The 72,089-nt window shown below is 44.3% G+C and overlaps 1 protein-coding gene across 6 annotated transcripts; it reads left to right on the top strand.

The window, feature by feature from the left end:
- The first annotated feature begins 15,758 nt into the window (after nt 1-15,758).
- LOC115165075 (mitogen-activated protein kinase 1) lies at nt 15,759-64,821 on the top strand. Of its 6 annotated transcripts, none has more exons than XR_003870066.1 (9): nt 15,759-16,297; nt 37,202-37,384; nt 38,993-39,182; nt 40,531-40,647; nt 55,738-55,852; nt 56,303-56,544; nt 60,655-60,784; nt 62,530-63,148; nt 63,292-64,821. XR_003870066.1 is itself a non-coding variant. In XM_029718115.1 (8 exons), exons 1-7 carry the CDS (start codon nt 16,152-16,154, stop codon nt 60,769-60,771), a joined length of 1,110 nt encoding a protein of 369 aa, XP_029573975.1. In that variant the 5' UTR covers nt 15,759-16,151; the 3' UTR covers nt 60,772-60,784; nt 62,530-64,821. The 6 variants fall into 6 exon arrangements, 1 of the variants encoding a protein (XP_029573975.1); XR_003870065.1 differs by having other exon boundaries at nt 63,182-64,821; XR_003870068.1 differs by having other exon boundaries at nt 62,530-63,181; nt 63,402-64,821.
- Nucleotides 64,822-72,089: the final 7,268 nt, after the last annotated feature.

The raw sequence follows: 72,089 nt of genomic DNA, 5'->3' as shown, positions 1-72,089 counted from the left end.
GAAATAGAATGAAACAAGCATTCTATTTTTTCTCTATTATAGTGGCCACTATAGACATTGATCAAGGGCACAAGGCTACATGTGTGCAAAAATAACGTTCACTGAGTAACAAAAAATATATATAATCCCCCCCTCACACACACGTTACTGTCAAGTTCAACACAACAAAAACAATATCTCTGGGCTTCACTGCACATTATTACATTGTACACTTTCTGGCTGTGGACATCTGCTCTACAACGTGCCAGCAGAGCATCATACCCTTTGTTGATCTCTTTCACGCAGAGAGAAGACCTGGCTTACCGCTTTATATCCACTGTATTGAAGAAGTGAGACAGGGAAAGTGTGTGGTGTTCCTTTCACCTCTATAGTGGCATCCAGCTTTAGCCAGGCCCAACTCCAGCTACACTTGTTTAACCTTTACCAGATCAGTGGGTCCCCGCGGGAAGGTTGAGCTAACGTAGGCTAATGTGATTAGCATGAGGTTGTAAGTAACAAGAACATTTCCCAGGACATAGACATATCTGATATTGGCAGAAAGCTTAAATTCTTGTTAATCTAACTGCACTGTACAATTTAAAGTAGCTATTACATTGAAATAATACTATGCTATTGTTTGAGGAGAGTGCACAGTTATGAACTTGAAAATGTATTAATAAACCAAATTAGGCACATTTGGGCAGTCTTGATACAACATTTTGAACAGAAATGCAATGGTTCATTGGATCAGGAAAAGATTTTGCCCATCCACTGCTGCCATCTAGTGGCCAAAATCTAAATTGCACCTGGGCTGTAATAATACATTATTATCTTCCATTTCAAAGATGGTATGGGGGAAAAAATACAAAAAAGCAGGTTTTTTTCTTTGTGTTATCGTTTACCAGATCAAATGTGTTATATTCAACTACATTAATTTCACATTTACACAAACTTCAAAGTGTTTCCTTTCAAATGGTATCAAGAATATGCATATCCTTGCTTCAGGGCCTGAGCTACAGGCAGTTTGATCTGGGTATGTCATTTTAGGAGAACATTGAAAAAAAAGGGACAGATCCTTAAGAGGGTTTTTAAACAAGCAACGCCTCATTTTCACCTAATTCTCTCATTATGAAAATTAACCACATACCGTAGAGGGGAGAAAAAATTTGTTCACAGATAGAGGTTCGTTCGTGAGCCAAGTATAACTAGTTGACATTTCACACAGATTGCCAGCGTGCAGTAAGCAACTAACACGTTATAACTTGAGTATACCAGTTAATACTATAGCGAATTGGTTAGGTTACTAACGTTAGCTCATCTGACTTTATTAGCAAGCTAATTTTCACACCATAAAGTCATTTATTTCATCAGATGAAATTGGCTAATGTGGCTCAACATTTCCCTGGCTAGCTAACGTTGAATTTGATCCAGCTAGCAAGATACTAAACAATACTAACAATACTTGGTCCACCACACTTTCTCCCTCACCTCAAACTTTAACTAAACAGAAGTTCAGTTAAAAAAAAAAAAATGAAATGTCCGTTCGGAAAGTATTCAGACCCCTTGACTTTTTCCACATCGTCACAGCCTTATTCTAAAATTGATAAAATGTTTTTCCCCCCGATCCGATACCCCATAATGACAAAGCAAAAACAGGTTTTTAGAAATGTTTGCTAATTTCTCAAATTAAAAAACATAAATATGACATTTATATAAGTATTCAAACCCTTTTTACTCAGTACTTTTTACTCGCCAGCGATTACATTCCGAGCATCAGAACTGTAAGACTAATAATAAAATATTGAATGCATTAACAGAAATTACAGTAACAAACATATGAGAATGGGAAATAACTGTAACTGTACTACTGGTGTACAATCCCCACGGCCTTGGCAATGGATGAGTCCACCGAGACAGGCGTCAATCAAGACACGTGCCATACATTATTTTTATTGTCAAGCAGTTGTAAAAAAAAATACTCAGTCGGCCAACAGCCTATCAACCAAACAATCGACAAGTCGACTAAATGGGGTCAGCCCTAAACAATTCCCTCATTCAATGAATGATTAAATGGCTACGGTGAGCGAGGTAGCTAACTAAGATGTTAATCTATTTTGTAAGGTTAAAATATTCAGTGTTTAGGGGAGATCGTGACAGCATAGGAGTTATTTGTCAATTAGGCTATTGAACATGCCTACCACAACGCTCGTGTTACGAGCGCTAACGTTGCAAAATAAATGTACACAAACTCAGCAAAAAAATTAACGGCCCATTTTCAAGACCCTGTCTTTCAAAGATAACTCGTAAAAATCCAAATAACTTCACAGATCTTCATTGTAAAGGGTTTAACCTGTTTGGGCTAGGGGGCAGTATTGAGAATTTTTGAAAAAATATGTGCCCATTTTTAACTGCCTCCTACACCAACTCAGAAGCTAGAAAATGCATATTATTGTTCAGGTTTGGATAGAAAACACCCTAAAGTTTCTAAAACTGTTTGAATGGTGTCTGTGAGTATAACAGAACTCATTTGGCAGGCAAAACCCTGAGACAGATTCTGACAGGAAGTGGATACCTGATGTGTTGAATTGACTTTAAGCCTATGCCATTGAAAAACAAAGGGGCTAATGAATATTTTGGCACTTCCTATTGCTTCCACAAGATGTCAACAGCCTTTACAAAGTGTTTTGAGTCTTCTACTCTGAGATCTGACCGAACAAGAGCCATGGAACGGTGATGGCCCATTAGACACCTGGCGCGTGAGTTCATGTTGGGTACTCTCGTTCCGAAACGTTTTAAAAGAGAACGCATTCGTCCGCCTTGAATTTTATTCATGTTCTGGTTAAAAAAGGCCCTAATGATTTATGCGATACAACGTTTGACATGTTTGAACGAACGTAAATATATTTTTTCCGTTCGTGAAGTGAAGTCCGGCTGGCTTAGATCATGTGCTAACAACACGGAGCTTTTTGGACATAAATGATGAGCTTTTTTGAACAAAACTACATTCGTTATGGACCTGGGATTCCTGGAAGTGACATCTGATGAAGACAATCAAAAGGTAATGGATTATTTACATAGTATTTTCGATTTTAGATCTCTCCAACATGGCGGTTAGTCTGTATCGCAAAGCATATTTTTCTGGGCGCAGTGCTCAGATTATTGCAAAGTGTGATTTCCCAGTAAGGTTATTTTTAAATCTGGCAAGTCGATTGCGTTCAAGAGATGTAAATCTATAATTCTTTGAATGACAATATAATATTTTACCAATGTTTTCTAATATTAATTAATTATTTTGTTGTGCTGATTGACTGGCGGTTATTGGAGGGAAACGATTTCCTCAACATCAACGCCATAGTAAAACGCTGTTTTTGGATATAAATATGAACTTGATAGAACTAAAAATGCATGCATTGTCTAACATAATGTCCTAGGAGTGTCATCTGATGGAGATTGTAAAAGGTTAGTGCTGCATTTAGCTGATTTTATGGTTTTGGTGACGCCTGTCTTTGAATTGGCTAAACATTACACACAGCTATTGTCAATGTACTCTCCTAACATAACCTAACTTCATGCTTTCGCCGTAAAACCTTTTTGAAATCGGACAACGTGGTTAGATTAAGGAGATGTTTATCTTTCAAAGGGTGTAAGTTAGTTGTATGTTTGACAAATTTGAATTTTTACATTTATTTGGTTTCCAATTTGCCGCTCTTGAAATGCACCTGCTGTTGATAGGGTGCGCCACGGGTGGCACGCTAGCGTCCCACATAGCCCAAAGAAGTTTTAAACACTGTTTCCCATGCTTGTTCAATGAACCATAGACAATTAATGAACATGCACCTGTGGAACGGTCATTAAGACAGGCAATTAAGGTCACAGTTATGAACACTTAGGACACTAAAGAGGCCTTTCTACTGACTCTGATAAACACCAAAAGAAAGATGCCCAGGTTCCCTGCTCATCTGCGAACGTGCCTTAGGCATGCTGCAAGGGGGCATGAGGACTGCAGATGTGGCCAGGGCAATAAATTGCAATGTCCGTACTGTGAGACGCCAAAGACAGCGCTACAGGGAGACAGGACGGACAGCTGATCCGTCCTGGTTCCCCTCTTCCCACTGGGATTCTCTGCCTCTAACCCTTTTACAGGGGCTGAGTCACTGACTTACTGGTGTTCTTCCATGCCGTCCATGGGAGGGGTGCGTCACTTGAGTAGGTTGAGCCACTGACGTGGTCTTCCTGTCTGGGTTGGCGCCCCCCCTTGGGTTGTGCCGTGGCGGACATCTTTGTGGGCTATACTCGGCCTTGTCTTCGGACGGTAAGTTGGTGGTTGTAGATATCCCTCTAGTGGTGTGGGGGCTGTGCTTTGGCAAAGTGGGTGGGGTTATATCCTGCCTGTTTGGCCCTGTCCGGGGGTATCATCGGATGGGGCCACAGTGTCTTCTGATCCCTCCTGTCTCAGCCTCCAGTATTTATGCTGCAGTAGTTTATGTGTCGGGGGGCTAGGGTCAGTCTGTTACATCTGGAGTATTCTCTTGTCTTATCCGGTGTCCTGTGTGAATGTAAATATGCTCTCTCTAATTCTCTCTTTCTTTCTTTCTTTCTTTCTCTCGGAGGACCTGAGCCCTAGGACTACCTGGCATGATGACTCCTTGCTGTCCCCAGTCCACCTGGCCATGCTGCTGCTCCAGTTTCAACTGTTCTGCCTGCGGCTACGGAACCCTGACCTGTTCACCGGACGTGCTTGTTGCACCCTCGACAATTACTATGATTATTATTATTTGACCATGCTGGTCATTTACGAACATTTTAACATCTTGACCATGTTCTGTTATAATATCCACCCGGCACAGCCAGAAGAGGACTGGCCACCCCTCATAGCCTGGTTCCTCTCTAGGTTTCTTCCTAGGTTTTTGGCCTTTCTCAGGAGTTTTTCCTAGGGAGTTTTTCCCAGCCACCGTGCTTCTTTCACATGCATTGCTTGCTGTTTGGGGTTTTAGGCTGGGTTTCTGTACAGCACTTTGAGATTTCAGCTGATGTACGAAGGGCTATATAAATAAATTTGATTTGATTTGATTTGATCGCCCTCGCAGTGGTAGACCATGTGTAACAACACCTGCACAGGATCGTTACATCCGAATATCACACCTGCAGGACAGGTACAGGATGGCAACAACAACTGCCCGAGTTACACCAGGAACGCACAATCCCTCCATCAGTGCTCAGACTGTCTTCAATAAGCTGAGAGAGGCTGGACTGAGGGCTTGTAGGCCTGTTGTAAGGCAGGTCCTCACCAGACATCACCGGCAACAACATCGCCTATGGGCACAAACCCACTGTCGCTGGACCAGACAGGACTGGCAAAAAGTGCTCTTCACTGACGAGTCGCGGTTTTGTCTCACCAGGGGTGATGGTCGAATTCGTGTTTATCGTCGAAGGAATGAGCGTTACACCAAGGCCTGTACTCTGGAGCGGGATCGATTTGGAGGTGGAGGGTCCGTCATGGTCTGGGGCGGTGTGTCACAGCATCATCGGACTGAGCTTGTTCTCATTGCAGGCAATCTCATCGCTGTGCGTTACAGGGAAGACATCCTCCACCCTCATGTGGTACCCTTCCTGCAGGCTCATCCTGATATGACCCTCCAGCATCACAATGCTACCAGCCATACTGCTCGTTCTGTGTGTGATTTCCTGCAAGACAGGAATGTCAGTGTTCTGCCATGACCAGCGAAGAGGCCAGATCTTAATCCCATTGAGCACGACTGGGACCTGTTTGATTGGAGGGTGAGGGCTAGGGCCATTCCCCCCAGAAATGTCCGGGAACTTGCAGGTGCCTTGGTGGAAGAGTGGGGTAACATCTCACAGCAAGAACTGGCAAATCTGTTGCAGTCCATGAGGAAGAGATGCACTGCAGTAGTTAATGCAGCTGGTGGCCACACCAGATACTGACTGTTACTTTTGAATGACCCCCCCCATATCCTGCCTGTTTGGCCCTGTCCGGGGGTATCATCGGATGGGGCCACAGTGTCTTCTGATCCCTCCTGTCTCAGCCTCCAGTATTTATGCTGCAGTAGTTTATGTGTCGGGGGGCTAGGGTCAGTCAGTTACATCTGGAGTATTTCTCTTGTCTTATCCGGTGTCCTGTGTGAAATTAAATATGCTCTCTCTAATTCTCTCTTTCTGTCTTTCTCTCGGAGGACCTGAGCCCTAGGACCATGCCTCAGGACTACCTGGCATGATGACTCCTTGCTGTCCCCAGTCCACCTGGCCGTGCTGCTGCTCCAGTTTCAACTGTTCTGCCTGCGGCTATGGAACCCTGACCTGTTCACCGGACGTGCTTGTTGCACCCTCGACAACTACTATGATTATTATTATTTGACCATGCTGGTCATTTATGAACATTTTAACATCTTGACCATGTTCTGTTATAATATCCACCCTGCACAGCCAGAAGAGGACTGGCCACCCCTCATAGCCTGGTTCCTCTCTAGGTTTCTTCCTAGGTTTTTTCCTTTCTAGGGAGTTTTTCCTAGGGAGTTTTTCCTAGCCACCGTGCTTCTTTCACCTGCATTGCTTGCTGTTTGGGGTTTTAGGCTGGGTTTCTGTACAGCACTTTGAGATATCAGCTGATGTACCAAGGGCTATATAAAAATAAATTTGATTGATTTGATTTGATTTGTTCAGGGACACATTATTCCATTTCTGTTAGTCACATGTCTGTGGAACTTGTTCAGTTTATGTCTCAGTTGTTGAATCTTGTTATGTTCATACAAATATTTACACATGTTAAGTTTGCTGAAAATAAACGCAGTTGACAGTGAGAGGAAGTTTATTTTTTTGCTGAGTTTACCTGTTATTCAATAATTTCATCCAAACTGCTCAAGAGCGTCTGCGTGGCCAGGCGCTAAAATACATAATTTTTGACGCGCGGCAAGTTCATTGGTTTTAAGGAGAATATACCCACATGGGTGATATTCTGAGGGCCACACTCAGAAGATGAACTGAGGGCCACATGATGAACTGAGGGCCACACTCAGAAGATGAACTGAGGGCTGAGGGCCACATGATGAACTGAGGGCCACACTCCAGTCCAGTTGGTGATGTACCTTTAGGTTGGTTGTCAAACGCCATTTAAAGTCCAAGACGAGGAAGACTAAAGGAGAGATTACTAGAAGAAAAAAAACTTTAATCTGTGGATTAATTGTCAGAGTAGAGGACCTTGTGCATTTCAGGTAAAATAACAACCCAATGTTTACATCCCAGGACAAATTAGCTAGCAACAGCAAGCTAAATAGATAAATTGACATGAATGTTTAATGCTTTTCAACCTGTCCCCAAATGAATATAGATGGTTCAGAGTTAGTTTTGATATTTCAACCTCCATGTCCTGATCGTGTGTGGTGTGGGTGGACAAAATCAACACGCGAGCGATGCCGCACCCGGTCTGGTCAGCATGTTGGAATATTTTTTAAGACATAGGACTTGACAATGACATTAATGCATGCTAATGGTTAAATTGCGAGAACCATTCAAAATATTGTAGTTTGGCTGATTATCGAGTTAGTCTGTTGTATATCATTTTACCTGCTGCGCAAATGTCTCTCTGTTCATCTGACTCCTGGTAACCTAGCCATCTATAGTACCACGTTACCTGTATTAGCTGACCGGAGGTGTTCATCTGACTCCTGGTAACCTAGCCATCTATAGTACCACGTTACCTGTATTAGCTGACCGGAGGTGTTCATCTGACTCCTGGTAACCTAGCCATCTATAGTACCACGTTACCTGTATTAGCTGACCGGAGGTGTTCATCTGACTCCTGGTAACCTAGCCATCTATAGTACCACGTTACCTGTATTAGCTGACCGGAGGTGTTCATCTGACTCCTGGTAACCTAGCCATCTATAGTACCACGTTACCTGTATTAGCTGACCGGAGGTGTTCATCTGACTCCTGGTAACCTAGCCATCTATAGTACCACGTTACCTGTATTAGCTGACCGGAGGTGTTCATCTGACTCCTGGTAACCTAGCCATCTATAGTACCACGTTACCTGTATTAGCTGACCGGAGGTGTTCATCTGACTCCTGGTAACCTAGCCATCTATAGTACCACGTTACCTGTATTAGCTGACCGGAGGTGTTCATCTGACTCCTGGTAACCTAGCCATCTATAGTACCACGTTACCTGTATTAGCTGACCGGAGGTGTTCATCTGACTCCTGGTAACCTAGCCATCTATAGTACCATGTTACCTGTATTAGCTGACCGGAGGTGTTCATCTGACTCCTGGTAACCTAGCCATCTATAGTACCATGTTACCTGTATTAGCTGACCGGAGGTGTTCATCTGACTCCTGGTAACCTAGCCATCTATAGTACCATGTTACCTGTGACAAAATTGCAGCAAATCGTTTAGGTTACCTAGATAGACCACACAGTTTAACATTAGCCAACTAGCTAAGGTCTTGCTTTGCTGGTCAACTAGCTAACTAGTTACCCAAATTATTACATTTATTTTTTAACTCACTTTTCGTTTTGTTGGACATTCTTTCGATATTTAATTCATATTGAACAGGAGATGACAGTCCAGTCTTTGCAAATCCAATGTTGGCTGAACTGAGCGACATGTCCGTTTTCAGCTTCAACATGTACTCTGTCAGAGGCCCCCGTGGAGACCAAACTTTGTGAAAGTTGTGGATCCAGAAAAGGGTACGATGATATCGAGAAGCTCCCCTCCGCCATCTTCACATTAAAACTCATATGACTCGTTTCCAAAAAGCAGTGCAAAAGCAATATTGTAGCGCAGGACGGAAATACACTTTGTTCGTTCACTTCTTTCTTACACGAAAGATTTGAATAGATCATTTATTTTGTTGATAATGTTGCAGTCTGCTCTGCATATAATCCGTGACTGGCGAACTTCAGAGAATCGCAGTGCAGGCTATGACGTAAACTAAACGTGGCGCATCACTGTCATAAAGAAACCTTCTCATTGTCAAAACATTTCACACCAATGAAAGGCATTAAAACATCAACTTTATTCGGGGTTATATGTGTTTATAGAATAAATAAAACACTTTAAAAAAAAGGAGGCCTGTATAATGCAGAGAATATATATATATTTTACATATAGGAACAGATCAGAGTTCACAGTAGGTAGGATACTTATTTCCGTAATAACATGACTTATATTATATAATTCAATTAAAATCTGCCGTTATTCATCTTAACGTTTCAATCCAATAACATTTGATGCAGCTGAGATAGTTTTTCATAGTTTGATATTTTAGCGCCCTCTGCTGACAAGCAGCGCGTTACAGGCCCTCATGGTTGCTTTGACACCACAGGTTTGCACGGGCAGCCCAATTCTGAGAGTTTTTTTTCGCTAATTGGTCTTTTAAACAATCAGATCAGCTTTGAAAAAAAAGCGCTGCTGTGAAAAGATCTGATGTGATTGGTCGAAAGACATCAGAATTGGGCTGCCTGTGTAAATGAGTCCCAAGGTCTCCTCTATAGGGGAGAATCTCAATTAGTTTTGCTCGACTCCTCACGTCCTCCTCCGTTGTGGAAACAAATGTGCTTGTATGAAATGAGACTCTCATTAGCTAAATTATGTTTACATGGGTGGAATTCGCCGACTAACGAATTGACACTCTTCACCCATTTTACCAGTTTTCTGACTTATGGGGCGAACAGAAGACAATCAACAAACGGACACGCACTCAAGACATCACTCACAGGAAGGCCAAGAAGACCCTCAAGAACCTCAGCCACCCGAGTCACGGCCTGTTCACCCCTCTACCATCTAGAAGATACCCAAGGACCTCCTCCACCCGAGCCACGGCCTGTTCTCCCCTCTACCATCTAGAAGATCCCCAAGGACCTCAGCCACCCGAGCCACGACCTGTTCTCCCCTCTACCATCTAGAAGATCCCCAAGGACCTCAGCCCCCCGAGCCATGGCCTGTTCACCCCTCTACCATCTAGAAGATCATCAAGGACCTCAGCCACCCGAGCCACGGCCTGTTCACCTCTCTACCATCTAGAAGATCCCCAAGGACCTCAGCCACCCGAGCCACGGCCTGTTCTCCCCTCTACCATCTAGAAGATCCCCAAGGACCTCAGCCACCCGAGCCACGACCTGTTCTCCCCTCTACCATCTAGAAGATCCCCAAGGACCTCAGCCCCCCGAGCCATGGCCTGTTCACCTCTCTACCATCTAGAAGATCATCAAGGACCTCAGCCACCCGAGCCACGGCCTGTTCACCCCTCTACCATCTAGAAGATCATCAAGGACCTCAGCCACCCGAGCCACGGCCTGTTCACCTCTCTACCATCTAAACGATCATCAAGGACCTCAGCCACCTGAGACACGTCCTGTTCACCCAGTACCATCAGAAGGCAGAGGCAGTACAGGTGAATCGAAGCTAGGACCGAGAGGCTGAAAAATAGCTTCTATCTCCAGGCCTTCAGAATGTTAAATAGTCACCACTATCCAGCCTCCGCCCAGCACCCTGCCCTGAACTTTAGTCAGTCACTAGCCGGCTACCACCCAGAACTCTACCCTGCACCTTAGAGACTGCTGCCCTATATACATAGTCATTAAACACTGGTCACTTTAATAATGTTTACATACTGCTTTACCCACTTCATATGTATATACTGTATTCTATATAACTACTGCTTTACCCACTTCATATGTATATACTGTATTCTAGTCCTGGTTCATCCTATATAACTACTGCTGTCTACTTCATATGTTTATACTGTATTCTAGTCCTGGTTCATCCTATATAACTACTGTCTATACACACCATCCTATATAACTACTGCTGTCCACTTCATATGTATATACTGTATTCTAGTCCTGGTTCATCCTATATAACTACTGCTGTCCACTTCATATGTATATACTGTATTCTATATAACTACTGCTGTCCACTTCATATGTATATACTGTATTCTATATAACTACTGCTGTCCACTTCATATGTATATACTGTATTCTATATAACTACTGCTGTCCACTTCATATGTTTATACTGTATTCTAGTCCTGGTTCATCCTATATAACTACTGCTGTCCACTTCATATGTATATACTGTATTCTAGTCCTGGTTCATCCTATATAACTACTGCTGTCTACTTCATATGTATATACTGTATTCTAGTCCTGGTTCATCCTATATAACTACTGCTGTCTACTTCATATGTATATACTGTATTCTATATAACTACTGCTGTCTACTTCATATGTATATACTGTATTCTATATAACTACTGCTGTCTACTTCATATGTATATACTGTATTCTAGTCCTGGTTCATCCTATATAACTACTGCTGTACACACCTTTCTATTAATATACTGTCTATACTGTCTATACACACCATCCTATATACAGTTGAAGTCGGAAGTTTACATACACTTAGGTTGGAGTCATTAAACTCGTTTTTCAACCACTCCACACGTCTTGTTAACAAACTATAGTTTTGGCAAGTTGGTTAGGACATCTACTTAGTGCATGACACAAATAATTTTAACAACAATTGTTTCCAGACAGATTATTTGACTTATAATTCACTGCATCACAATTCCAGTGGGTCAGAAGTTTACATACACTAAGTTGACTGTGCCTTTAAACAGCTTGGAAAATTATGTAATGGCTTTAGAAGCTACTGATAGGCTAATTGACATAATTTGAGTCAATTGGAGGTGTACCTGTGGATGTATTTCAAGGCCTACCTTCAAACTCAGTGCCTCTTTGCTTGACATCATGGGAAAATCAAAAGAAATCAGCCAAGACCTCAGAAAAAAAATTGTAGACCTCCACAAGTCTGGTTCATCCTTGGGAGCAATTTCCAAATACCTGAAGGTACCACCTTCATCTGTACAAACAATAGTACGCAAGTATAAACACCATGGGACCACGCAGCCGTCATACCGCTCAGGAAGGAGACGTGTTCTGTCTCCTAGAGATGAATGTACTTTGGTGTGAAAAGTACAAATCAATCCCAGAACAACAGCAAAGGACCTTGTGAAGATGCTGGAGGAAACGGGTACAAAAGTATCTATATCCACAGTAAAACGAGTCCTATATCAACATAACCTGAAAGGCCGCTCAGTAAGGAAGAAGCCACTGCTCTAAAACCGCCATAAAAAAGCCAGACTATGGTTTGCAACTGCACATGGGGACAAAGATCGTACTTTTTGGAGAAATGTCCTCTGGTCTGATGAAACAAAAATAGAACTGTTTGGCCATAATGACCATCGCAAAACCAACCACTACCTGTGACTTTGACCACATTCATTCTTCTACCTGTATGTTTGTTTTCCAATGTAGTCACAGACAGAACAAAATGCACGCAGCACAAAATGCACGCTGCACAAAATGTACGCTGCACAAAATGCCACATTTTCTCTGTGACCACTATACTGGTGGACAACCATAGACCCTTCCTAGGTCATAGATACTGGTAGACAACCATAGACCCTTCCTAGGTCATAGATACTGGTAGACTACCATAGACCCTTCCTAGGTCATAGATACTGGTAGACAAACATAGACCCTTCCTAGGTCATAGATAGTGGTAGACAAACATAGACCCTTCCTTGGTCATAGATAGTGGTAGACAACCATAGACCCTGCCTAGGTAATAGATACTGGTAGACAACCATAGACCCTGCCTAGGTCCTAGATAGTGGTAGATCAGAAACCCTGCCTAGGTCCTAGATAGTGGTAGATCTGAGACCCTGCCTAGGTCCTAGATAGTGGTAGATCTGAGACCCTTCCTAGGTCCTAGATAGTGGTAGATCTGAGACCCTGCCTAGGTCCTAGACAGTGGTAGATCTGAGACCCTGCCTAGGTCCTAGATAGTGGTAGATCTGAGACCCTGCCTAGGTCCTAGATAGTGGTAGATCTGAGAGAGACCCTGCCTAGGTCCTAGATAGTGGTAGATCTGAGACCCTGCCTAGGTCCTAGATAGTGGTAGATCTGAGACCCTGCCTAGGTCCTAGACAGTGGTAGATCTGAGAGAGACCCTGCCTAGGTCCTAGATAGTGGTAGATCTGAGACCCTGCCTAGGTCCTAGATAGTGGTAGATCTGAGACCCTGCCTAGGTCCTAGACAGTGGTAGATCTGAGACCCTGCCTAGGTCCTAGACAGTGGTAGATCTGAGAGAGACCCTGCCTAGGTCCTAGATAGTGGTAGATCAGAAACCCTGCCTAGGTCCTAGATAGTGGTAGATCAGAAACCCTGCCTAGGTCCTAGACAGTGGTAGATCTGAGACCCTGCCTAGGTCCTAGATAGTGGTAGATCTGAGACCCTGCCTAGGTCCTAGACAGTGGTAGATCTGAGAGAGACCCTGCCTAGGTCCTAGATAGTGGTAGATCTGAGACCCTGCCTAGGTCCTAGACAGTGGTAGATCTGAGACCCTGCCTAGGTCCTAGACAGTGGTAGATCTGAGACCCTGCCTAGGTCCTAGACAGTGGTAGATCTGAGACCCTTCCTAGGTCCTAGATAGTGGTAGATCTGAGAAAGACCATTCCTAGGTCCTAGATAGTGGTAGATCTGAGACCCTGCCTAGGTCCTAGAAAGTGGTAGATCTGAGAGAGACCCTGCCTAGGTCCTAGATAGTGGTAGATCTGAGACCCTGCCTAGGTCCTAGATAGTGGTAGATCTGAGACCCTGCCTAGGTCCTAGGTAGTGGTAGATCTGAGACCCTGCCTAGGTCCTAGATAGTGGTAGATCTGAGACCCTGCCTAGGTCCTAGACAGTGGTAGATCTGAGACCCTGCCTAGGTCCTAGACAGTGGTAGATCTGAGACCCTGCCTAGGTCCTAGACAGTGGTAGATCTGAGACCCTTCCTAGGTCCTAGATAGTGGTAGATCTGAGAAAGACCATTCCTAGGTCCTAGATAGTGGTAGATCTGAGAGAGACCCTGCCTAGGTCCTAGACAGTGGTAGATCTGAGAGAGACCCTGCCTAGGTCCTAGATAGTGGTAGATCTGAGACCCTGCCTAGGTCCTAGATAGTGGTAGATCTGAGACCCTGCCTAGGTCCTAGATAGTGGTAGATCTGAGACCCTGCCTAGGTCCTAGATAGTGGTAGATCTGAGACCCTGCCTAGGTCCTAGACAGTGGTAGATCTGAGAGTATAGTAAGCACTATGGCAGAACATCCACCTTGTATATTTGAAGGTAAGGTGGGGCAACATCTGTGTTTCTTATACCTGTCCAATCCTCTCAGATCTTCATGAGTAGGCCTACCTAGGAGCTGTTTCAGGGTCATTCATCTCTTTATGGGTTGAAGTGGAAATAGTTTCCCCTCTGAGATCTGTAAAAAAAAAAGATCTGAATGCCCAATCAAAATCAAATGTTATTCGTCACATGTTTAGCAGATGTTATTGCAGGTGTAACAAAATGCTTTTGTTTCTAGCAGTAATATCTAACAATTTCACAACAATACACACAAATCTAAGTAAAGGAATAGGATATAGAATATAAATATATGGACGAGCAATGTCGGAGCGCCATAGACTAAGACACAGTGGAATAGAATACAGTATATACATATGAGATGAGTAAAGCAGTATGTAAACATTATTAAAGTGACTAGTGTTCCATTTAATAAAGTGACCAGTGATTCCATGTCTATGTATATAGGGCAGCAGCTTCTAATGTGCTAATGATGGTTATTTAACAGTCTGATGGCCTTGAGATAGAAGCTGTTTTTCAGTCTCTCGGTCCCAGCATTGATGCACCTGTACTGACCTCGCCTTCTGGATGATAGTGGGGTGAACAGGCCGTGGCTCGGGTGGTTGTTGTCCTTGATGATCTTTTTGGCCTTCCTGTCACATCGGGTGGTGTAGGTGTCCTGGAGGGCAGGTAGTTTGCCCCCGGAGATGAGTTGGACAGTTGCCGTACCAGACGGTGATACAGCCCGACAGGATGCTCTCAATTGTGCATCTGTAAAAGTTTGTGAGGGTTTTAGGTGCCAAGACAAATTTCTTCAGCCTCCTGAGGTTGAAGAGGCGCTGTTGCGCCTTCTTCACTACGCTGTCTGTGTGGGTGGACCATTTCAGTTTGTCTGTGATGTGTACGCAGAGGAATTTAAAACTCTCCACCTTCTCCACTGCTGACCCTTCGATGTGGATAGGGAGGTGCTCCCTCTGCTGTTTCCTGAAGTCCACGATCATCTCCTTTGTTTTGTTGACGTTGAGTGAGAGGTTATTTTCCTGGCACCGCACTCCAGGAACTGCCAACTGCCTCAACCTGAAGATTGGAGATTAACCCCTCATAATGATTCAGTAATCTCAGATTATCATCATGATAATCCACAATAATACATACTCAGATTATCATCATGATAATCCACAATAATACATACTCAGATTATCATCATGATAATCCACAATAATACATACTCATTATGGACAAGTGGTTGTAGGCAAATCATGTCAATCTATAATTTGCAGTCATGCAATAAAGATGGACCTGCATGTAAGAATATCTGATATTATCCTAAAGGGTTGTGCCTAGTAACCTTCATCCTCATGGGCCTAATCTGTAGACAAAGGTAATTTGTGTTATAATGAGTTTGATTTATCCATGTGATGTTGAAGATATTCTCACAGCGAGGTTGTCAATCTTGTCTTGCCTCCTTGATCACATGACGCACTCCGTTATTTCCTGCAGCAGCAGCCGAGTGAGGCTCGGCTCAGCTCTGTGTATTCATTACGTCTTGCAACGGAAACCGTTTACCGTGTAAGAAGCAAACAGAGCAAACGGAAGGAAACGGGGAGGGGCTTACCTGAATTTGTCAAATAGAAACTCTCGTTTTCGCTGCAAAACGTTTTACGTTGGGAGGAAACGCTTTCTGTTGCAAAAAGGTTTTGCAACAGACCAAACATTTCGCAACAGAACCGGCGTAATGAATACACCCATGCTCTCGCTGTAGCTACCAATTGCAGTCAGTGGATTCAGCCTTTGTACACGTTGAAAGCGCCGAGGAGAGGACGAATTACTTTTCTTACTATCTTTCGCCATTACTGAGGACTTCATCAAGTCTCACTGTGTTTGTATAACGTTATTACAGCGGTGACTTTTCGGATTTTTTCTCCTTTTCTTTCTGGCTGTGAAGAACGTGTAAAAAAAAAAAAAAATCCAGCTAGTTTTCACAATGGCGACAGCAGCAGTATCTGCCAGTGCTGGCAGCGGCCCCAACCCCGGATCCGGCGCCGAGTTAGTCCGAGGACAGGCCTTCGATGTCGGCCCTCGCTACCACAATCTGTCCTATATTGGCGAGGGCGCCTATGGAATGGTGTGGTAAGAAATATTTCCCCCCTAGCTGCCCATAACGGCAGACATGTTACTTAGTAGACAGGCTAGAGTTATCCGCAGTACTCTGTACTGCTACACTGTAACATGGGATGTCGGTGTCTGACCCACTAGGTGTTGGGTGATATTGCGCCTTGGGGGCCACTGAGTTAAGGCTCTTGTTACTTGTTGATCTTAGGTCAACTCAAAACACCGATACATTTCATATTTCATTAACTAACTGGGTTTAATTAGGGTTTCAGCGCATGTGATACATGTTTTGGTTTTAAGTTATGTCATCCAATTTTTATATAAATATAGCCTATTTTGACTCGACAATTAATGTATCTTTAATTTGATAAACTTTTCATTAAACCTACATGTCGGAGATGTTTATCACCTAGGTGATTTATCAAAGTAACCACAGCTCAAACGGATACCTGCCTCCTAAGAAGATAAATACTCAACTCCTGTATGCTTCTTTTAAAACCTCAATTCAAATGTCCTAACCTGTCAGTAGGCCTTCAACTAGTCATAAAGAAAAGACTAAACATAGTTTCAGAGTTACTGGGGAGCTGGTTTCGGTTAAACACATACAACTGCAGAAGTCACAGTCGTGCACGTTATCTTGACATCGCTTGCAGATAGATCAGGGTGCTGATGGGAGAGAGCGTTTGTGTAGGGCCAGCCTGAGGGCCAGCCTGAGGGCCAGCCTGAGGGCCAGCGTGAGGGCCAGCGTGAGGGCCAGCGTGAGGGCCAGGTGTGAGGGCCAGGTGTGAGGGCCAGGTGTGAGGGCCAGGTGTGAGGGCCAGGTGTGAGGGCCAGCTGTGAGGGCCAGGTGTGAGAGCCAGGTGTGAGGGCCAGGTGTGAGGGCCAGGTGTGAGGGCCAGGTGTGAGGGCCAGTGTGAGAGCCAGTGTAATGCTGGATCTGAAGGTGTGGAGCCCTGATGGAGTTCTGTACCTTCTCCTTTCGATAGGTTGTCTACCGCGGTTAAACCCCGTGTTAATGCTGCATTACCCTCACCAGCTACTGGTTCTCTCTCCTTCACTAGTCTCCAGTTGTAAACTACAGTAGGACTAGTGATACTAGTTCTCTCTCCTCCACTAGTCTCCAGTTATAAACTACAGTAGGACTAGTGATACTAGTTCTCTCTCCTCCACTAGTCTCCAGTTGTAAACTACAGTAGGACTAGTGATACTAGTTCTCTCTCCTCCACTAGTCTCCAGTTATAAACTACAGTAGGACTAGTGATACTAGTTCTCTCTCCTCCACTAGTCTCCAGTTGTAAACTACAGTAGGACTAGTGATACTAGTTCTCTCTCCTCCACTAGTCTCCAGTTATAAACTACAGTAGGACTAGTGATACTAGTTCTCTCTCCTCCACTAGTCTCCAGTTGTAAACTACAGTAGGACTAGTGATACTAGTTCTCTCTCCTTCACTAGTCTCCAGTTGTAAACTACAGTAGGACTAGTGATACTAGTTCTCTCTCCTCCACTAGTCTCCAGTTGTAAACTACAGTAGGACTAGTGATACTAGTTCTCTCTCCTCCACTAGTCTCCAGTTATAAACTACAGTAGGACTAGTGATACTAGTTCTCTCTCCTCCACTAGTCTCCAGTTATAAACTACAGTAGGACTAGTGATACTAGTTCTCTCTCCTCCACTAGTCTCCAGTTATAAACTACAGTAGGACTAGTGATACTAGTTCTCTCTCCTTCACTAGTCTCCAGTTATAAACTACAGTAGGACTAGTGATACTAGTTCTCTCTCCTCCACTAGTCTCCAGTTATAAACTACAGTAGGACTAGTGATACTAGTTCTCTCTCCTCCACTAGTCTCCAGTTATAAACTACAGTAGGACTAGTGATACTAGTTCTCTCTCCTCCACTAGTCTCCAGTTATAAACTACAGTAGGACTAGTGATACTAGTTCTCTCTCCTCCACTAGTCTCCAGTTCTAATAGAATCTCTCTCAATAGCAGTCGACATCATACATTGCAAGTCCCACCAAGATTGTTAATGTAGTCACTTGCAATCTGTCTCTTTCTCTCTCTCTCTCACACACACACACACACACACACACACACACACACACACTTTGTGGTTGTGTACGTTTTAGCTCATTGAGAAACAGTGGGAGGTGTCAGCAAATGGAGTCCCAGGTACTGAGGAGACCATCTGTTATTCTAGTCCCAGGTACTGAGGACACCATCTGTTATTCTAGTCCCAGGTACTGAGGAGACCATCTGTTATTCTAGTCCCAGGTACTGAGGAGACCTGTTATTCTAGTCCCAGGTACTGAGGAGACCATCTGTTATTCTAGTCCCAGGTACTGAGGAGACCATCTGTTATTCTAGTCCCAGGTACTGAGGAGACCATCTGTTATTCTAGTCCCAGGTACTGTGAGGAGACCTTCTGTTATTCTAGTCCCAGGTACTGAGGAGACCATCTGTTCTTCTAGTCCCAGGTACTGAGGAGACCCATCTGTTATTCTAGTCCCAGGTACTGAGGAGACCATCTGTTATTCTAGTCCCAGGTACTGAGGACACCATCTGTTATTCCAGTCCCAGGTACTGAGGAGACCTTCTGTTATTCTAGTCCCAGGTACTGAGGAGACCCATCTGTTCTTCTAGTCCCAGGTACTGTGAGGAGACCATCTGTTCTTCTAGTCCCAGGTACTGAGGAGACCATCTGTTCTTCTAGTCCCAGGTACTGAGGAGACCATCTGTTATTCTAGTCCCAGGTACTGAGGAGACCATCTGTTATTCCAGTCCCAGGTACTGAGGAGACCTTCTGTTATTCTAGTCCCAGGTACTGAGGAGACCATCTGTTATTCTAGTCCCAGGTACTGAGGAGAACATCTGTTCTTCTAGTCCCAGGTACTGAGGAGACCATCTGTTATTCTAGTCCCAGGTACTGAGGAGACCATCTGTTATTCTAGTCCCAGGTACTGTGAGGAGACCCATCTGTTATTCTAGAGGGAAAAGGGTAGAATGAGTGGGAAAAGGGTAGAAAGAGAGGGAGAAGGGTAGAATGAGAGGGAAAGGGTAGAATGAGAGGGAGAAGGGTTGAAACGGAGGGAGAGAGGGGGAGAGAGGGGGAGAGGTGTGTGGGCCCTGTCATGAAACAACCCCTGACTGTAGGTTTTAGTTGCATGCTTCCTTGAATTCCACCCTCCTGCAGGAACAAATGAGACAGCCAGGGTTTAGGCTATGGCTGTGCCCTATGGGCCCTGGTCAAAAGGAGTGCACTACATAGGGAAAAGTGTGTCATTTGGGATGCAAGCTATGTCTCAGTGGAGCCAGGCAGGCAGGGAGCCAGCCACATGACTGCACTTGGCACTCTCTCTGCATTTCCCAGCTTGCCCCTCCCAGCCTCCCTCCTGCACTGAGCAAACACACACACCAACCCTCCCTAATCACTCACCTAATCACTCACCTTTCCCTGTGTGAACATAGAATCACAGAGGTTTTTTTTCCATACTACTCCTAATTTTGGAAGGACAGAAAGGTAGACTAGCCATACTGCTGGTTTAGGCTGGTCCGTACAGAGTCTTCAGGAAAGGTTTCACACTGGTTTAGGCTGGTCTTTCAGGAAGGATTCACACTGGTTTAGGCTGGTCCGTACAGAGTCTTCAGGAAAGGTTTCACACTGGTTTAGGCTGGTCTTTCAGGAAGGATTCACACTGGTTTAGGCTGGTCCGTACAGAGTCTTCAGGAAGGATTCACACTGGTTTAGGCTGGTTCGTATAGAGTATTCAGGAAGGATTCACACTGGTTTAGGCTGGTCTTTCAGGAAGGTTTCACACTGGTTTAGGCTGGTCTTTCAGGAAGGATTCACACTGGTTTAGGCTGGTCTGTACAGAGTCTTCAGGAAAGGATTCACACTGGTTTAGGCTGGTCCGTACAGAGTCTTCAGGAAGGATTCACACTGGTTTAGGCTGGTCCGTACAGAGTCTTCAGGAAGGATTCACACTGGTTTAGGCTGGTCCGTACAGAGTCTTCAGGAAGGATTCACACTGGTTTAGGCTGGTCCGTACAGAGTCTTCAGGAAGGATTCACACTGGTTTAGGCTGGTCCGTATAGAGTATTCAGGAAGGATTCACACTGGTTTAGGCTGGTCCGTATAGAGTATTCAGGAAGGATTCACACTGGTTTAGGCTGGTCCGTACAGAGTCTTCAGGAAGAATTCACACTGGTTTAGGCTGGTCCGTACAGAGTCTTCAGGAAGAATTCACACTGGTTTAGGCTGGTCTGTACAGAGTATTCAGGAAGAATTCACACTGGTTTAGGCTGGTCCGTACAGAGTCTTCAGGAAGAATTCACACTGGTTTAGGCTGGTCCGTACAGAGTATTCAGGAAGGATTCACACTGGTTTAGGCTGGTTCGTATAGAGTATTCAGGAAGGATTCACACTGGTTTAGGCTGGTCTTTCAGGAAGGTTTCACACTGGTTTAGGCTGGTCTTTCAGGAAGGATTCACACTGGTTTAGGCTGGTCTGTACAGAGTCTTCAGGAAAGGATTCACACTGGTTTAGGCTGGTCCGTACAGAGTCTTCAGGAAGGATTCACACTGGTTTAGGCTGGTCCGTACAGAGTCTTCAGGAAGGATTCACACTGGTTTAGGCTGGTCCGTACAGAGTCTTCAGGAAGGATTCACACTGGTTTAGGCTGGTCCGTACAGAGTCTTCAGGAAGGATTCACACTGGTTTAGGCTGGTCCGTATAGAGTATTCAGGAAGGATTCACACTGGTTTAGGCTGGTCCGTATAGAGTATTCAGGAAGGATTCACACTGGTTTAGGCTGGTCCGTACAGAGTCTTCAGGAAGAATTCACACTGGTTTAGGCTGGTCCGTACAGAGTCTTCAGGAAGAATTCACACTGGTTTAGGCTGGTCCGTATAGAGTATTCAGGAAGAATTCACACTGGTTTAGGCTGGTCCGTATAGAGTATTCAGGAAGAATTCACACTGGTTTAGGCTGGTCCGTACAGAGTCTGGCCTGCGTACAATACCACATAATATCAACATTGACATTTTTCTTCTTTTTTTTTTTACACATGAATTACAAATTAAAAGCTGAAATGTCTTGAGTCAATAAGTATTAAACCCCTTTGTTATGACACGCCTAAATATGGGTCTCTGTCTGGGTCTCTGTCTGGGTCTCTGTTACCCCGTACTGGGTCTCTGTTACCCCGTACTGGGTCTCTGTTACCCCGTACTGGGTCTCTGTTACCCGTACTGGGTCTCTGTTACCCCGTACTGGGTCTCTGTTACCCCGTACTGGGTCTCTGTTACCCGTACTGGGTCTCTGTCTGGGTCTCTGTTACCCGTACTGGGTCTCTGTTACCCGTACTGGGTCTCTGTTACCCGTACTGGGTCTCTGTTACCCGTACTGGGTCTCTGTTACCCCGTACTGGGTCTCTGTTACCCCGTACTGGGTCTCTGTTACCACGTACTGGGTCTCTGTTACCACGTACTGGGTCTCTGTTACCCCGTACTGGGTCTCTGTTACCCCGTACTGGGTCTCTGTTACCACGTACTGGGTCTCTGTTACCACGTACTGGGTCTCTGTTACCCCGTACTGGGTCTCTGTTACCCCGTACTGGGTCTCTGTTACCCCGTACTGGGTCTCTGTTACCCCGTACTGGGTCTCTGTTACCCCGTACTGGGTCTCTGTTACCCCTACTGGGTCTCTGTTACCCCGTACTGGGTCTCTGTTACCCCGTACTGGGTCTCTGTTACCCGTACTGGGTCTCTGTTACCCCGTACTGGGTCTCTGTTACCCCGTACTGGGTCTCTGTTACCCCGTACTGGGTCTCTGTTACCCCGTACTGGGTCTCTGTTACCCGTACTGGGTCTCTGTTACCCGTACTGGGTCTCTGTTACCCCGTACTGGGTCTCTGTTACCCCGTACTGGGTCTCTGTTACCCCGTACTGGGTCTCTGTTACCCGTACTGGGTCTCTGTTACCCGTACTGGGTCTCTGTCTGGGTCTCTGTTACCCCGTACTGGGTCTCAGTTACCCGTACTGGGTCTCTGTTACCCGTACTGGGTCTCTGTCTGGGTCTCTGTTACCCGTACTGGGTCTCTGTTACCCGTACTGGGTCTCTGTCTGGGTCTCTGTTACCCGTACTGGGTCTCTGTCTGGGTCTCTGTTACCCGTACTGGGTCTGTGTCTGGGTCTCTGTTACCCCGTACTGGGTCTGTGTCTGGGTCTCTGTTACCCGTACTGGGTCTGTGTCTGGGTCTCTGTTACCCGTACTGGGTCTGTGAGTGTTAACTGCCTATTGGCCCCAATCTGCATGTGCCAAAAAGTGAGCAAACTGTGTAATTAACCAGGTTTCCATTTTATGTGATTAAAGTACATGTCGGATAGAAAATGTCATGACAAGCCTGATGGACACACATTTGTTTTGTTGGTAAACTAGACAAGGTGGATCTTTTTGTTGGTAAAATGTCGGTGGAAGTAAGTAGGCTTGGAGTCACGCAGCGACATGTTTGGTCCTGTCCTGACTGGTCAAACATGCACTTTATTAGGCTGCAGATGGAATAAGTTAGGGCAGTTTATTAGGCTGCAGATGGAATAAGTTAGGACAGTTTATTAGACTGCAGATGGAATAAGTTCTGACAGTTTATTAGGCTGCAGATGGAATAAGTTAGGACAGTATATTAGGCTGCAGATGGAATAAGTTAGGACAGTATATTAGGCTGCAGATGGAATAAGTTCTGACAGTTTATTAGGCTGCAGATGGAATAACTTCCGGCAGCTTATTAGGCTGCAGATGGAATAAGTTACGGCAGTTTATTCGGCTGCAGATGGAATAAGTTAGGCCAGTTTATTACGCTGCAGATGGAATAAGTTAGGCCAGTTTATTAGGCTGCAGATGGAGTAAGTTAGGACAGTTTATTAGGCTGCAGATGGAATAAGTTAGGACAGTTTATTAGGCTGCAGATTATTAGGACACAGTTGACCAGAGAGCGTGTGTTTGTCCATTAATAATGACCTCATGGTGTAGATACCACTGTTGACCAGAGAGCGTGTGTTTGTCCATTAATAATGACCTCATGGTGTAGATACCACTGTTGACCAGAGAGCGTGTGTTTGTCCATTAATAATGACCTCATGGTGTAGATACCACTGTTGACCAGAGAGCATGTGTTTGTCCATTAATAATGAACTCATGGTGTAGATACCACTGTTGACCAGAGAGCGTGATCTGGCTGTATAACATATTATCTGTGACAGCACCATCAGTAGACTGTAAAATTCCATGGAAACCCATTTAACTTGGGTTTTTTATTCAGTATGTGGGAATTTACCTGTAAAAGGTATTTTATGTGCGCTACCTCATCACACATTTTATCTGAAACAAGTCAATTCGATGGAAACTCTTCTCTTGGGCGAAAATGCGTTTTGTTTTTACGCCACTGTGGCTCTGGCTGGCTGTATTGATATTTACATGGAGGGAGCACTGTGACTCTGGCTGGCTGTATTAATATTTACATGGAGGGAGCACTGTGACTCTGGCTGGCTGTATTAATATTTACATGGAGGGAGCACTGTGACTCTGGCTGGCTGTATTAATATTTACATGGAGGGAGCACTGTGACTCTGGCTGGCTGTATTAATATTTACATGGAGGGAGCACTGTGACTCTGGCTGGCTGTATTAATATTTACATGGAGGGAGCACTGTGACTCTGGCTGGCTGTATTGATATTTACATGGAGGGAGCACTGTGACTCTGGCTGGCTGTATTGATATTTACATGGAGGGAGCACTGTGACTCTGGCTGGCTGGCTGTATTAATATTTACATGGAGGGAGCACTGTGACTCTGGCTGGCTGGCTGTATTAATATTTACATGGAGGGAGCACTGTGACTCTGGCTGGCTGTATTAATATTTACATGGAGGGAGCACTGTGACTCTGGCTGGCTGGCTGTATTAATATTTACATGGAGGGAGCACTGTGACTCTGGCTGGTTGTATTAATATTTACATGGAGGGAGCACTGTGACTCTGGCTGGCTGTATTAATATTTACATGGAGGGAGCACTGACTACACTCTGGCTCTATTAATATTTACATGGAGGGAGCACTGTGACTCTGGCTGGCTGTATTAATATTTACATGGAGGGAGCACTGTGACTCTGGCTGGCTGTATTAATATTTACATGGAGGGAGCACTGTGACTCTGGCTGGCTGTATTAATATTTACATGGAGGGAGCACTGTGACTCTGGCTGGCTGTATTAATATTTACATGGAGGGAGCACTGTGACTAGACTCTGGCTGGCTGTATTAATATTTACATGGAGGGAGCACTGTGACTCTGGCTGGCTGTATTAATATTTACATGGAGGGAGCACTGTGACTCTGGCTGGCTGTATTAATATTTACATGGAGGGAGCACTGTGACTCTGGCTGGCTGTATTAATATTTACATGGAGGGAGCACTGTGACTCTGGCTGGCTGTATTGATATTTACATGGAGGGAGCACTGTGACTCTGGCTGGCTGTATTGATATTTACATGGAGGGAGCACTGTGACTCTGGCTGGCTGGCTGTATTAATATTTACATGGAGGGAGCACTGTGACTCTGGCTGGCTGGCTGTATTAATATTTACATGGAGGGAGCACTGTGACTCTGGCTGGCTGTATTAATATTTACATGGAGGGAGCACTGTGACTCTGGCTGGCTGGCTGTATTAATATTTACATGGAGGGAGCACTGTGACTCTGGCTGGCTGGCTGTATTAATATTTACATGGAGGGAGCACTGTGACTCTGGCTGGCTGTATTAATATTTACATGGAGGGAGCACTGACTACACTCTGGCTCTATTAATATTTACATGGAGGGAGCACTGTGACTCTGGCTGGCTGTATTAATATTTACATGGAGGGAGCACTGTGACTCTGGCTGGCTGTATTAATATTTACATGGAGGGAGCACTGTGACTCTGGCTGGCTGTATTAATATTTACATGGAGGGAGCACTGTGACTCTGGCTGGCTGTATTAATATTTACATGGAGGGAGCACTGTGACTCTGGCTGGCTGTATTAATATTTACATGGAGGGAGCACTGTGACTAGACTCTGGCTGGCTGTATTAATATTTACATGGAGGGAGCACTGTGACTCTGGCTGGCTGTATTAATATTTACATGGAGGGAGCACTGTGACTCTGGCTGGCTGTATTAATATTTACATGGAGGGAGCACTGTGACTCTGGCTGGCTGTATTAATATTTACATGGAGGGAGCACTGTGACTCTGGCTGGCTGTATTAATATTTACATGGAGGGAGCACTGTGACTCTGGCTGGCTGTATTAATATTTACATGGAGGGAGCACTGTGACTCTGGCTGGCTGTGTTAATATTTACATGGAGGGAGCACTGTGACTCTGGCTGGCTGTGTTAATATTTACATGGAGGGAGCACTGTGACTGGCTGGCTGTATTAATATTTACATGGAGGGAGCACTGTGACTCTGGCTGGCTGTGTTAATATAAATCACACAATTTAGCCCAAGTATCAGCTAATACCACAGCTCACTGTGACTAGACTCTGGCTGTGTTAATATTTACATGGAGGGAGCACTGTGACTCTGGCTGGCTGTATTAATATTTATATGGAGGGAGCACTGTGACTAGACTCTGGCTGTATTAATATTTACATGGAGGGAGCACTGTGACTCTGGCTGGCTGTATTAATATTTACATGGAGGGAGCACTGTGACTCTGGCTGGCTGTATTAATATTTACATGGAGGGAGCACTGTGACTCTGGCTGGCTGTATTAATATTTACATGGAGGGAGCACTGTGACTCTGGCTGGCTGTATTAATATTTACATGGAGGGAGCACTGTGACTCTGGCTGGCTGTATTAATATTTACATGGAGGGAGCACTGTGACTGGCTGGCTGTGTTAATATTTACATGGAGGGAGCACTGTAACTCTGGCTGGCTGTATTAATATTTACATGGAGGGAGCACTGTGACTCTGGCTGGCTGTGTTAATATTTACATGGAGGGAGCACTGTGACTCTGGCTGGCTGTGTTAATATTTACATGGAGGGAGCACTGTGACTCTGGCTGGCTGTATTAATATTTACATGGAGGGAGCACTGTGACTCTGGCCTTCCGTGTTAATATTTACATGGAGGGAGCACTGTGACTCTGGCTGGCTGTGTTAATATTTACATGGAGGGAGCACTGTGACTCTGGCTGGCTGTGTTAATATTAACATTGAGGGAGCACTGTGACTCTGGCTGGCTGTGTTAATATTTACATGGTGGGAGCACTGTGACTCTGGCTGGCTGTGTTAATATAAATCACACAATTTATCCCAAGTATCAGCTGATACCACAGCTCACTGGGACTAGGTCCATGTCCCTTATAGCGTTAGTTTGTTTGTCTTGATCATATGGAATCATATGTACAGTTGTAATTTATACTAGAAATGCAAGGCAGTTTCGGGCTAGATGTTTTTCAGAGGTGTAGGCGATGGCTCTGAAATGTTTACGAAGTGGGGCAGCCAATTCCACAAGGTGTCGCAGCGCCCCTCGTACATTCTTTGGGCAGAACCCTGGAGTGTGTGTTTTGTGCAAGTGTGTGTGTGTGTGTGTGTCTGTCCTGCGATGATGTAAGGAAGCTGGAATGTAGCCTTGATCCCTGGAGTGTTCCTGTGTTTGTGTGTGTGTGTGTGTGTGTGTGTTGTATCAGTGAGCTTCCTGTGGACAGCCAGCCACCTCTTCACCCCTTCCATAACACGGCTTCATGTCAGTTTAGTTCATAAAGTCTCACTGGTCATCTCTGTCCTGGCTGGATGAGGCAGGTCTGGGATCCAGCCAGGACAGTCCCAGTGAGTCAATACAAGGTACAAGCTGTCCCTTTTTTAATCTGTTAATAGAGCTCATAGATTAGCTGTTCAGTGTGTCTGAATGAGATCATATTAACCCTGTAGTCAGGTCAGGACAGGAGGAAGTTGTTGTGACTGACAGCTCAACCAACCAACCAGCGTGTCGTCACTAGAAACCAAACCAGGAGGGAGGGACCTAACTTTTTTATTTGTCCAATAAGAATCTCTGGGGTTTTTTCAAAACATTTTACGTGGCAAAAAAAAGTGCTAAGTGCTAGCTACCAACGTTCCCAACGTTAGAGAGGTGGACCAACGTTCCCAACGTTAGAGAGGTGGACCAACGTTCCCAACGTTAGAGAGGTGGACCAACGTTCCCAACGTTAGAGAGGTGGACCAACGTTCCCAACGTTAGAGAGGTGGACCAACGTTCCCAACGTTAGAGAGGTGGACCAACGGTCCCAACGTTAGAGAGGTGGACCAACGTTCCCAACGTTAGAGAGGTGGACCAACGTTCCCAACGTTAGAGAGGTGGACCAACGTTCCCAACGTTAGAGAGGTGGACCAACGTTCCCAACGTTAGAGAGGTGGACCAACGTTCCCAACGTTAGAGAGGAGGACCAACGTTAGAGAGAGAGGAGGACCAACGTTAGAGAGAGAGAGGTGGACCAACGTTCCCAACGTTAGAGAGAGAGAGGAGGACCAACGTTCCCAACGTTAGAGAGAGAGGAGGACCAACGTTCCCAACGTTAGAGAGAGAGATGGACCAACGTTCCCAACGTTAGAGAGAGAGATGGACCAACGTTCCCAACGTTAGAGAGAGAGATGGACCAACGTTCCCAACGTTAGAGAGAGAGAGGAGGACCAACGTTCCCAACGTTAGAGAGAGAGATGGACCAACGTTAGAGAGAGAGAGGAGGACCAACGTTCCCAACGTTAGAGAGAGAGGAGGACCAACGTTCCCAACGTTAGAGAGAGAGGAGGACCAACGTTCCCAACGTTAGAGAGAGAGGAGGACCAACGTTAGAGAGAGAGAGGTGGACCAATGTTCCCAACGTTAGAGAGAGAGAGGAGGACCAACGTTCCCAACGTTAGAGAGAGAGGAGGACCAACGTTCCCAACGTTAGAGAGAGAGGAGGACCAACGTTCCCAACGTTAGAGAGAGAGATGGACCAACGTTAGAGAGAGAGGAGGACCAACGTTCCCAACGTTAGAGAGAGAGATGGACCAACGTTCCCAACGTTAGAGAGAGGTGGACCAACGTTCCCAACGTTAGAGAGAGAGGTGGACCAACGTTCCTAACGTTAGAGAGAGAGGAGGACCAACGTTCCCAACGTTAGAGAGAGAGAGGTGGACCAACGTTCCCAACGTTAGAGAGAGAGGTGGACCAACGTTCCTAACGTTAGAGAGAGAGAGATGGACCAACGTTCCCAACGTTAGAGAGAGAGAGGTGGACCAACGTTCCCAACGTTAGAGAGAGAGGTGGACCAACGTTGTGTGTTGGACCTGTTGGTAGAGGTGTGTGTGTGTGTGTGTGTGTGTGTGTTTGACCCATCACTCCCTGACCTTTAACCCCTGACGACTGTAGTGATAAGTGTCAAAATGTTTCCCATCATGGCGCCTATATTTCTGCTGTCCCTGTCTGACTGCCATTACCAACACCTCGTCTCTACGGCAACCAACCACTCTACTACTGACATCTACAAACACCACAAACCCAACACTGTTGTCATTTTAAGAGAAGGCTTTAATGTGGGGCTTTAGTCCAGCTATCACTGCTAGTAGAGAAGGGTTTAATGTGGGGTTTTAGTCCAGCTATCGCTGCTAGTAGAGAAGGGTTTAATGTGGGGCTTTAGTCCAGCTATCACTGCTACTAGAGAAGGGTTTAATGTGGGGCTTTAGTCCAGCTATCGCTGCTACTAGAGAAGGGTTTGTGGGGATTTAGTCCAGCTATCGCTGCTAGTAGAGAAGGGTTTAATGTGGGGCTTTAGTCCAGCTATCACTGCTAGTAGAGAAGGGTTTAATGTGGGGTTTTAGTCCAGATATCACTGCTACTAGAGAAGGGTTTAATGTGGGGCTTTAGTCCAGCTATCACTGCTACTAGAGAAGGGTTTAATGTGGGGATTTAGTCCAGCTATCACTGCTAGTAGAGAAGGCTTTAATGTGGGGCTTTAGTCCAGATATCACTGCTACTAGAGAAGGGTTTAATGTGGGGATTTAGTCCAGATATCACTGCTAGTAGAGAAGGGTTTAATGTGGGGTTTTAGTCCAGCTATCACTGCTACTAGAGAAGGGTTTAATGTGGGGCTTTAGTCCAGCTATCACTGCTACTAGAGAAGGGTTTAATGTGGGGCTTTAGTCCAGCTATCACTGCTACTAGAGAAGGGTTTAATGTGGGGCTTTAGTCCAGCTATCACTGCTACTAGAGAAGGGTTTAATGTGGGGATTTAGTCCAGCTATCGCTGCTACTAGAGAAGAGTTTAATGTGGGGATTTAGTCCAGCTATCGCTGCTACTAGAGAAGGGTTTAATGTGGGGATTTAGTCCAGCTATCGCTGCTACTAGAGAAGGGTTTAATGTGGGGCTTTAGTCCAGCTATCACTGCTACTAGAGAAGGGTTTAATGTGGGGATTTAGTCCAGCTATCACTGCTACTAGAGAAGGGTTTAATGTGGGGATTTAGTCCAGCTATCGCTGCTACTAGAGAAGGGTTTAATGTGGGGCTTTAGTCCAGCTATCGCTGCTACTAGAGAAGGGTTTAATGTGGGGCTTTAGTCCAGATATCACTGCTACTAGAGAAGGGTTTAATGTGGGTATTTAGTCCAGCTATCACTGCTACTAGAGAAGGGTTTGATGTGGGGATTTAGTCCAGATATCACTGCTATTTATTTTCTTTTATAAACAGGGTGATTCCAGTCCTGAATGCTGATTGGCTGACATTCATGGTATATCAGACCGTATACCACAGGCTTTAACTGCTGTAATTACGTTGGTTGAGGCACCTCGGGGGGTTGTGATATATGGCCAGTATACCACCGCTAAGGGTGGTGTACAGGCTCTATTTCTGAAGTAGACCACTGACTCTCTGTTCTGGTCTGTTCTGTTCAGCTCTGTTCTGTTCAGCTCTGTTCTGTTCAGCTCTGTTCTGTTCAGCTCTGTTCTGTTCTGTTCAGCTCTGTTCTGTTCTGTTCAGCTCTTCTGTTCTGTTCAGCTCTGTTCAGCTCTGTTCTGTGTGTGTGTGTGTGTGTGTGTGTGTGTGTGTGTGTGTGTGTGTGTGTGTGTGTGTGTGTGTGTGTGTGTGTGTGTGTGTGTGTGTGTGTGTGTGTGAAGGTTTTCACTCCCAGTCGCAGCCAGAGAGAGCTGGTTGTGGTAACCACAGAATTAAATGGAACAAGCAATCACTCAAATGTGTCCTATGAAACCATTTTTACTTAAGCAGTTGTCTTGTAACAAAGTAATGTACACACCATGGCCAAAAGTATGTGGACATCCTTTCAAATTAGTGAATTCGGCTATTTTAGCCACACCCGTTGCTGACAGGTGTATTTGTCCATAGACAAACATTGGCAGTAGAATGGCCCGTACTGAAGAACTCAGTGACTTTAGGATGCCACCTTTCTAACAAGTCAGTTAGTCAAATTTCTACCCTGTAGAGCTCAACTGGAAGGGCTGTTATTGTGAAGTGGAAACGTCTAGGAGCAACAACGGCTCAGCCGTGAAGTGGTAGGCCACACCAGCTCACAGAACGGGACCACCGAGTGCTGAAGCGCGTGAAAATTGTCTTTCCTCTCAGAATGGTAGGAAGTCCTCGCACCAATGTTCCAACATCTAGTGGATTTAAAATATATATATATATATATATATATCTCTAGGTAAGTTAGTAAAGAACAAATTCTTATTTACAATGACTTCCTACCCCGGCCAAACCCAGACGACGCTGGGCCAATTTTGCGCCGCCCTATGGGACTCCCAATCATGGCCGGATGTGATACAGCCTGGATTCGAACCAGGGTATATTTAGTGACGCCTTTTGCACTGAGATGCGGTGACTTAGACCGCTGCGTCCATGTTGCAGCCACCACTATGCTTAAAATAATGGAAAGTGGTACTCAGTAATGTGTTGTATTGGATATATTCCGAATATAAACGTATGTATTCAGGACATAAAGGGAATTGCTTTGCCACATTTTTGCAGTATTACGTTAGTGCCTTGTTGCAAACAGGATGGATGTTTTGCAATATTTGTATTCTGTACAAGCTTCCTTCTTTTCACTCTGTCATTTAGGTTAGTATTGTGGAGTAACTACAATGTTGTTGATCCATCCAAAGTTTACTCCTATCACAACCATTAAACTCTAACTGTTTTAAAGTCACCATTGGTGAGAACTGGAACACGCTGTCGTACACGTTGATCCAGAGCATCCCAAACATGCTCAATGGGTGACATGTCTGGTGAGTATGCAGGCCATGGAGGAACTGGGACATTTTCAGCATCCAGGAATTGTGTACAGATCCTTGTGACATGGGGCTGTGCATTATCATGCTGAAACATGAGGTGATGGTGGTGGATGAATGGCACGACAACGGGCCTCATGATCTCATCACGGTATCTCTGTGCATTCAAATAGCCATTGATAAAATGCAATTGTGTTCGTTGTCCATAGCTTATGCCTGCCCCATACCATAACCCCACCTCCACCATGGGGCCCATACCATAACCCCACCTCCACCATGGGGCCCATACCATAACCCCACCTCCACCATGGGGCCCATACCATAACCCCACCTCCACCATGGGGCCCATACCATAACCCCACCTCCGCCATGGGGCCCATACCATAACCCCACCTCCGCCATGGGGCCCATACCATAACCCCACCTCCGCCATGGGGCCCATACCATAACCCCACCTCCGCCATGGGGCCCATACCATAACCCCACCTCCACCATGGGGCCCATACCATAACCCCACCTCCACCATGGGGCACTCTGTTCACACTGTTGACATCAGCAAACTGCTTGCCCACACGATACCATACACGCTGTCTGCCATCTGCCCGGTACAGTTGAAACCAGGATTCATCCGTGAAGTGCACACTTCTCCAGCGTGCCAGAGGCCATCGAAGGTGAGCATTTTCCCAATGAAGTCGATTACGACGCCGAACTGCAGTCAGGTCAAGACCCTGGTGAGGATGACGAGCACACAGATGAGCTTCCCTGAGACGGTTTCTGACAGTTTGTGCAGAAATTCTAGCTAACTGGCTATAATGGCAGCCAATGACATTCGCTTGCGTATTTGTTGGCGCTCCGATTTAGTTTACACAGATGACATGGAAAAACCTTTCATAGCAAAATATACCTTGCTAGCAAACTTCCTTTTCTTGTAGCTTGCTTCTCATATACTGGTGTTAGCTTGCTAGCTAACAAGTTGTTTCTCCTTGTTTTAGGACTCTGAGATTCAGCTGAAAAGATGTTCGCCTTGTCAGAAATGCTACAAAAAATGTATTAAATCTTTGGTTCTATAGAAGTAGAATACATAGAATGGCCATGAACCTTCTCATGATGGTTACGTTTGGTCCCGTGTGGCTCAGTTGGTAGAGCATGGTGTTTGCAACGCCAGGCCATGAACCTTCTCATGATGGTTACGTTTGGTCCCGTGTGGCTCAGTTGGTAGAGCATGGTGTTTGCAACGCCAGGGTTGTGGGTTCGATTCCCACAGGGGGGCCAGTACGGGGCCAGTACGGGGAAAAAATGTATGAAATGTATGTATTCACTACTGTAAGTCGCTCTGGATAAGAGCGTCTGCTAAATGACTAAAATGTAAATGTAAAATGTCCAAAGGTCAGCCATGTTGGTCAGGGAGTTTGTCAACCATGGTTTGCCCATGCTGTGGTAAAATATTATGTAAAAAACAATGAAAGTGAAGAATTTATATGCACAGAATGTGTTAGCTAACTAGCCAGACAATTTTAGAGAAATAAGCCCATACATTTTTCAAATGAACTGCCAATATTCAAACAATGCTGTCTATCTACAGCCATCCGCTGGCTGACGTTAGTTGATGATGGGATTTAGACAAGTTGGAAATGCAACAAGTACTGACGTTCTATCATATAACAATTCTCCCAGCTTTTCCAAGAAAACATTCTGTTTACATATATTTTGGAGGCTATTTATATAGGTTTGTATAAACAGTATTTATACTTACATTACAATATTTTTAGGTTGACTATAATTCCGTTAACATAATCTCTGATGCATCACATGCCTTTTTGAAATGAGTCGCCTCTGTCTGACGATTTTAGTAATGATAAACTGGTGTTTCTCTGTAATGGCCAGACGGATCATGACGAGAGGTGGGGACTGTTGTGTTGATTTGGGAATGTTCAACCACATAGGTGTCATATTGCCTAAGATGTGACGGTAGGAAACATATTTTTAATAGACCCAATCAATCCAATTCCCCGCTGTAGTCGCACTGAGATGATTTAACTGTGTATGGGAGATGCTAAACCTGCTGCCAGGGCTGAGCTTCTCCTCCTCCTTCCACATCGTCATAGCAATGGCCTGTTGCGTAATCCGCCACACTGGCTGCGATATCTAAGGCCTTGCACTCTGTTTCCATGGAAACGCTACCACCTCTTCCTTTCTCTCTGTCCTCTTTCTCATCTCTATCTCCTCTCTTTCAATTTAATTTACTTTCAATTTCAGGGCTTTATTGGCACGGGAAACATATGTTAACATTTTCTCTTTCTCTCCTCTTTTTCTCTCCTCTTTCTCTCCTTCTCTCTTCTCTTTTTCTCTCTCCTTTCTTTCTCGCTTTCTCTCCTTTTTCTCTTTCTCTTTCTCTCCTCTCTTTCTCTCTCCTCTCTCATTTTTCTCCGCCTCCTGTCATTTATTTCTCTCCTTCTCTCTCAATTCAATTTAAGGGGTTTTATTTACATGGGAAACATATGTTTACATTGCCTAAGCAATTTTAAATGGATAATAAACAAAAGTGAAATGAACCATAATAAATGAACCGTAAACAATACACTCACAAAAGATTCAAAGGAATAAAGACATTTCAAATGTCAGGTTATCTGCAAATAGTTATAGTACAAAAGGGAAAATCAATAAACATAAATATGGGTTGTATTTACAATGGTGTTTGTTCTTCACTGGTTGCCCTTTTCTTGTGGCAACAGGTCACAAATCTTGCTGCTGTGATGGAACGCTGGTATTCGTGTTCTGTGTGGATCTGTGTAATCTGAGGGAAATATGTGTCTCTAATATGGTCATACATTTGGTAGGAAGTGAGGAAGTTCAGCTCAGTTTCCACCTCATTTTGTGGGCAGTGTTGCACATAGCCTGTCTTCTCTTTAGAGCCAGGTCTGCCTTCGACCTTTCTCAATAGCAAGGCTATGCTCACTGAGTCTGTACATAGTCAAAGCTTTCCTTTAATGTGTGTCAGTCACAGTGGTCAGGTATTCTGCCACTGTGCACTCTCTGTTTAGGGACAGTTACCTGTGGGGCTGATGTTTAGGCCGAGGTATGTATAGTTTCTTGTGTGCTCTAGGGCAACGGTGTCTAGATGGAATTTGTGTTTGTTGTCCTGGTAACTGGACCTTTTTTGCAACACCATTATTTTTGTCTTATACTGTCAGGGCCCAGGTCTGTCAGGGCCCAGGTCTGTCAGGGCCCAGGTCTGGCAGGGCCCAGGTCTGTCAGGGCCCAGGTCTGGCAGTACTGCTCTAGCAGGTCCAGGCTCTGCTGTAGGCCATGTGCTGTGGGGGTTTACTGCCAGGGCCCAGGTCTGGCAGTACTGCTCTAGCAGGTCCAGGCTCTGCTGTAGGCCATGTGCTGTGGGTGACAGCAGGCATATATCATATGCATAGAGCAGACATTTAACCTCTGAATTGTGAAGACTAACACCAGGGGCTGAGGATTTTTCTAGAATAGTGGCCAATTCGTTGATGTAAATATTGAAGAGTGCAGGGCTCAGATTGCAACCCTGACGAAGGCCCCGCCCCTGGGTAAAGAATTCTGTTATTTTCTTGCCAGTTTTGATGCTGCACATATTGCCAGTATACATTGATTTAATTATGTCATACGTTTTACCCTCCACCACTTTCAATAACTTTGTAGAACAGTCCTCTATGCCAAGTAGAATCAAATGCTTTTAGGAAGTCGATATAGTGGACATGTTTATCTGTCAGGGTGTAAATATTATCGGTGTTGCAATGTTGTGGTATAAATCCAATTTGTCTTTCACTCAAGACATTGTGCTTATTAAGGAAGTTTAGAACTCTTACATTGATGATACTACAGAAAACCTTCCCCAGGTTACTGTTCAGACAAATGCCTCTGTAATTGTTAGGGTTAAATTTGTCTCTGTTCTTAAAGATTGGGGTTATGAGTCCTTGATTTAAGGGAAATAACCTATACTCAGGATCAGTTTTAATATAGCCAATTGAAATTTTGCCTTAGTGAATTTGTGACTTGTTTCAGGAAACTAGGCGTATGTCGCGCGTCACTACTTCACAGGAGAGCCATTCAAACGTAAACTTTCTTTGTTTTTATCTAAATGCGTTTTTTGGTAGAAATGCCTTCTGGAACATGTGAACGTTTATGTGCCTTAATAACAGGCTTGTATGACATTTGTAAATACCAATACAATTATTCAATTATGAGAATAGTTGGTTTAGCCACAGAAAAAAGCCAGCAACCTTCCCGCAAGCCATGATTGGCTGAGATAATGAGTGGGCTGGACATGCTGAGAGATGAGTTCGGATTGGTCTGTCATATAGCACGCTTCTGTCTATTTGAGCTGGTCAGTATGTGTAGGTAATCCTTTCAAACACTGCTTTTTATAAGGAGATGACATAGTAGAATTACATCAGTGTTGCTCTCCACTTTCTGGAGGACCGAGTTTTGAAACCAGTGGAGTTAGTGGAATTAGAGTATGATAGCTAACTCCCTGTCTCTCCCTGGTTCCTCTAGTTAGCTCGCTCCCTGTCTCTCCCTGGCCCCTCTAGCTAGCTAGCTCCCTGTCTCTCCCTGGTGCCTCTAGCTAGCTCCCTGTCTCTCCCTAAGCAGATGGAGACAATTCTGGCCTTTGATTGTAAATATGGAGACGGAGTCAATAAGAGAACACACAGAAGTCTGTTGTATAAGACACCTGTCTCCGGATTACATCTTCAAACTACGGGAAACCACGGCATCCTTGACAGAAGGGAGAAAGTCTAGCTAGCTACATTTTCAGAAATAATTTCACATTTTCAAGTTAAAGTGTACTGTTAGCTAGCTAATGTTACGTGTATGTTCTGTGTAGTTACTATTCGTATCTCAGAGACATTTGCAATGCTAGTTATAGCCTAATGTTAGCTAGCTAACATTGAACCTGGTTGGTTAAAAAAAAAATCGTAATTACATTGTTGCCAGCAGCACAGTTTCAGTCACCAACTCTCTGGATAACATGAACACAGTCTAACCAGCTCTGCTAGGGTGAGTAAAATGGTCAGTGAAGGGTTCTCTCATTTGTGCCTGCAAGTAGCTAGCCAACGTTAGACAGTTAACTTGGGTGCTTGACTGCTGTTGTGAGGTCCAGAAAGCTCGGATCAACCCAACTCCTCGGCCAGAGAGTCAAGTGTGAGCTCTGAACGCTCCAAGAGTGAAATGCTCTGAGTTTACAAACGGACAATCTGACAACATACTGGCACTCGAGATTCAATTTACAAACACACCATAGTATAAACCAGCCTTTAGTCTTGAAGTCTTTGGTTGTTTAGTACACAGCCTCACCTGTGAATCCTTAACAAGATGGGATAAGGCTTAAGAGGGTGTGAACGAGTACCAAAACATTCAAGGGACATTTTCTCAAGTGAGTTTACAAGTTTATCAACTTTCAAAGCATAATTATTTTCCCATGGTTCCTCAACTGTAGTGTATGATATACCATTTTCTAGATCTGAGTCTCTACTTTTATCCAATCTCTCTCTCTCCCCAGCTCTGACTCTCTCTCTCTCTCCCCAGCTCTGACTCTAACCCCCTCTCTCTCTCTCTCTCCGCCCCCAGCTCTGCATATTGCCGTGACAACAAGGTCCGCGTGGCGATAAAGAAGATCAGTCCGTTTGAGCACCAGACGTACTGCCAGAGGACTCTGAGAGAAATTAAAATCCTGCTGCGCTTCAAACATGAGAACATCATCAGCATCAACGACATCATCCGCATGCCCTCCATCCACCAGATGAAGGACGTGTATCTTTCACAGCAGAAACCTGATGTTATTTATCATGATGTCATCTTCATGATGTCATCCCTACGTTGTCAGGATGTTGCCGTGGCAGATGTTAGTCAGACTTTTCTGTTTCTTTTATCTTGTGGTTTTCTCTCTCTCTCTCGCACAATTCAATTCCATTTCAATTTATGGGCTTTATTGGCATGACAAACCATGTTTACATTGCCAAATCAAGTGAAGTAGATAATAAACAATATAATTTAAAAGTTAACAATACACTAACAAAAGTTCCAAAAAGAATAAAGACATTTCAAATGTCATTTGTGAAAATAGTTAAAGTACAAAAGGGAAAATAAATAAACATAAATATGGGTTGTATTTACAATGGTGTTTGTTCTTCACTGGTTGCCCTTTTCTTGTGGCAACAGGTCACACATCTTGCTGCTGTGATGTCACACTGTGGTATTTCACCCAGTAGATATGGGAGTTTATCAAAATTGGGTTTGTTTTTGAATTCTTTGTGGATCTGTGTAATCTGAGGGAAATATGTGTCTCTAATATGGTCATACATTTGGCAGGAGGTTAGGAAGTGCAGCTCAGTTTCCACCTCATTTTGTGGGCAGTGTGCACATAGCCTGTCTTCTCTTGAGAGCTATGTCTGCCTACGGCGGTCTTTCTCAATAGCAAGGCTATGCTCACTGAGTCTGTACATAGTCAAAGCTTTCCTTAATTTTGAGTCAGTCACTGTGGTCAGGTATTCTGCCACTATGCACTCTCTGTTTAGGGCCAAATAGCATTCTAGTTTGCTCTGTTTTTTTGTTAATTCTTTCCAGTAATTATCTTTTTATTTTGTCATGATTTGGTTGGGTCTAATTGTCTTGCTAATTGTGTTGCTGTTCTGGGGCTCTGTGGGGTGTGTTTGTGAACAGAGCCCCAGGACCAGCTTGCTTAGGGGACTCTTCTCCAGGTTCATCTCTCTTTGGGTGATGGCTTTGTTATGGAAGGTTTGGAAATCGCTTCCTTTTAGGCGGTTGTAGAATTTAACGGCTCTTTTCTGGATTTTGATAATTAGCTGGTATCGGCTTAATTCTGCTCAGCATACATTTGTTGGTGTTTTACGTTGTACACAGGATATTCAAATTCTGTAGTTAGAATTTGGCGCCCTGCACTTTCACTGGATGTTGGTCAGGTGGGACGGTAGCGTCCCATCTAGCGTAGAGAGGTTAATGATGGTGTTGGAGTTGTGCCTGGCCATGCAGTCGTGGGTGAACAGGGAGTATAGGAGGGGACTGAGCACGCACCCCTGAGGGGCTCCTGTGTCCTTCAAAGTCCATCTCCTCTATACCATGTTTCTTTTAGGATTACAATGTCTGCATTTTTGGTTTCTTTGGTGAAGTCAAGTTTCCTGCTCATTAGACCAAAGGCAGATGACCTCAGGCCATCTGCCCAGGATGAGATGGTAAAGACTTTGTGTTTTCATAAAGTGTCCAATGTTAGTCGTGTGGTTTGGGCAGAGCCTGCTGAGATCTCTCTCTCTCCCCACCAACACAGCAGCAGTGCAGTCTGATTGATGAATGAATGAATGAACACCTCCAGTCTAGTTTGTTCCTTAACCCCTTGTCACCCAGCTACATCGTGCAGGACCTGATGGAGACAGACCTGTATAAGCTCCTGAAGACCCAGCACCTGAGCAACGATCACATCTGTTACTTCCTGTACCAGATCCTGAGAGGCCTGAAGTACATCCACTCTGCCAACGTCCTGCACCGCGACCTTAAACCCTCCAACCTGCTGCTCAATACCACCTGTGATCTAAAGGTACAGAACCCTGACCTTTGATCCCTGCCCCTCATCCCCTAATGTACTGCACTGTGAGGCAGAGAAAATGGTGCTGTTGTATGGCTAATTTCCTTAGATTTTTTAATTTTTTTTTATGCCTTATGACGTGTTTATATGCTATCTGGGGGCCCAACCTCCAGACCTACTACTACTAATGTCCTGCGCCGAGGCCTAAACCTACTGCTCAATACCATCTGTTATCTAGAGGTACAGAACCCTGACCCTAATGTCCTGCACCGAGGCCTAAACCTACTGCTCAATACCATCTGCCACCTCAAGTTAGCGGATTGATTGAACAAATTAGCACCAGGTCCACACATTCGTCTCTCTCGACCCTCCTCTCCTCCCCTCTTCCTCTACCCTCCTCCCCTCTTCCTCTACCCTCCTCTCCATCTTTCTCTACCCTCCTCTCCATCTTTCTCTACCCTCCTCTCCATCTTTCTCTACCCTCCTCTCCATCTTTCTCTACCCTCCTCTCCATCTTTCTCTACCCTCCTCTCCATCTTTCTCTACCCTCCTCTCCATCTTTCTCTACCCTCCTCTCCATCTTTCTCTACCATCCTCTCCATCTTTCTCTACCCTCCTCTCCATCTTTCTCTACCCTCCTCTCCATCTTCCTCTACTCTCCTCCCCTCTTCCTCTACTCTCCTCTCCATCTTCCTCTACCCTCCTCTCCATCTTTCTCTACCCTCCTCTCCATCTTCCTCTACCCTCCTCCCCTCTTCCTCTACCCTCCTCTCCATCTTCCTCTACCCTCCTCCCCTCTTCCTCTACCCTCCTCCCCTCTTCCTCTACCCTCCTCTCCATCTTTCTCTACCCTCCTCTCCATCTTTCTCTACCCTCCTCTCCATCTTTCTCTACCCTCCTCTCCATCTTCCTCTACCCTCCTCCCCTCTTCCTCTACCCTCCTCTCCATCTTCCTCTACCCTCCTCTCCATCTTTCTCTACCCTCCTCTCCATCTTCCTCTACCCTCCTCTCCATCTTTCTCTACCCTCCTCTCCATCTTCCTCTACCCTCCTCCCCTCTTCCTCTACCCTCCTCTCCTCTTCCTCTACCCTCCTCTCCTCTTCCTCTACCCTCCTCTCCTCTTCCTCTACCCTCCTCCCCTCTTCCTCTACCCTCCTCCCCTCTTCCTCTACCCTCCTCCCCTCTTCCTCTACTCTCCTCCCCTCTTCCTCTACCCTCCTCTCCATCTTTCTCTACTCTTCTCTCTTCCCTCCTTCTCTACCCTTGTCTCCTGTTCTCTCTACCCTCCTCTGTCCTCTACCCTCCACCTCCTATCCTCCCTTCTCTCCTTGCTAAACTTCTCCCCCTTCCCCTCCTTAGATCTGTGACTTTGGTCTTGCACGTGTGGCTGACCCGGACCACGACCACACGGGCTTCCTGACAGAGTATGTTGCTACTCGTTGGTACCGTGCACCTGAGATCATGCTGAACTCCAAGGTGAACTGCACCACTATACACCACTACACTATACCACCCCAATACACCACTATAACACCACTACACTATAACACCCCAATACACCACTATAACACCACTACACTATAACACCCCAATACACCACTATAACACCACTACACTATACCACCCCAATACACCACTATAACACCAATACACTATACCACCCCAATACACCACTATAACACCACTACACTATAACACCCCAATACACCACTATAACACCACTACACTATACCACCCCAATACACCACTATAACACCACTACACTATACCACCCCAATACACCACTATAACACCACTACACTATACCACTCCAATACACCACTATAACACCACTACACTATACCACCCCAATACACCACTATAACACCACTACACTATACCACCCCAATACACCACTATAACACCACTACACTATAACACCCCAAAACACCACACCACTACACTATACCACCCCAATACACCACTACACTATACCACCCCAATACACCCCAATACACCACACCACTACACTATACCACCCCAATACACCACTATAACACCACTACACTATACCACCCCAATACACCACTATAACACCACTACACTATACCACCCCAATACACCACTATAACACCACTACACTATACCACCCCAATACACCACTATAACACCACTACACTATACCACCCCAATACACCACTATAACACCACTACACTATACCACCCCAATACACCACTATAACACCACTACACTATACCACCCCAATACACCACTATAACACCACTACACTATACCACCCCAATACACCACTATAACACCACTACACTATACCACCCCAATACACCACTATAACACCACTACACTATACCACCCCAATACACCACTATAACACCACTACACTATACCACCCCAATACACCACTATAACACCACTACACTATACCACCCCAATACACCACTATAACACCAATACACTATAACACCCCAATACACCACTATAACACCACTACACTATAACACCCCAATACACCACTATAACACCACTACACTATACCACCCCAATACACCACTATAACACCACTACACTATACCACCCCAATACACCACTATAACACCAATACACTATACCACCCCAATACACCACTATAACACCACTACACTATACCACCCCAATACACCACTATAACACCACTACACTATACCACCCCAATACACCACTATAACACCACTACACTATACCACCCCAATACACCACTATAACACCACTACACTATACCACCCCAATACACCACTATAACACCACTACACTATACCACCCCAATACACCACTATAACACCACTACACTATACCACCCCAATACACCACTATAACACCACTACACTATACCACCCCAATACACCACTATACACCACTACACTATACCACCCCAATACACCACTATAACACCACTACACTATACCACCCCAATACACCACTATAACACCACTACACTATACCACCCCAATACACCACTATAACACCACTACACTATACCACCCCAATACACCACTATAACACCACTACACTATACCACCCCAATACACCACTATAACACCACTACACTATACCACCCCAATACACCACTATAACACCACTACACTATACCACCCCAATACACCACTATAACACCACTACACTATACCACCCCAATACACCACTATAACACCACTACACTATACCACCCCAATACACCACTATAACACCACTACACTATACCACCCCAATACACCACTATAACACCACTACACTATACCACCCCAATACACCACTATAACACCACTACACTACACCACCCCATATTGTTGGTACCGTGCACCTGAGATCATGCTGAACTCCAAGGTGAACTGCACCCCAATACACCACTACACTATAACACCCCAATACACCACTATAACACCCCATATTAGTCTATAATACTACACTATAACACCCCATATTAGTATATAATACATCACTACACTATACCAACCCATATATAATACACCACTATAACACCCCATATTAGTCTATATTATTACACTATAACACCCCATATTAGTCTATATTACTACACTATAACACCCCATATTAGTCTATAATACTACACTATAACACCCCATATTAGTCTATAATACTACACTATAACACCCCATATTAGTATATAATACATCACTACACTATACCAACCCATATATAATACACCACTATAACACCCCATATTAGTCTATATTATTACACTATAACACCCCATATTAGTCTATATTACTACACTATAACACCCCATATTAGTCTATTACTACACTATAACACCCCATATTAGTCTATATTACTACACTATAACACCCCATATTAGTCTATATTACTACACTATAACACCCCATATTAGTCTATATTACTACACTATAACACCCCATATGAGTCTATATTACTACACTATAACACCCCATATGAGTCTATATTACTACACTATAACACCCCATATGAGTCTATAATACTACACTGTAACACCCCATATTAGTCTATAATATACCACTACACTATAACACCCCATATTAGTCTATAATACACCACTACACTATAACACCCCATATTAGTCTATATTACTACACTATAACACCTCATATTAGTCTATAATACTACACTATAACACCCCATATTAGTCTATATTACTACACTATAACACCCCATATTAGTCTATAATACACCACTACACTAAAACACCCCATATTAGTCTATAATACTACACTATAACACCCCATATTAGTCTATAATACTACACTATAACACCCCATATTAGTCTATATTACTACACTATAACACCCCATATTAGTCTATATTACTACACTATAACACCCCATATTAGTCTATAATATTACACTATAACACCCCATATTAGTCTATAATATTACACTATAACACCCCATATTAGTCTATATTACTACACTATAACACCCCATATTAGTCTATATTACTACACTATAACACCCCATATTAGTCTATTACTACACTATAACACCCCATATTAGTCTATTACTACACTATAACACCCCATATTAGTCTATATTACTACACTATAACACCCCATATTAGTCTAATACTACACAATAACACCCCATATTAGTCTATAATACTACACTATAACACCCCATATTAGTCTATAATACTACACTATAACACCCCATATTAGTCTATAATACTACACTATAACACCCCATATTAGTCTATAATACTACACTATAACACCCCATATTAGTCTATAATACTACACTATAACACTTCATATTAGTCTATAATACTACACTATAACACCCCATATTAGTCTATAATACTACACTATAACACCCCATATTAGTCTATAATACTACACTATAACACCCCATATTAGTCTACATTACTACACTATAACACCCCATATTAGTCTATAATACACCACTACACTATAACACCCCATATTAGTCTATAATACTACACTATAACACCCCATATTAGTCTATAATACTACACTATAACACCCCATATTAGTCTATAATACACCACTACACTACAACACCCCATATTAGTCTATATTACTACACTATAACACCCCATATTAGTCTATAATACACCACTACACTATAACACCCCATATTAGTCTATAATACTACACTATAACACCCCATATTAGTCTATAATACTACACTATAACACCCCATATTAGTCTATAATACTACACTATAACACCCCATATTAGTCTATAATACTACACTATAACACTTCATATTAGTCTATAATACTACACTATAACACCCCATATTAGTCTATAATACTACACTATAACACCCCATATTAGTCTATAATACTACACTATAACACCCCATATTAGTCTACATTACTACACTATAACACCCCATATTAGTCTATAATACTACACTATAACACCCCATATTAGTCTATATTACTACACTATAACACCCCATATTAGTCTATAATACACCACTACACTATAACACCCCATATTAGTCTATAATACTACACTATAACACCCCATATTAGTCTATAATACTACACTATAACACCCCATATTAGTCTATAATACACCACTACACTACAACACCCCATATTAGTCTATATTACTACACTATAACACCCCATATTAGTCTATAATACACCAGTACACTATAACACCCCATATTAGTCTATATTACTACACTATAACACCCCATATTAGTCTATATTATTACACTATAACACCCCATATTAGTCTATATTATTACACTATAACACCCCATATTTGTCTATAATACACCACTACACTAAAACACCCCATATTAGTCTATAATACACCACTACACTATAACACCCCATATTAGTCTATATTACTACACTAAAACACCCCATATTAGTCTATAATACTACACTATAACACCCCATATTAGTCTATATTACTACACTATAACACCCCATATTAGTCTATAATACTACACTGTAACACCCCATATTAGTCTATAATACTACACTATAACACCCCATATTAGTCTATACTACTACACTATAACACCCCATATTAGTCTATATTACTACACTATAACACCCCATATTAGTCTATATTACTACACTATAACACCCCATATTAGTCTATAATACAGCAATACACTAACACCCCATATTAGTCTATATTACTACACTATAACACCCCATATTAGTCTATAATACTACACTATAACACCCCATATTAGTCTATAATACTACACTATAACACCCCATATTAGTCTATAATACTACACTATAACACCCCATATTAGTCTATATTGCTACACTATAACACCCCATATTAGTCTATATTGCTACACTATAACACCCCATATTAGTCTATATTGCTACACTATAACACCCCATATTAGTCTATATTGCTACACTATAACACCCCATATTAGTCTATAATACTACACTATAACACCCCATATTAGTCTATAATACTACACTATAACACCCCATATTAGTCTATAATACTACACTATAACACCCCATATTAGTCTATAATACTACACTATAACACCCCATATTAGTCTACAATACTACACTATAACATCCCATATTAGTCTATAATACACCACTACACTATAACACCCCATATTAGTCTATATTACTACACTATAACACCCCATATTAGTCTATATTACTACACTATAACACCCCATATTAGTCTATATTACTACACTATAACACCCCATATTAGTCTATAATACACCACTACACTATAACACCCCATATTAGTCTATATTACACCACTATAACACCCCATATTAGTCTACATTACTACACTATAACACCCCATATTAGTCGATTTTACTACACTATAACACCCCATATTAGTCTATAATACTACACTATAACACCCCATATTAGTCTATAATACTACACTATAACACCCCATATTAGTCTATATTACACCACTATAACACCCCATATTAGTCTACATTACTACACTATAACACCCCATATTAGTCTATATTACTACACTATAACACCCCATATTAGTCTATAATACTACACTATAACACCCCATATTAGTCTATATTACTACACTATAACACCCCATATTTGTCTATAATACACCACTACACTATAACACCCCATATTAGTCTATATTACTATACTGTAACACCCCATATTAGTCTATATTACTACACTATAACACCCCATATTAGTCTATAATACTATACTGTAACACCCCATATTAGTCTATATTACTACACTATAACACCCCATATTAGTCTATAATACTATACTGTAACACCCCATATTAGTCTATATTACTACACTATAACACCCCATATTAGTCTATAATACACCACTACACTATAACACCCCATATTAGTCTATAATACACCACTACACTATAACACCCCATATTAGTCTACAATACTACACTATAACACCCCATATTAGTCTATATTACTACACTATAACACCCTATATTAGTCTATATTACTACACTATAACACTCCATATTAGTCTATATTACTACACTATAACACCCCATATTAAACTATAATACTACACTATAACACCCCATATTAGTCTATAATACTACACTATAACACCCCATATTAGTCTATATTACTACACTATAACACCCCATATTAGTCTATATTACTACACTATAACACCCCATATTAGTCTATATTACTACACTATAACACCCCATATTAGTCTATATTACTACACTATAACACCCCATATTAGTCTATATTACTACACTGTAACACCCCATATTAGTCTATAATACTATACTGTAACACCCCATATTAGTCTATATTACTACACTATAACACCCCATATTAGTCTATAATACTATACTGTAACACCCCATATTAGTCTATATTACTACACTATAACACCCCATATTAGTCTATAATACACCACTACACTATAACACCCCATATTAGTCTATAATACACCACTACACTATAACACCCCATATTAGTCTACAATACTACACTATAACACCCCATATTAGTCTATATTACTACACTATAACACCCTATATTAGTCTATATTACTACACTATAACACTCCATATTAGTCTATATTACTACACTATAACACCCCATATTAGTCTATAATACTACACTATAACACCCCATATTAGTCTATAATACTACACTATAACACCCCATATTAGTCTATATTACTACACTATAACACCCCATATTAGTCTATATTACTACACTATAACACCCCATATTAGTCTATATTACTACACTATAACACCCCATATTAGTCTATATTACTACACTATAACACCCCATATTAGTCTATAATACTACACTGTAACACCCCATATTAGTCTATAATACTACACTATAACACCCCATATTAGTCTATAATACTACACTATAACACCCCATATTAATCTATAATACTACACTATAACACCCCATATTAGTCTATATTACTACACTATAACACCCCATATTAGTCTATAATACCACACTATAACATCCCATATTAGTCTATATTACTACACTATAACACCCCATATTAGTCTATAATACTACACTATAACACCCCATATTAGTCTATAATACTACACTATAACACCCCATAGTAGTCTATAATACAGCAATACACTATAACACCCCATATTAGTCTATATTACTACACTATAACACCCCATATTAGTCTATAATACTACACTATAACACCCCATATTAGTCTATATTACTACACTATAACACCCCATATTAGTCTATAATACTACACTATAACACCCCATATTAGTCTACAATACTACACTATAACATCCCATATTAGTCTATAATACACCACTACACTATAACAGCCCATATTAGTCTATATTACTACACTATAACACCCCATATTAGTCTATATTACTACACTATAACACCCCATATGAGTCTATATTACTACACTATAACTCCCCATATTAGTCTATAATACACCACTACACTATAACACCCCATATTAGTCTATAATACACCACTACACTATAACACCCCATATTAGTCTATATTACTACACTATAACACCCCATATTAGTCTATAATACTACACTATAACACCCCATATGAGTCTATATTACTACACTATAACACCCCATATTAGTCTATAATACTACACAATAACACCCCATATTAGTCTATAATACTACACTATAACACCCCATATTAGTCTACATTACTACACTATAACACCCCATATTAGTCTATAATACTACACTATAACACCCCATATTAGTCTATATTACTACACTATAACACCCCATATTAGTCTATAATACACCACTACACTATAACACCCCATATTAGTCTATAATACTACACTATAACACCCCATATTAGTCTATAATACTACACTATAACACCCCATATTAGTCTATAATACACCACTACACTACCCCATATTAGTCTATATTACTACACTATAACACCCCATATTAGTCTATAATACACCACTACACTATAACACCCCATATTAGTCTATATTACTACACTATAACACCCCATATTAGTCTATATTATTACACTATAACACCCCATATTAGTCTATATTATTACACTATAACACCCCATATTTGTCTATAATACACCACTACACTAAAACACCCCATATTAGTCTATAATACACCACTACACTATAACACCCCATATTAGTCTATATTACTACACTAAAACACCCCATATTAGTCTATAATACTACACTATAACACCCCATATTAGTCTATAATACTACACTGTAACACCCCATATTAGTCTATAATACAGCAATACACTAACACCCCATATTAGTCTATATTACTACACTATAACACCCCATATTAGTCTATATTACACCACTATAACACCCCATATTAGTCTACATTACTACACTATAACACCCCATATTAGTCGATTTTACTACACTATAACACCCCATATTAGTCTATAATACTACACTATAACACCCCATATTAGTCTATAATACTACACTATAACACCCCATATTAGTCTATATTACACCACTATAACACCCCATATTAGTCTACATTACTACACTATAACACCCCATATTAGTCTATATTACTACACTATAACACCCCATATTAGTCTATAATACTACACTATAACACCCCATATTAGTCTATATTACTACACTATAACACCCCATATTTGTCTATAATACACCACTACACTATAACACCCCATATTAGTCTATATTACTATACTGTAACACCCCATATTAGTCTATATTACTACACTATAACACCCCATATTAGTCTATAATACTATACTGTAACACCCCATATTAGTCTATATTACTACACTATAACACCCCATATTAGTCTATAATACTATACTGTAACACCCCATATTAGTCTATATTACTACACTATAACACCCCATATTAGTCTATAATACACCACTACACTATAACACCCCATATTAGTCTATAATACACCACTACACTATAACACCCCATATTAGTCTACAATACTACACTATAACACCCCATATTAGTCTATATTACTACACTATAACACCCTATATTAGTCTATATTACTACACTATAACACTCCATATTAGTCTATATTACTACACTATAACACCCCATATTAGTCTATAATACTACACTATAACACCCCATATTAGTCTATAATACTACACTATAACACCCCATATTAGTCTATATTACTACACTGTAACACCCCATATTAGTCTATAATACTATACTGTAACACCCCATATTAGTCTATATTACTACACTATAACACCCCATATTAGTCTATAATACTATACTGTAACACCCCATATTAGTCTATATTACTACACTATAACACCCCATATTAGTCTATAATACACCACTACACTATAACACCCCATATTAGTCTATAATACACCACTACACTATAACACCCCATATTAGTCTACAATACTACACTATAACACCCCATATTAGTCTATATTACTACACTATAACACCCTATATTAGTCTATATTACTACACTATAACACTCCATATTAGTCTATATTACTACACTATAACACCCCATATTAGTCTATAATACTACACTATAACACCCCATATTAGTCTATAATACTACACTATAACACCCCATATTAGTCTATATACTACACTATAACACCCCATATTAGTCTATATTACTACACTATAACACCCCATATTAGTCTATATTACTACACTATAACACCCCATATTAGTCTATATTACTACACTATAACACCCCATATTAGTCTATATTACTACACTATAACACCCCATATTAGTCTATAATACTACACTGTAACACCCCATATTAGTCTATAATACTACACTATAACACCCCATATTAGTCTATAATACTACACTATAACACCCCATATTAATCTATAATACTACACTATAACACCCCATATTAGTCTATATTACTACACTATAACACCCCATATTAGTCTATAATACCACACTATAACATCCCATATTAGTCTATATTACTACACTATAACACCCCATATTAGTCTATAATACTACACTATAACACCCCATATTAGTCTATAATACTACACTATAACACTCCATATTAGTCTATATTACTACACTATAACACCCCATATTAGTCTATAATACTACACTATAACACCCCATATTAGTCTATATTACTACACTATAACACCCCATATTAGTCTATATTACTACACTATAACACCCCATATTAGTCTATATTACTACACTATTACACCCCATATTAGTCTATATTACTACACTATAACACCCCATATTAGTCTATATTACTACACTATAACACCCCATAGTAGTCTATAATACAGCAATACACTATAACACCCCATATTAGTCTATATTACTACACTATAACACCCCATATTAGTCTATAATACTACACTATAACACCCCATATTAGTCTATATTACTACACTATAACACCCCATATTAGTCTATAATACTACACTATAACACCCCATATTAGTCTACAATACTACACTATAACATCCCATATTAGTCTATAATACACCACTACACTATAACAGCCCATATTAGTCTATATTACTACACTATAACACCCCATATTAGTCTATATTACTACACTATAACACCCCATATGAGTCTATATTACTACACTATAACTCCCCATATTAGTCTATAATACACCACTACACTATAACACCCCATATTAGTCTATAATACACCACTACACTATAACACCCCATATTAGTCTATATTACTACACTATAACACCCCATATTAGTCTATAATACTACACTATAACACCCCATATGAGTCTATATTACTACACTATAACACCCCATATTAGTCTATAATACTACACAATAACACCCCATATTAGTCTATAATACTACACTATAACACCCCATATTAGTCTATATTACTACACTATAACACCCCATATTAGTCTATATTACTACACTATAACACCCCATATTAGTCTACAATACTACACTATAACACCCCATATTAGTCTACAATACTACACAATAACACCCCATATTAGTCTATAATACTACACTATAACACCCCATATTAGTCTACAATACTACACAATAACACCCCATATTAGTCTATAATACTACACTATAACACCCCATATTAGTCTATATTACTACACTATAACACCCCATATTAGTCTATATTTCTACACTATAACACCCCATATTAGTCTATAATACTACACTATAACACCCCATATTAGTCTATAATACTACACTATAACACCCCATATTAGTCTATATTACTACACTATAACACCCCATATTAGTCTATATTTCTACACTATAACACCCCATATTAGTCTATATTACTACACTATAACACCCCATATTAGTCTATAATACACATGACTCAGGCATGTTTTGGGATCAAACCTCTGGTAATATACATGACTCAGGCTTGTTTTGGGATCAAACCTCTGGTAATATACATGACTCAGGCTTGTTTTGGGATCAAACCTCTGTCTGGTAATATACATGACTCAGGCTTGTTTTGAGATCAAACCTCTCTGTCTGGTAATACACATGACTCAGGCTTGTTTTGAGATCAAACCTCTGGTAATATACATGACTCAGGCTTGTTTTGGGATCAAACCTCTGGTAATATACATGACTCAGGCTTGTTTTGGGATCAAACCTCTGGTAATTTATATGACTCAGGCTTGCTTTGAGATCAAACCTCTGGTAATATACATGACTCAGGCTTGTTTTGAGATCAAACCTCTGGTAATATACATGACTCAGGCTTGTTTTGAGATCAAACCTCTGGTAATATACATGACTCAGGCTTGTTTTGGGATCAAACCTCTGGTAATATACATGACTCAGGCTTGTTTTGGGATCAAACCTCTGATAATATATATGACTCAGGCTTGTTTTGGGATCAAACCTCTCTGTCTGGTAATATACATGACTCAGGCTTGTTTTGAGATCAAACCTCTGGTAATATACATGACTCAGGCTTGTTTTGAGATCAAACCTCTGGTAATATACATGACTCAGGCTTGTTTTGGGATCAAACCTCTGGTAATATACATGACTCAGGCTTGTTTTGGGATCAAACCTCTGGTAATATACATGACTCAGGCTTGTTTTGAGATCAAACCTCTGGTAATATACATGACTCAGGCTTGTTTTGGGATCAAACCTCTCTGTCTGGTAATATACATGACTCAGGCTTGTTTTGCGATCAAACCTCTGGTAATATACATGACTCAGGCTTGTTTTGGGATCAAACCTCTCTGTCTGGTAATATACATAACTCAGGCTTGTTTTGCGATCAAACCTCTGGTAATATACATGACTCAGGCTTGTTTTGAGATCAAACCTCTGGTAATATACATGACTCAGGCTTGTTTTGAGACCAAACCTCTGTCTGTAATATACATGACTCAGGCTTGTTTTGGGGATATTGATGTATGGCTGATGATGTCGTAGGATTTATTTAGCAACCGAGAGTAAAGAGAAAAGCGCTGTCGGGACGGACCAGGTTGAGTCATGCACTGTGCCACTTTGTGATTGTTCGCCCAGGCAGACCAGCCAATCGATGCTAAGCTTATTTGTGTCCCGGAGGGGGGTGTAGTCATCATGACCCTCAGAGACATAGCTTTTATTTTAGTGCTATGAATAACCAGTCCAAGGTTAGGGATTTATTACCCTCTGGCAATAACAATTAGACTGTCCTGTTGTCTCCCTGTCCTGTCAACTAGAGGTTAGGGATTTATTACCCTCTGGCAATAACAATTAGACTGTCCTGTTGTCTGTCTTCCTGTCCTGTCAACTAGAGGTTAGGGATTTATTACCCTCTGGCAATAACAATTAGACTGTCCTGTTGTCTGTCTCCCTGTCCTGTCAACTAGAGGTTAGGGATTTATTACCCTCTGGCAATAACAATTAGACTGTCCTGTTGTCTGTCTCCCTGTCCTGTCAACTAGAGGTTAGGGATTTAATACCCTCTGGCAATAACAATTAGACTGTCCTGTTGTCTGTCTCCCGGTCCTGTCAACTAGAGGTTAGGGATTTATGTATCTGCTGTATTAATACTAGAGGTTACTACATGTATCTGCTGTATTAATGCTAGAGGTTACTACATGTATCTGCTGTTTTAATACCAGAGGTTACTACATGTATCTGCTGTATTAATGCTAGAGGTTACTACATCCAGGGGACATGTATCTGCTGTATTAATGCTAGGGGGTACTACATGTATCTGCTGTATTATTACTGGAGGTTACTACATGTATCTGCTGTATTATTACTGGAGGTTACTACATGTATCTGCTGTATTATTACTGGAGGTTCCTACAGCCAGGGGACATGTATCTGCTGTATTAATGCTAGGGGGTACTACATGTATCTGCTGTATTATTACTGGAGGTTACTACATGTATCTGCTGTATTAATACTGGAGGTTACTACATGTATCTGCTGTATTATTGCTGGAGGTTACTACATGTATCTGCTGTATTATTGCTAGAGGTTACTACATGTATCTGCTGTATTAATGCTAGGGATTACTAGATGTATCTGCTGTATTAATACTAGAGGTTACTACATGTACCTGCTGTATTAATGCTAGAGGTTACTGCATGCATCTGCTGTATTAATGCTAGAGGTTACTACATGTATCTGCTGTATTAATACTAGAGGTCCCTACAGCCATGGGACATGTATCTGCTGTATTAATACCAGAGGTTACTGCATGTATCTGCTGTATTAATTCTAGAGGGTACCACATGTATGTGCTGTTTTAATGTTAGAGGTTACTACATGTATCTGCTGTATTATTACTGGAGGTTACTACACGTATCTGCTGTATTATTACTGGAGGTTCCTACAGCCAGGGGACATGTATCTGCTGTATTAATGCCAGAGGGTACTACATGTATCTTCGGTATTATTACTGGAGGTTACTACATGTATCTGCTGTATTAATACTAGAGGTTCCTACAGCCAGGGGACATGTATCTGCTGTATTAATGCTGGGGGGGTACTACATGTATCTGCTGTATTATTACTGGAGGTTACTACATGTATCTGCTGTATTATTACTGGAGGTTACTACATGTAGCTGCTGTATTATTACTGGAGGTTACTACATGTAGCTGCTGTATTATTGCTAGAGGTTACTACATGTATCTGCTGTATTGATGCTAGAGGGTACTACATATATCTGCTGTATTAATGCTAGAGGTTACTACATGTATCTGCTGTATTAATACTAGAGGTTACTACATGTATCTGCTGTATTAATACTAGAGGTTCCTACAGCCAGGGGACATGTAGCAGCTGTATTAATGCTAGAGTTTACTACATGTATCTGCTGTATTAATACTAGAGGTTACTACATGTATCTGCTGTATTAATACTAGAGGTTCCTACAGCCAGGGGACATGTAGCAGCTGTATTAATGCTAGAGTTTACTACATGTATCTGCTGTATTAATACTAGAGGTTACTACATGTATCTGCTGTATTAATACTAGAGGTTCCTACAGCCAGGGGACATGTACCTGCTGTATTAATACTAGATGTTAGTGCATGTAGCTGCTGTATTAATACTAGGGGGTACTACATGTATCTGCTGTATTAATACCGGGGGTTACTACATGTATCTGCTGTATTAATACTCGCGGTTACTACATGTATCTGCTGTATTAATACTAAATGATACTACAGCCAGGGGGCATGTATCTGCTGTATTAATACCAGAGGTTACTACATGTACCTGCTGTATTAATACCAGAGGTTACTACATGTACCTGCTGTATTAATGCTAGAGGTTACTACATGTACCTGCTGTATTAATGCTAGAGGTTACTACATGTATCTGCTGTATTAATACCAGAGGTTACTACATGTATCTGCTGTATTAATGCTAGAGGTTACTACATGTATCTGCTGTATTAATACCAGAGGTTACTACATGTATCTGCTGTATTAATGCTAGAGGCTACTACATGTATCTGCTGTATTAATGCTAGAGGTTACTACATGTATCTGCTGTTTTAATACTAGGGGTTACTACATGTATCTGCTGTATTAATGCGAGCCTCTCCTCTTTCAGGGTTACACCAAGTCTATTGATATCTGGTCTGTGGGCTGCATCCTGGCTGAAATGCTCTCCAATAGACCCATCTTCCCTGGGAAGCACTACCTGGACCAGCTGAACCACATCCTGGGTATATATATACACACACACACACACACACACACACACACACACACACACACACACACACACACACACACACACACACACACACACACACACACACTCAGCTCATCCACACACACACTCAGCTCATCCACATACTGAGGACACACACAGTTTGATATACAACGATTGTGTTGAACAACCTCTGCCATGTTGAAGGAACATTCTAGTTTCCTCTATTCAAGATGTTTCTATTCCTAACAAATCCACCCCTGGTGTCATGTCTCCCTCTAGCTGTTGAGTTGACCCCTGGTGTCTTGTCTCCCTCTAGCTGTTGAGTTGACCCCTGGTGTCATGTCTCCCTCTAGCTGTTGAGTTGACCCCTGGTGTCATGTCCCTAGCTGTTGAGATTACCCCTGGTGTCATGTCTCCCTCTAGCTGTTGAGTTGACCCCTGGTGTCTTGCCTCCCTCCAGGTATCCTAGGGTCTCCTTCCCAGGAGGATCTGAACTGTATCATCAACATCAAGGCCAGGAACTACCTGCTGTCTCTCCCGCTGCGTTGCAAGGTTCCCTGGAACCGCCTCTTCCCCAACGCTGACCCCAAAGCTCTGGACCTGCTGGATAAGATGTTGACCTTTAACCCCCACAAGAGGATCGAGGTGGAGGAGGCTCTGGCTCACCCTTACCTGGAGCAGTACTACGATCCTACAGATGAGGTAATGACCCCTGACCCTGACTTACCCTTACCTGAAGCAGTATTACAGCCCTACAGATGAGGTAATGACCCCTGACCCTGACTCACCCTTACCTGGAGCAGTACTACGGCTCTACAGATGAGGTAATGACCCCTGACCCTGACTCACCCTTACCTGGAGCAGTACTACGGCTCAACAGATGAGGTAATGACCCCTGACCCTAGCTCACCCTTACCTGGAGCAGTACTACGGCTCTACAGATGAGGTAATGACCCCTGACCCTGACTCACCCTTACCTGGAGCAGTACTACGGCTCTACAGATGAGGTAATGACCCCTGACCCTGACTCACCCTTACCTGGAGCATTACTACAGCCCTACAGATGAGGTAATGACCCCTGACCCTGACTCACCCTTACCTGGAGCAGTACTACGGCTCTACAGATGAGGTAATGAACCCAGGGGTTAAAGTTCTCACTGCGATGGATTTCCATCATATGGATGACACATGAGGTTTGAGTTAAACTAATATATACAGTATGTTGGGAAAGTACTTGACTTTTTCCACATTTTGTTACGTTACAGCCTTATCCTTATTCTAACATTGACTAGGGGGGGAAAAACTATTTAATCAATCTACACACAACAGGTTTTTAGAAATGTTTGCAAATAGTAACGGAAATATCACATTGACATAAGTATTCAGAGCCTTTACTTAGTACTTTGTTGACGCACCTTTGGCAGTAATTACAGCCTGGTATCTTCTTGGGCATGACGCTACAAGCTTGGCACACCTGTATTTGGGGAGTTTCTCCCATTTCTTGCAGATCCTCTCAAGCTCTGTCAGGTTGAATGGGGAGCGTTGCTGCACAGCTATTTTCAGGTCTCCAGAGATGATAGGTCGGGTTCAAGTCTGGGCTCTGGCTGGGCCACTCAAGGAAATTGAGACTTGTCCCGAAGCCACTCCTGCGCTGTCTTGGCTGTGTGTTTAGGGTCGTTGTCCTGTTGGAAGGTGAACCTTCGCCCCAGTCTGAGGTCCTGAGCACTCTGGAGCAGGTTTTCATCAAGGATCTCTGTACTTTGCTCTGTTCATCTTTCTCTCAATCCTGACTAGTCTCCCAGTCCCTGCCACTGAAAAACATCCCCACAGCATGATGCTGCCACCACCATGCTTCACCGTAGGGATGGTGTCAGGTTTCCTCCAGACATGACACTTGGCATTCAGGTCAAAGAGTTCAATCTTGGTTTCATCAGACCAGAGAATCCTGTTTCTCATGATCTGAGTCTTTAGGTGCCTTTTGGCAAACTCCAAGCAGGCTGTCATGTGCCTTTAACTGAGGAGTGGCTTCCGTCTGTCACTCCACCATAAAGGCCTGATTAGTGGAGTGCTGCAGAGATGGTTGTCCTTCTGGAAGGTTCTTCCATCTCCACAGAGGAACTCTGGAGCTCTGTCAGAGTGACCATTGGGTTCTTGTTCACCTCCCTGACCAAGGCCCTTCTCCCCTGATTGCTCAGTTTGGCCGAGCGGCCAGCTCTAGGAAGAGTCTAAACTTCCATTTAAGAAAGTGTTCTTGGGGAACTTCAATGCAGCAGACATTTACATTTAAGTCATTTAGCAGACGCTCTTATCCAATAGCCAGACTACGGTTTGCAACTGCACATGGGGACCAAGATCGTACATTTTGGAGAAATGTCCTCTGGTCTGATGAAACAAAAATAGAACTGTTTGGCCATAATGACCATCATTATGTTTGGAGGAAAAAGGGGGAGGCTTGCAAGCCGAAGAACACCATCCCAACCGTGAAGCACGGGGGCGGCAGCATCATGTTGTGGGGGTGCTTTGCTGCAGGAGGGACTGGTGCACTTCACAAAATAGATACATCATGAGGAAATAGAATTGATGTGGATATATTGAAGCAACATCGCAAGACATCAGTCAGGAAGTTAAAGCATGGTCGCAAATTAGTCTTCCAAATGGACAATGACCCCAAGCATACTTCCAAAGTTGTGGCGAAATGGCTTAAGGACAACAAAGTTAAGGTATTGGAGTGGCCATCACAAAGCCCTGACCTCAAGCCTATAGAAAATGTGTGGGCAGAACTGAAAAAGTGTGTGCGTGCAAGGTCTACAAACCTGACTTAGTTACACCAGCTCTGTCAGGAGGAATGGGCCAAAATTCACCCAACTTATTGTGGGAAGCTGGTGGAAGGCTACCCGACATGTTTGACCCAAGTTAAACAATTTAAAGGTAATGCTACCAAATACTAATTGAGTGTATGTAAACTTCTGACCCACTGGGAATGTGATGAAAGAAATAAAAGCTGAAATAAATAATTCTCTCTACTATTATTCTGACATTTCACATTCTTAAAATAAAGTGGTGATCCTAACTGACCTAAGACAGGGAATTTTTACTAGGATTAAATGTCAGTAACTGCTAGTACTACCACCCGACAGAGATAATAAACCCTGACTCACCTTTACCTGGAGCAGTACTACCACCCTACAGAGATAATAAACCCTGACACACCTTTACCTGGAGCAGTACTACCACCCGACAGAGATAATAAACCCTGACTCACCTTTAGCTGGAGCAGTACTACCACCCTACAGAGATAATAAACCCTGACTCACCTTTACCTGGAGCAGGACTACCACCCGACAGAGATAATAAACCCTGACTCACCTTTACCTGGAGCAGTACTACCACCCTACAGAGATAATAAACCCTGACTCACCTTTACCTGGAGCAGTACTACCACCCTACAGAGATAATAAACCCTGACTCACCTTTACCTGGAGCAGTACTACCACCCTACAGAGATAATAAACCCTGACTCACCTTTACCTGGAGCAGTACTACCACCCTACAGAGATAATAAACCCTGACTCACCTTTACCTGGAGCAGTACTACCACCCTACAGAGATAATAAACCCTGACTCACCTTTACCTGGAGCAGTACTACCACCCGACAGAGATAATAAACCCTGACTCGCCTTTACCTGGAGCAGTACTACCACCCGACAGAGATAATAAACCCTGACTCGCCTTTACCTGGAGCAGTACTACCACCCTACAGAGATAATAAACCCTGACTCGCCTTTACCTGGAGCAGTACTACCACCCTACAGAGATAATAAACCCTGACTCACCTTTACCTGGAGCAGTACTACCACCCGACAGAGATAATAAACCCTGACTCGCCTTTACCTGGAGCAGTACTACCACCCTACAGAGATAATAAACCCTGACTCGCCTTTACCTGGAGCAGTACTACCACCCTACAGAGATAATAAACCCTGACTCGCCTTTACCTGGAGCAGTACTACCACCCGACAGAGATAATAAACCCTGACTCGCCTTTACCTGGAGCAGTACTACCACCCTACAGAGATAATAAACCCTGACTCGCCTTTACCTGGAGCAGTACTACCACCCTACAGAGATAATAAACCCTGACTCGCCTTTACCTGGAGCAGTACTACCACCCTACAGAGATAATAAACCCTGACTCGCCTTTACCTGGAGCAGTACTACCACCCTACAGAGATAATAAACCCTGACTCACCTTTACCTGGAGCAGTACTACCACCCTACAGAGATAATAAACCCTGACTCACCTTTACCTGGAGCAGTACTACCACCCTACAGAGATAATAAACCCTGACTCACCTTTACCTGGAGCAGTACTACCACCCTACAGAGATAATAAACCCTGACTCACCTTTACCTGGAGCAGTACTACCACCCGACAGAGATAATAAACCCTGACTCGCCTTTACCTGGAGCAGTACTACCACCCGACAGAGATAATAAACCCTGACTCGCCTTTACCTGGAGCAGTACTACCACCCTACAGAGATAATAAACCCTGACTCGCCTTTACCTGGAGCAGTACTACCACCCGACAGAGATAATAAACCCTGACTCGCCTTTACCTGGAGCAGTACTACCACCCTACAGAGATAATTAACCCTGACTCGCCTTTACCTGGAGCAGTACTACCACCCTACAGAGATAATAAACCCTGACTCGCCTTTACCTGGAGCAGTACTACCACCCTACAGAGATAATAAACCCTGACCCTGGTGTACACTCTAACCTCCTCTCTCTCTCTCTTTCTCTGTTAGCCTGTAGCCGAGGCTCCTTTCAAGTTTGACATGGAGCTGGATGATCTACCCAAAGAGACCCTGAAGGAGCTGATCTTTGAAGAGACTGCACGCTTCAACACAGTCTGCAGGTCCTAACCTATAGAACCAGGTACAAACAGCACACAGGGCCTTATGAGGTTCTTCCCCAGTATGGTGAATAATAGGGGGCCATTTTGGACTGCCTTTGTTGAAGGTGCTATGGATAGCTCCCTCTCTAACAGCTCCCTCTCTAACGGCTCCCTCTCTCCCTCTCTAGCGGCTCCCTCTCTCCCTCTCTAGCGGCTCCCTCTCTCCCTCTCTAGCGGCTCCCTCTCTAGCGGCTCCCTCTCTAGGGGCTCCCTCTCTAGGGGCTCCCTCTCTAGGGGCTCCCTCTCTAGCGGCTCCCTCTCTAGGGGCTCCCTCTCTCCCTCTCTAGCGGCTCCCTCTCTAGGGGCTCCCTCTCTAGGGGCTCACTCTCTCCCTCTCTAACGGCTCCCTCTCTCCCTCTCTAGGGGCTCCCTCTCTAGGGGCTCCCTCTCTAGGGGCTCCCTCTCTAGGGGCTCCCTCTCTAGGGGCTCCCTCTCTAGGGGCTCCCTCCCTCGGGGCTCCCTCTCTAGCGGCTCCCTCTCTAGCGGCTCCCTCTCTAGGGGCTCCCTCTCTAGCGGCTCCCTCTCTAGGGGCTCCCTCTCTCCTTCTCTAGCGGCTCCCTCTCTAGCGGCTCCCTCTCTAGCGGCTCCCTCTCTAACGGCTCCCTCTCTAACGGCTCCCTCTCTAACGGCTCCCTCTCTAGGGGCTCCCTCTCTAGGGGCTCCCTCTCTCCCTCTCTCGCGGCTCCCTCTCTAGGGGCTCCCTCTCTCCCTCTCTAGGGGCTCCCTCTCTCCCTCTCTAGGGGATCCCTCTCTAGCGGCTCCCTCTCTAGGGGCTCCCTCTCTAGCGGCTCCCTCTCTCCCTCTCTAGCGGCTCCCTCTCTAGCGGCTCCCTCTGTAGGGGCTCCCTCTCTAGGGGCTCCCTCTCTAGGGGCTCCCTCTCTAGGGGCTCCCTCTCTAGGGGCTCCCTCTCTAGGGGCTCCCTCTCTAGCGGCTCCCTCTCTAGCGGCTCCCTCTCTAACGGCTCCCTCTCTAACGGCTCCCTCTCTAGGGGCTCCCTCTCTCCCTCTCTCGCGGCTCCCTCTCTAGGGGCTCCCTCTCTCCCTCTCTAGGGGCTCCCTCTCTCCCTCTCTAGGGGATCCCTCTCTAGCGGCTCCCTCTCTAGGGGCTCCCTCTCTAGCGGCTCCCTCTCTCCCTCTCTAGCGGCTCCCTCTGTAGGGGCTCCCTCTCTAGGGGCTCCCTCTCTAGGGGCTCCCTCTCTAGGGGCTCCCTCTCTAGCGGCTCCCTCTCTAGCGGCTCCCTCTCTAGCGGCTCCCTCTCTCCCTCTCTAGCGGCTCCCTCTCTAGCGGCTCCCTCTCTCCCTCTCTAGCGGCTCCCTCTCTAGCGGCTCCCTCTCTCTCTCTCTAGGGGCTCCCTCTCTAGCGGCTCCCTCTCTAGCGGCTCCCTCTCTAGCGGCTCCCTCTCTAGGGGCTCCCTCTCTAGGGGCTCCCTCTCTAGCGGCTCCCTCTCTAGCGGCTCCCTCTCTAGCGGCTCCCTCTCTCCCTCTCTAGCGGCTCCCTCTCTAGGGGCTCCCTCTCTAGCGGCTCCCTCTCTAGCGGCTCCCTCTCTAGTGGCTCCATCTCTAGCAGCTCGCGCGCAGCTCGCGCTCTCTCACAGCGAGAGGGAGCTGTCAGAGAGGGAGAGATCACTTGCGCTCTCTCTGACTGCTCCCCCTCGCTCGCTCTTTCTCAAACAGCTCTCTCAAACAGATCTCTCTCTCTCTAACAGCTCTCTCTCTCTGTTTCCACAGATCTGGACTCTGAACTCTCCTCGTTGTGTGCTCTGGTTCCTCCTGTCTTCAGCCTGTATACTCCCCCCCTTCCCCCTTCGCCTTCCTCAGTCAGACCACCATGCTCAGGAACGGGTTTCAGGAATCAATCTGTCCTTTCTCCCTCTATCCTCCCCTCTCTCCCTACGGGGTGAGGAGGGTCACATGTTGGCTTATTGTTGATCTTTCTTCTCTCTCCCTCTATCCCCCCACCCACTCCTCACTGCCTACGGGGGACTATTGGAATGCACTATATTGGGAATAGGGCTCTGGTCTAAATTTGTGCACTATATAGGGAATAGGGCTCTGGTCTAAATTAGTGCACTATATAGGGAATAGGGCTCTGGTCTATAGTAGTGTACTATATAGGGAATAGGGTGCTATATTGGACACTTTATGGTAGACGGTTGTCTGTCTGAGAAGCTTTACATTGCCAAATAATTTTTGTACAGCTTCTTTTTATTTTCTAACTATCTGAAGCCGAGCTATGATCAGGGAACTCATAGTGATGTCACTCCACCAAGATAGACCCCGCATTGATGAGATCAACTTATTTATGCAATGACATAATGCTCCCAGTACCTGGACAGACACAGGACAGGTTGTTGACCTAATACTTCCTGTACCTGGACAGGTTGTTGACCTAATACTCCCAGTACCTGGACAGACACAGGACAGGTTGTTGACCTAGTACTTCCTGTACCAAGACAGGTTGTTGACATAGTACTTCCTGTACCAGGACAGGTTGTTGACGTAATACTTCCTGTACCTGGACAGGTTGTTGACGTAATACTTCCTGTACCTGGACAGGTTGTCGACGTAGTACTTCCTGTACCAGGACAGACACAGGACAGGTTGTTGACCTAATACTTCCTGTACCAGGACAGGTTGTTGACGTAGTACTTCCTGTACCAGGACAGGTTGTTGACGTAGTACTTCCTGTACCTGGACAGGTTGTTGACGTAGTACTTCCTGTACCAGGACAGACACAGGACAGGTTGTTGACGTAGTACTTCCTGTACCTGGACAGGTTGTTGTCCTGTGTCTGTATAGTAATGCGTTACTTTACTCTGATTACGAAACGCATTACTTTTGTAACACTGGTTAGGGATCTCCCTCCCTCCATCCCAGATAGAACCAGTAGATCCTCCTCTTCCTCCAAGGGTGAATGAAATTCTACATCCTGAGGAAGAGCAGACAGACCAGACAGACGGACAGTAACAACCTGACCTGTCGAAAGCAGGGTTTTCACAGCTACTGTTAAACGATGACCGGTGGGTTAGGGACAAATCCAACAGTAAGTGTAGTGCCTCCTCTTCTCCTCTGTGGTGTGAATCTCTTTCTCGCTTCTCTCTTTCTGGGTCTTTGGCCTTGTAACAGTAAGACTGTACCCTTTTGACTGTTAAAAGCTCTGTCTCTGCGTATTGATAACGGCTGGTTGGCTGGGGCCTGTTTCAGCTCCTCCTCCTAACCACCTGGGCCATGTTGTTGAACGTTGCAGATAGACTAGAGCTGTTGTTATTCTGTATACTAGATGTGTTCTACATCATACTGCTCCTTTATATGCATGACCTTTGACCCCCCCCCTGGGTACACTGAAATTCGTTTTTGGGGGAGTTTTCCTTTAACTATCTTTTTGGTGTTTGTTTCATTAGTCCATTGTTGACATAGTCCCAAAATGTTTTGCTTGTCAGCTATGTCAACAACGGACTAATGAAACAAACACCAAAATATATATTTTGGGGGTGGAGTTTTCCTTTCAACCAGTCAGATCATGGCCCATGGTGTGTGTGCAGTAATATGCTAATTATATGCAGATCAGTGGATCCCAATCAGGTGGCAGCACACCTTCACAAATTTAAATATCTCGCAGTGCTCATCCCCCTTTTTTTTTTTTTTTTTACCAAACGTAATAAACTTGCTTATAATTTCTTGATCTTAAATAAGATTTCCCCCTTTAAAGCAAAAAAAACAACAAAAAAACCCATAGGCTATGTATATTATAAATACTGTTTATAATGATATATATTACGTACCTTCATGCTTAAAACAGTTTATACTGACAGACCATAGTACAGAGGCATGAGTCCGATGACATAATATGTACATAATGCTGGACCCGTTTCAATGGATGTTTCTAGTGTGGTGGTTTTTATGTATGCAACTTCCCCTTTAAGACATCAACACCAGTTGAATCAGTGACAGAGTGTAACAGCATTATAAATGAGTCTGTTGCTCTCTCCTTTCACCCCCCCCCTGAACTAGAAGAACAAATACCAAGGATTATTAACAGAGGCATTATCAGTAACACGAGATGTCTGCATCTTACTAGATCTACACGCTAGCTTCTCTCTGATACCATCGCAGCGGTCACGGTTCACTTCCGCTCAACAGTTCATATCTTCGTGTCTTCATCCTTATTTGCTTCAGCTTTCCCTGTTTCTTCATGACGTTTTATCACCCTTATTTAAGTTACATACACAACCAATTCAATGGAAGCTGGCTAGTTGTTAAGTAGCTTGAGATCCTTGATCAGTATTTGAGATGCTCAGAGAGAACATTCTCCATGTCTGCTGGTTTTCTCTCTGCTGCCATTTCACTGGCCATAGTATCTACTACTTTACAAAGTGGCCAAACATCTATACATATCTCTGCTCCTGTAACTGGCTGTGGCGTTTCACCTCTCTGCTCCTGTAACTGGCTGTGGCGTTTCCCATCTCTGCTCCTGTAACTGGCTGTGGCGTTTCCCATCTCTGCTCCTGTAACTGGCTGTGGTGTTTCACCTCTCTGCCATAGTAACTGGCTGTGGTGTTTCATGCGACACCTATCAGACTTCATACCAAGTCATTAAGTCACCAAGTCTAATGCCAAGTCTAGAGCTCCCAGCTCATTGGTTGAGATGCTCAATGAGAACATTCTCCATGTAGTGTAGGTCTACCCCTTTGATTGCACTTGCTTTTTCTATATAACGTTAAAATGCCATCAACGACGTTGAAATGCCTTCTATATAACGTTACAATGCCATAATGGGACATAGTGTCTACTGGCTCAGTATCTCCACAGAGAGAGAGCCAGCTAGGTGGATGACATTACAATGCCATAATGGGACATAGTGTCTACTGGCTCAGTATCTCCACAGAGAGAGAGCCAGCTAGGTGGATGACATTACAATGCCATAATGGGACATAGTGTCTACTGGCTCAGTATCTCCACAGAGAGAGAGCCAGCTAGGTGGATGACATTACAATGCCATAATGGGACATAGTGTCTACTGGCTCAGTATCTCCACAGAGAGAGAGCCAGCTAGGTGGATGACATTACAATGCCATAATGGGACATAGTGTCTACTGGCTCAGTATCTCCACAGAGAGAGAGCCAGCTAGGTGGATGACATTACAATGCCATAATGGGACATAGTGTCTACTGGCTCAGTATCTCCACAGAGAGAGAGCCAGCTAGGTGGATGACATTACAATGCCATAATGGGACATAGTGTCTACTGGCTCAGTATCTCCACAGAGAGAGAGCCAGCTAGGTGGATGACATTACAATGCCATAATGGGACATAGTGTCTACTGGCTCAGTATCTCCACAGAGAGAGAGCCAGCTAGGTGGATGACATTACAATGCCATAATGGGACATAGTGTCTACTGGCTCAGTATCTCCACAGAGAGAGAGCCAGCTAGGTGGATGACATTACAATGCCATAATGGGACATAGTGTCTACTGGCTCAGTATCTCCACAGAGAGAGAGCCAGCTAGGTGGATGACATTACAATGCCATAATGGGACATAGTGTCTACTGGCTCAGTATCTCCACAGAGAGAGAGCCAGCTAGGTGGATGACATTACAATGCCATAATGGGACATAGTGTCTACTGGCTCAGTATCTCCACAGAGAGAGAGCCAGCTAGGTGGATGACATTACAATGCCATAATGGGACATAGTGTCTACTGGCTCAGTATCTCCACAGAGAGAGAGCCAGCTAGGTGGATGACATTACAATGCCATAATGGGACATAGTGTCTACTGGCTCAGTATCTCCACAGAGAGAGAGCCAGCTAGGTGGATGACATTACAATGCCATAATGGGACATAGTGTCTACTGGCTCAGTATCTCCACAGAGAGAGAGCCTACACCTACAGGCCCTTAACCCACCTACAGGCCCTTAACCCACCTACAGGCCCTTAACCCACCTACAGGCCCTTAACCCACCTACAGGCCCTTAACCCACCTACAGGCCCTTAACCCAACTACAGGCCCTTAACCCACCTACAGGCCCTTAACCCACCTACAGGCCCTTAACCCACCTACAGGCCCTTAACCCACCTACAGGCCCTTAACCCACCTATAGGCCCTTAACCCACCTACAGGCCCTTAACCCAGCTACAGGCCCTTAACCCAGCTACAGGCCCTTAACCCAGCTACAGGCCCTTAACCCAGCTACAGGCCCTTAACCCACCTACAGGCCCTTAACCCAGCTACAGGCCCTTAACCCAGCTACAGGCCCTTAACCCAGCTACAGAAGGCAACTACAGGCCCTTAACCCACCTACAGGCCCTTAACCCAGCTACAGGCCCTTAACCCACCTACAGGCCCTTAACCCACCTACAGGCCCTTAACCCAGCTACAGAAGGCAACTACAGGCCCTTAACCCACCTACAGGCCCTTAACCCAGCTACAGGCCCTTAACCCACCTACAGGCCCTTAACCCAGCTACAGAAGGCAACTACAGGCCCTTAACCCAGCTACAGGCCCTTAACCCACCTATAGGCCCTTAACCCAGCTACAGGCCCTTAACCCAGCTACAGGCCCTTAACCCACCTACAGGCCCTTAACCCAGCTACAGAAGGCAACTACAGGCCCTTAACCCAGCTACAGGCCCTTAACCCACCTACAGGCCCTTAACCCACCTACAGGCCCTTAACCCACCTACAGGCCCTTAACCCAGCTACAGGCCCTTAACCCAGCTACAGGCCCTTAACCCACCTACAGACCCTTAACCCAGCTACAGGCCCTTAACCCACCTACAGGCCCTTAACCCACCTACAGGCCCTTAACCCACCTACAGGCCCTTAACCCAGCTACAGGCCCTTAACCCAGCTACAGGCCCTTAACCCACCTACAGGCCCTTAACCCAGCTACAGGCCCTTAACCCAGCTACAGGCCCTTAACCCACCTACAGGCCCTTAACCCAGCTACAGGCCCTTAACCCACCTACAGGCCCTTAACCCAGCTACAGAAGGCAACTACAGGCCCTTAACCCACCTACAGGCCCTTAACCCACCTACAGGCCCTTAACCCACCTACAGGCCCTTAACCCAGCTACAGGCCCTTAACCCACCTACAGGCCCTTAACCCAGCTACAGAAGGCAACTACAGGCCCTTAACCCAGCTACAGGCCCTTAACCCACCTACAGGCCCTTAACCCACCTACAGGCCCTTAACCCACCTACAGGCCCTTAACCCACCTACAGGCCCTTAACCCAGCTACAGGCCCTTAACCCACCTACAGACCCTTAACCCAGCTACAGGCCCTTAACCCACCTACAGGCCCTTAACCCACCTACAGGCCCTTAACCCACCTACAGGCCCTTAACCCACCTACAGGCCCTTAACCCACCTACAGGCCCTTAACCCAGCTACAGGCCCTTAACCCACCTACAGGCCCTTAACCCACCTACAGGCCCTTAACCCACCTACAGCGCCTTAACCCAGCTACAGGCCCTTAACCCAGCTACAGACCCTTAACCCACCTACAGGCCCTTAACCCACCTACAGGCCCTTAACCCAGCTACAGGCCCTTAACCCACCTACAGGCCCTTAACCCAGCTACAGGCCCTTAACCCAGCTACAGGCCCTTAACCCACCTACAGGCCCTTAACCCACCTACAGGCCCTTAACCCACCTACAGGCCCTTAACCCACCTACAGGCCCTTAACCCACCTACAGGCCCTTAACCCACCTACAGGCCCTTAACCCACCTACAGAAGGCAACTACAGGCCCTTAACCCACCTACAGGCCCTTAACCCACCTACAGGCCCTTAACCCACCTACAGGCCCTTAACCCACCTACAGAAGGCAACTACAGGCCCTTAACCCAGCTACAGGCCCTTAACCCACCTACAGGCCCTTAACCCACCTACAGGCCCTTAACCCAGCTACAGGCCCTTAACCCAGCTACAGGCCCTTAACCCACCTACAGGCCCTTAACCCACCTACAGGCCCTTAACCCACCTACAGGCCCTTAACCCACCTACAGGCCCTTAACCCAGCTACAGGCCCTTAACCCACCTACAGGCCCTTAACCCAGCTACAGGCCCTTAACCCAGCTACAGGCCCTTAACCCACCTACAGGCCCTTAACCCACCTACAGGCCCTTAACCCACCTACAGGCCCTTAACCCACCTACAGGCCCTTAACCCACCTACAGGCCCTTAACCCACCTACAGAAGGCAACTACAGGCCCTTAACCCACCTACAGGCCCTTAACCCACCTACAGGCCCTTAACCCACCTACAGGCCCTTAACCCACCTACAGAAGGCAACTACAGGCCCTTAACCCAGCTACAGGCCCTTAACCCACCTACAGGCCCTTAACCCACCTACAGGCCCTTAACCCAGCTACAGGCCCTTAACCCAGCTACAGGCCCTTAACCCACCTACAGGCCCTTAACCCACCTACAGGCCCTTAACCCACTACAGGCCCTTAACCCACCTACAGGCCCTTAACCCACCTACAGGCCCTTAACCCAGCTACAGAAGGCAACTACAGGCCCTTAACCCACCTACAGGCCCTTAACCCAGCTACAGAAGGCAACTACAGGCCCTTAACCCACCTACAGGCCCTTAACCCACCTACAGGCCCTTAACCCAGCTACAGAAGGCAACTACAGGCCCTTAACCCAGCTACAGACCCTTAACCCACCTACAGGCCCTTAACCCACCTACAGGCCCTTAACCCACCTACAGGCCCTTAACTCACCTACAGGCCCTTAACTCACCTACAGGCCCTTAACCCACCTACAGGCCCTTAACCCAGCTACAGAAGGCAACTACAGGCCCTTAACCCACCTACAGACCCTTAACCCACCTACAGGCCCTTAACTCACCTACAGGCCCTTAACCCACCTACAGGCCCTTAACCCACCTACAGAAGGCACCTACAGGCCCTTAACCCAGCTACAGGCCCTTAACCCACCTACAGGCCCTTAACCCACCTACAGGCCCTTAACCCAGCTACAGGCCCTTAACCCACCTACAGGCCCTTAACCCACCTACAGAAGGCACCTACAGGCCCTTAACTCACCTACAGAAGGCAACTACAGGCCCTTAACCCACCTACAGGCCCTTAACCCACCTACAGGCCCTTAACCCACCTACAGGCCCTTAACCCACCTACAGGCCCTTAACCCACCTACAGGCCCTTAACCCACCTACAGGCCCTTAACCCACCTACAGGCCCTTAACCCACCTACAGGCCCTTAACCCACCTACAGGCCCTTAACCCACCTACAGGCCCTTTAACCCACCTACAGGCCCTTTAACCCACCTACAGGCCCTTAACCCACCTACAGGCCCTTAACTCACCTACAGAAGGCAACTACAGGCCCTTAACTCACCTACAGAAGGCAACTACAGGCCCTTAACCCAGCTACAGGCCCTTAACCCACCTACAGGCCCTTAACTCACCTACAGAAGGCACCTACAGGCCCTTAACCCACCTACAGGCCCTTAACTCACCTACAGAAGGCAACTACAGGCCCTTAACCCACCTACAGGCCCTTAACCCACCTAACAGGCCCTTAACCCACCTACAGGCCCTTAACCCACCTACAGGCCCTTAACTCACCTACAGAAGGCAACTACAGGCCCTTAACCCACCTACAGAAGGCAACTACAGGCCCTTAACCCACCTACAGAAGGCAACTACAGGCCCTTAACCCACCTACAGGCCCTTAACTCACCTACAGGCCCTTAACTCACCTACAGGCCCTTAACCCAGCTACAGGCCCTTAACCCAGCTACAGGCCCTTAACCCACCTAACAGGCCCTTAACCCACCTACAGAAGGCAACTACAGGCCCTTAACTCACCTACAGGCCCTTAACTCACCTACAGGCCCTTAACCCAACTACAGGCCCTTAACCCAGCTACAGGCCCTTAACCCACCTACAGGCCCTTAACTCACCTACAGAAGGCACCTACAGGCCCTTAACCCAGCTACAGAAGGCAACTACAGGCCCTTAACCCACCTACAGGCCCTTAACCCACCTACAGGCCCTTAACCCACCTACAGGCCCTTAACCCACCTACAGGCCCTTAACCCAGCTACAGGCCCTTAACCCAGCTACAGGCCCTTAACCCAGCTACAGGCCCTTAACCCACCTACGGGCCCTTAACCCACCTACAGGCCCTTAACCCACCTACAGGCCCTTAACCCACCTACAGGCCCTTAACCCAGCTACAGAAGGCAACTACAGGCCCTTAACCCACCTACAGGCCCTTAACCCACCTACAGGCCCTTAACCCACCTACAGAAGGCAACTACAGGCCCTTAACCCACCTACAGAAGGCAACTACAGGCCCTTAACCCACCTACAGGCCCTTAAACCACCTACAGGCCCTTAACTCACCTACAGAAGGCACCTACAGGCCCTTAACCCACCTACAGGCCCTTAACTCACCTACAGGCCCTTAACCCACCTACAGAAGGCAACAGCTGTAAGAGCCACTTGGCCACAACCCCCCGCTAATCTATCAATCTATCTATCCAAAAGTATGTGGGCACCCTTTCAAATTGCTGACAGGTGTATAAAATTGAGCACACCGCCATGCAATCTCCATAGACAAACATTGGCAGTTGAATGGCCTTACTGAAGAGCTCAGTGACTTTCAACGTGGCAGCGTCATAGGATGCCACCTTTCTAACAAGTCAGTTAGTCAAATTTCTACCCTACTGGAGCTCAACTGTAAGTGCTGTTATTGTGAAGTGGAAACATCTAGGAGCAACAACGGCTCAGCCGTGAAGTGGTAGGCCACACCAGCTCACAGAACAGGACCGCCGAGTGCTGAAGCGCGTAAAGATCATCAGTCCCAGGTTGCAACGCTCACTACCGAGTTCCAAACTGCCTCTGGAAGCAACGTCAGCACAAGAACCTGCTGGAGACGCCCCTGTCAAGTGTACGTGCTGTTATTGTGAAGAGGTTGTCTGTCCCCGATTGCAACGCTCACTACCGAGTTCCAAACTGCCTCTGGAAGCAACGTCAATGGGTTTCCATGGCCGAGCAGCTGCACACAAGCCTAAGATCACCATGTGTAATAACAAGCGTAGGCTGGAGTGGTGTAAAGCTCACCGCCATTGGACTGGAGCAGTGGAAACGCGTTTTCTTGGGTGATGAATTACGCTTCACCATCCGGCAGTCCGACGGATGAAAACCTGACTGGCCTGCACAGAGCCCTGACCTCAACCCCATCGAACACCTTTGGATGAATTGGAACACTGACTACGATCCAGGACTAATCCCCCAACATCAGCA

This window comes from Salmo trutta, chromosome 27 (assembly GCF_901001165.1).
Source record: "Salmo trutta chromosome 27, fSalTru1.1, whole genome shotgun sequence".
Classification (NCBI taxonomy): Eukaryota; Metazoa; Chordata; class Actinopteri; order Salmoniformes; family Salmonidae; genus Salmo; species Salmo trutta.
This window is presented reverse-complemented; position numbering and strand designations above follow the sequence as displayed.

What these genes read in the sequence shown, in the direction of transcription:
- LOC115165075 (XM_029718115.1), top strand. Translation starts at nt 16,152, where the DNA reads ATGGCGACAGCAGCAGTATCTGCCAGTGCTGGCAGCGGCCCCAACCCC. An exon ending in GGCGCCTATGGAATGGTGTG is followed by an intron (nt 16,298 to 37,201) that starts GTAAGAAATATT and finishes CTCCGCCCCCAG; the next exon opens with CTCTGCATATTGCCGTGACA. An exon ending in ACTACGATCCTACAGATGAG is followed by an intron (nt 56,545 to 60,654) that starts GTAATGACCCCT and finishes TTTCTCTGTTAG; the next exon opens with CCTGTAGCCGAGGCTCCTTT.